Source organism: Nuphar pumila, chromosome 6, assembly GCF_984573655.1.
Source record: "Nuphar pumila chromosome 6, dmNupPumi1.hap1.1, whole genome shotgun sequence".
Lineage (NCBI taxonomy): Eukaryota > Viridiplantae > Streptophyta > Magnoliopsida > Nymphaeales > Nymphaeaceae > Nuphar > Nuphar pumila.
This window is the reverse complement of record NC_143254.1, coordinates 126204332-126254839: the sequence shown is the minus strand read 5'-3', so window position 1 is coordinate 126254839 and position 50508 is coordinate 126204332. Positions and strand designations below refer to the sequence as shown.

Below are 50508 nucleotides of genomic sequence, written 5' to 3'. Positions count from 1 at the left end.
TTTCATGATTTTTTTGTTCTTTTCTTTTGAATCTAACCATACAGATGTGATCTACTTGCTTGGTTTTATAAGAACCCGATCTTGAATAATTCGATTTTGATTCATAAACGAGATATTTTTTAAGGTTTTAAAATCAATGACTCATAATCCTCATAAATATTCAAGCATTCAAAAATCACATTTTTATCGAAAATACAAGATCCAATGGTTGATTCTTAGCAAATTCACCCTGCTAAGCACATCCACATGGTTGGATTTGCAAAAAAATTGTCAAAATTTCTTATACATATATATATATATATATAGTAGAGTTGAGGTGCTTGAACATTAGGTGCTTTCAATATGTGCTTGATGGGTTTTTCTGCTCTTCCAGTATTTTTTTAACAGTTTCGACCTCATAAATGTGTTGGGCATGGTCGATTTATGAGGAATCCACACCTGGATCATGTATTTTTGATGAAAAAATGATATTTGCAACCTCAAAAATTTATAAAGATTTTAGATTGTTGATTTTTTGAACCTTATAAAAACCACCCATGTGTCAGAATGGAACACTCAGGTACAGTCAAAATTTAAAAATAAAATGAAAAAACCTGAAAACCCAATAAGCATGTATAGAACCTAATGTTCATCCACCTACTCAGAGAGAGTAGAGCTTAGTTGCTTGAGCACCTACTTGATCATGTTGGCCATCCATCGTGTGCTTGATAGATGGCCAGCGCAAAAACAAAAAAAATCTCATTAAAAAATGGGTCAAAACAAGTTCAAAAGGTTAGCAGTGCTACTTGAGGGTGCTAAAGGTCCCACCGGAACTGAGACCTTTAGTGGCACTCAAAAGGTGCTGCTAAATGTCCAAAAGAATGCGCACGTTATTATAATTTTGCAATGGTGAGCGCATCCCTAAGTATTTAGCATGATCAAAAGTGCCACTAAAGGGTATTTTTTTTGCAGAAGAACTCATTTTTTATAATTTTAATTTGTTTTTGTGCATGACCGTCTATCAAGCGTGTGATGGACGGTCCACTTGATTAAGTAGCACTACAAGAAAACCGTGGATTAGCGACGGCCTCTATCCATCGCTAATCCGTCACTAAGCCGTCGCTAAACTGTTTAGCGACGGCTTAGCGACAGATTAGCGATGGATAGAGGCCATCGCGATTTTTTGCTCGCTAATTAGCGAAAAAAATTATCTGTCGTTAATTCCGTCGCTAATTTGCGACAGATTAGCGACGGACATTATCCGTCGCTAATCTGTCGCTAAATTTTAAAAAAAAAATAAAAAAAAATTGATCCTTGTCGGGCGGTATTCCGGCAGCACTAAGCCGGACTTATACCGCACCCGACAGGCATTGCATGCACATAACGATCGCTCTGCCTCATCGCGAACCGGCGTCGCCGTCCTCCATGAACCGGTGCTCTCCGGCGTCGCCGTCCTTCATGAACTGGCACCGTCATCTTCCGTGAACCGGCGTCGCCGTCATCCTCTGTGGACCGGCGTCATCGTCCTCCATGAACCGGCGCCAACGTCCTCCAGCGATCGCCGACCGTCCTCCGTGAATCGACGTTGTTGTCCTCCGTGAACCTGCGCCGACATCATCCAGCGATTGCCGACCGTCCTCCGGCGTCGCCGTCCTCCGTGAATCGGCATTGTCGTCCTCCGTCAACCGGCGCCGACGTCCTCCAGCGATCGCCGACTGTCCTCCGGCGTCACCGTCCTCCACTCTCATGTACATGCTCTCCAATAAGCTCTCTGACGTCGCTCGGTTTAAATCGAGCGCGGTCGATTTAAATCGAGCGCGGTCGATTTAAATTTCAAACAGGGAGAGAGGGAAAATTTTGCGCTTGGTTTAAATCGAAAATTAGCGACGGATTAGCGACGGAAATTTTCCCTCGCTAATCCGTCGCTAATTAGCGACGGATTAGCGACGGAAAATTTCCCTCGCTAAATCCCTCGCTAAAATGTTTTTCTTGTATTGAGAATTAGCGACGAAATACTTGTTGTCGTTAATTCGTCGCTAATTAGCGACGGATTAGCGATGAAACAACTTTCATCGCTAATCCGTCGCTACTTAGCGACGGATTCATTAAGAAAGTTTTCTCTAGCTAATCTGTCGCTAATTTGCGACGGAAAAAATCCGTCGCAAATTTCCGTCGCTAATTAACATTTTTCTTGTAGTGTAGGTACTCAGGAACCTACTCATCAAGCAGATACGCTCTACCATATATATATATATATATATATATATATATATATATATATATATATATATATATATATATATATATATATATATATATATATATATATATATATATAAAGTAACATGCATTTTCAAACACTTAGTGTTTGAAGATTGTTTGGACGAAGCATCACCGTTGAAGGTGCACTATCAAATGGCAACACTGCGTTTATTTTTTTTAGGTGCTACAGACTTTTAGCGGCGGCATGGTAAAAAAATGCACATTTAGTGGCAGTTCAAAAACAAAATCTTTTTTTTTTGAACAAAATGCGTGGCGTTTCACCGTGCATCAGAACAGGTTTGAAGGAAAGTGGTTTTATATATATATATATATATATATATATATATATATATATATATATATATATATATATATATATATATATATATATATATATATATATATGTGCTACAATCAACTTAGCAAAGTAGTTTTTTTATTCTGGTGGACTATTTGGTGCTGTAGAAATGGGGGGAAAAATGGGTGCATTGCACGTACATGTGATGTGAACACCTGTGTGATGTAAAAGGTGGGGGAGAAGGGGGAGTTGGATTTTTTGAAATAATATGGGAAAAGACAAAGATGTGGTTGATGTTTTTAGGAATTTAAATTTGTTGATGATATAGTTACGTGGGCAGGGAAGCAAGATTCTCATGTGTCTGTAGGTGAGAGTGGGACCATGATTTGGACTATTTCCCTTTTTATATATTATTGGTTAATATTTCTGCATAAAATTTAACTGTCGTGCGTTCCGCACCGCCTTAAAAATTTTGGCGTGCTTTGTTTCCTTGAAAACGTGTTTCTCTTTTGTTTGCATGAGAGGAAGAGGAAATGGGTTCCCTTAATTCCCTATGTCATCCTTATCTTCACCCCTTAATAGGATTTCAATGATGCAAGTTGTTTCCATCAAATCAGACAGAATAGGTGTGATCTGCATAATTCATCTATGCAAGTTGTTTTGATTAAATCAAACTCCATGAGTGTGATCTGCATAATTCATTTAGTGAAGTCAACAACAGTCTGACTTGTGTGAAGGATTTTTTTTTTGGCTATTAAAAAATCAGTGGTTGACGATAAGACAAAATTTTGTGATTTAAAATAATCACATTTTTTTGTCAAAAGAGTCATGTTTGAATTATAGTTTCAGATTATATCTATTTTAGATCTATAATAAGGTCAAGGTTTCTAAGTTTTTTCTATACTTTATTATAAATATTTATTGTAGAAAGAAGAAAGATAGAGATGAATGAATTATAAGATTTTTTTAGTAAGTTTTTTTTTTCTGTCAATTTCTTGCGGAGAATTAGCATGAGAGTTTAACTCAAAGAGCAACATTAATGGATTATAGCTTACATGGAACAATGACAGACTTAGTTGTTGGGCGATGTTGCATGACCATCCTAGATCTTCAACGCAAATATCTACCCGATGTCGCTAACCATTCGTTCATTGGACTATCACGGTTTATCGTAGACCCTTCATCCGACGAAGGCCCAACACAAGTACTCTCGGATACACGATCGGTGCACTCGTCGATCAGCTTTATGCACGGTAGCCCTGGCCGCCAACCGCCTGCCTCCGTGCTCACCATTTCCTTCTTCATCTCCACCTTCTTCGTTTCCTTTCAACCACCCACCACCACTGTCCCACTGTCCTTCTCCACCATCACCCTCTGTGTCTTCCTTTCCTCCACCTGACCGACGACACTCTTGGCCGCAGATTGAGAGGCCACCCAGTTCCCCCCTTTCTTCCCCTTATTCCTCCTATTTCCTCTCTCATCTGGCTATCGTCAGCGAGGATACCGCTGGTTGGTGAACACCAGCCACCCATGGCCGTCGGTACCTCGGTTCTCCAACCGTCGGGCCCGTCGGTCGAACGACATCTACCTAGCCAGATCACCGACTGTCAGCCCTTCGCCAGTGGGCCACCACCTGCCGACTAGTGATGGTTGACGGGAGAGTTGATCACCGGTTGCAAAACCCCTCCGACGCTTCACAGGTCCAGTGGGAGAGCACACCGGCCTCCCCTATGTCTTTGAGGGTGGCACGGTGGTCTAGCTGCCCACCGTCAGCCGTTCGCCGGGGGAACCACCACCCACCGACCCTCACTGGTCGACGGGAGGCTCGACCACTGGCTGCGTCACTCCCTTGGCCCCTCACAGGTCCAGTGGGGAAGCCCAGTGCAAACCCTAATGTGGGTGGAGGGCTCCCACCTGAGTCATCAGGTGGGAGATTCCTACCCCTCTCCCACTCGCTGAACTGGTGGGAGAACCACTTCTTACTGAGTCGTCCCCCTACAGGTCTTGTGGATGGGTTTTGGGACCCTATACTTGGTTCAAATGGGTTTGGGCTTGATTCTGCCCCATTTTGAACCCTATGAGTTGGGGGTATGGTCTAATTTTTCATTTGGATCAGGCCCAAACCCAATATTTTGGTCATGTTCATATGGAACTGACACAGATTTGGCCTAATTGAGCTCGAACGGATCTCAAGTTTAGTTTTAGACCATGCCCAAACTAGACCCACTTTTAAACCTGAATCGGGTCGAGACCTGTTAACAAAAAAAAAATTGAATGGGAAAAGATGGGACTTACCTGTATTCACTAAAATTCTTTTTTGAAATTATGGGGGATGCCATCTACGAGCCTCGATTGTCCTTAACCTGATGGGAATATAGTATTTAAGCAAGTTTTTCGATCTTTGTAGCTCAAATTGCACCATCAAAACACTCAAATATACAATAAAGATCAAAGTGTATTAGTATCTATTTTAAAATAATAAAAATTGAAATAAAATAATGAATACGAGTGAATGATTTGAAGAATCACCTTTTTGAGACTCATGGTTCAACACTCCCTACACTAGGATGGAAATGATTGTAGCTTTGGCAATACCTCGAGACAAGCAGAGAAGCTCAAGAGATGGGGGTGTGCGTAGGCTAGGCTCATTCTCTCTAGGGTTAGGGCTCGGATAGAAAAATTCCCTATGCTTGGGTCCTAAGAGCCAACCCCTATTTTAGGGTTCATAACAAGATAAAGATCATGAGATCTTCTGACTTCAGATCCAATCCCAGTAGATATGAATTTATCTCTAGATGGAGATAAGACTCGTCTAGAAGAGTCTTCTTGAAAAGAAGGTTCATCCAAGAAGAGTCCTCTAACTCAAAAAACGTGTAAGGCAGTTGGAAAGAGATAGAGATAAGCCAAATGGTTTATCTGCACATTTGATGCAACGAACGACAAAAAGGTTTTGTCATCCGAAGATCGAACGATAAAGCCTTTTGCCATCCCCAAAGTTGGTCATGTCAAACGGGCATGGGACGATACTAAGTTGTGTCGTCCCTAGGGACAGAAGGGGATATGACGATTGGATAAGACTGGACGACAAAGACATTTTGCTATCCCTAATACCGAACAATAAAACCTACCAAATGACAAACCTACCAAATAGAAAAACTTATTGGACGATAAACCCTAAAAATTAAGGATATTGCTATATTTTGGGTGTTTTTGACATTTTTGTGGGATTTTCTTAAAATTCTAAGGGTTATACCTCACTTTTTAGGGCTTTTCATAAACTATGATAGAAAATGACTCAATTTTTTTATTTTTGACTTAGGTTCTGAAAAAGCACTTTCCAACAACATTATCATTTGAGCATCTTGAAAAAATTTGAGTGTCTATAGAAGCCACTCTTTGTCATTAATCAATGTGATTTGATTTATGACAAAGAAATAGATACGCCCAAATTTTGAAACTCAACATGCTTGGTTTCAACATGCTCGGTCCAATATTTTGGAAAGAAACTGGGTTATAGAGACCATGCTTGGTTTTGCAAACGAATTCGGTGTTGACATTCGAAGGAAGGAGTTGGGTTGTCTAGATTGTTATGGGTCTCACCGAGCGAGGTCGGATTAGTCAGAGGATACTGGATTGCCAACACTATTTGGTGGTCTTGCCGAGTGAGGTCGATGCTAGTGCAGAGACAACTAGATTGTTGAGATCATTTGGTGATCTCGTTGAATAAGGTCGGTGCCAATGTCAAAAAAAAGAGGGAAAACTGAGATGTAGAGACCGTTATGAGTCTCGCCGCATGAAGTTAGGCCAGTTCAAAAAAAAACTTTATTTATAGTAGAAAGAAAATGTTGAGCTTAAGGGAGGGGTAGCACAAGAGAAATATAGCTCCCTTTTAGGCCTATTTTGATTTTTAAGCTTGTTGATTATTTTTTTTTAAAGAATTTATGGGGCAAACATTAGAAGTCTTATACTTATTATGAGTTCATAGATAGAGTAGAGTTGCCCCAGTAAGGCCTTTAGGATAGAGGTGTCGTTTCTAGGATGATCAATTTCCACATAAGACTTCTTGCGTCAATAAAGGGTGTTAGACATACTTTGATATGATGGTACCAAAGAAAAATGACAGTGCTTTTTCTGTACTCAGAATTAAGATTCATATGACTAGACTCTTTGATGCATATAATAAACTTTTATAGTATGTAGTGGGACTCATACATTTGTAGTAGAGTGGGTAGGTAATGACAATTATGAATGATTGATCATACAAGGTCAAGATCTTTTTTTTTCTCTTTTCTCCCTTCTCAAATATTTGAATATTCCTAACAAGTTGATTTATACACTTTAGACTTTTCTCCTCTCTGGTTGGTCTAAGATATCGATACTTGGCTTCACTCATTTTTTTTCTCCTATGATTCTGCCTTGATTTTTAAGTGATTAGTGATAGGAATGTGAGATTAAGTCTCAAGGCATTTTTGTTTGGTCTAATGGTCTCCACTAATGCTTGAACTTTGAAGGATTAGGGCTTAATGAAAATGCATTCAAGTACACATCTTGCCCCTAAGTAAGTTTCTTAGAATCTTTGATTTTAGCTCACTTATTTCTCACTTTTGCCATCCTTTGACCTAAGGCCTAGCAACTATAGGTCTCATGACTTTTCAGTACATGAGGGATGCTCATAGCTATCCAAACTTTGCCTTCAAAAACCATATGATTGAAACTTGCTACCTTGCCATAAGTCTAGAGGTAAATACTGACTTTCTCCTACCACATGTTTTTCTATTCTAACCTCTACCCCTAGGGTAGTCTCATGACCAGAGCCTGACATTTCACCATTGACTCAGAGTAGGTGTTAGCCTAAATGCATAAATGATTCTTGTGCCTTTTTTCTTTTTCTTTTTTGCACTTTTCTTTTTTTTTTAATATTTTTCTCTTATCGAGATAAAAGAAAAAAACTCCTCAATGAGACTAAGAAGATTAACATCGAAAGTATTCAACACCCAATATTTTTCTTAAAGAGTTGGTCATCTAGGCAGGTTTTCATTGGATCTACATTCATGCATTGATAATAATCTCATGCCTCTATAATTCATCCTCATAGGCTCATCGGCTAGAATCATTAGATTAAAGTACCTTAGCATCACTGTGTCACTTTCTTATATTTCTTAGGACTTGGATGTTCTATGTGGCAGACTCTTGGGTGTAAGGACATACTTGAGAAAATGATTATTTTGATGACAGTTGGATCCGTTTTGAGAGAAGATCCCTAACCTTTAATAATCTTTCAATGACATACCTAGCATCATGATGAAACTTTATTTTATTCCTATGATTATTAGAGTCAAGGTGAACTGGATTGTCAAGACTGTTATGGGTTTTGCCGAACAAGGTTGGACCACTTCAAAGACAACTAAAATGTAAAAATTGTTTTGTGGTCTTGTTGAACGAGGTCGGGTCAGTGCTCAGGACAACTAGGATATAAATACCATAGTATGTCCCTCCGAACGAGGTCAGACCAATGTCCAGAAGTAAACAGGGCTTTGAAGACCACTTGGGTCTCGTTGAACAAGGTCAAGCCAATTTGAGAGCGATTGTTTGTATGCTTCATTGTTCGAGGTTCTTTCTTGCTTAAGAAATTTAGACTTTGGATGGCTTTACAATGCCCTATCTCTGGGTTTTAGATAGGTTCAGACTTATTTGACATGTCATGCATGATTTTGATAGAAAGGCATTATTGAGAATAATCAAAGAAAACAAAGAAAGAGTTTGACAAAGGCTTTCTTAGTCTTGTCAACAGGAATATCATGCTCCTGCAACGAAGTTGATAGCTTAGACCCCGAGCAAATAAAATAATTTTGGTCTTTTTTTTATTTTTCTCATTCAAAGTCTTGGTTTTGAAGACTTGCCTGAGGTTGTGGTATGATGACTTGCACAAGATATCTTGTCTTCTCTATACCATTGCAATTCTGCCATACTCATGGTAGCCTTATTCTGAGCACACTGATCTTTTCCAGAAGAAGGGATAGAAGAGCCCAAATTATTGCTTCTCTTTTATGAACCCAGACTGAGTTGATGTAGAGGAAGTATCAACCATGTGTTTTCTGAAGCAACCGAACTCTCCACTGAGCTTATGATGGATGACCCCTTTCTAAAGTGATCTTTTAGGGCCTATGTGAGTTAGTTTTTCTCTTTTTCCCTTTTTTGTTCAGGTTCTTTGCAACCTAAACCCTAGGTTCCTGCCTTTGACACTGTTAGGAGAGGCTCTCATGTGTCATGTTGACCTTTTTTCAGTCCCTTAAAAGACTCATACCCTATGTGCAAAATGATTCTCTATCCCTTTTCACATTTTCACACATGCTGATATACCACCATCTATTTATGAACTTAGACCACCATTTACACAAAACGATTTTCCATCCCTTTATTCGATTGACCATAAACCATCATCTATTTATGAACTCATGGATGCCTTTCTATTCCTTTTACTTCAAGTCATACAAGTGGTTGATGGTGGGGGAGAACCTTTAGATTGAAGCAGACACGGTATATGAATATGTTTATGATCTATTTGAATTCTCTGACCTGTTGAAGGTTCAGGCTGGCGAACCTTTCTAGAGATTCTCCCTCTAAACTCCTAGAGAACCAATTGATTAGTCTCTTATTATTGTATAGATATTTGACTACACTCCTCGTGAACAAGGTCATTTGAGTTTTTGGAACCCCCTTCCCACTCAACTTTAGAAACTTGAGGGCAGTGTCATCATCGTCACCACTACACCCCCTAGGGGAAAAATACTCCATAGAGTACTCTTCCACTCCAGATTTTATTGTCACTGAGGTTTCTGACCATGACTTCTAGAGACTTGATTTTTTTGTCTGATTCAGAAGATGTGGTCTAGACTGGGTGAACCCACTTGGGTCTGTGAACTTTCATCTCTCAGTCAGATACCTAAGACTCACTATACTGGCTATAACTCCTTTCTAAATCTAACTCCTAGGCTCTCCTATCCCTTCTGTAGGCACGCGCTTTTTTGCGTTCTAACTCTTGGGCTCTTCTGACCTTTTTATTGGCTTGTGCCTACTCTTGTTCTAGATGCTTTTGAATTTATCTTATTTTTCCTCTATCATCTTTATATTCTATTTGGCTTGTGCTAGCACATCCCTTTCTTTAGACCAGACTTTGAAATGTGAGGTCTTAGTAGTTCGTCTCTTGGTGGACTCACCTATGGTAGAGTTATCTGTCTCACAATCTGCATGGAGACTTTTACGAGATTGGTGATACATTTATTTGGACCACGATTTGAAATGTGTAGTCCTTAGGATTTTTATTTTGGTAGACGCATCCATGCTAGAATCATCCATCTTGTAACCCGCATAAGAGACTTTACGAGATAGATAAGGGTAGCGATGTGAGCTGGACTCAAGAAACATTGAGGCCTTTCCCTTTTTTCCATCATCCATAGACTCATCAAGATTGTCAGTAAGGATCCTCTTTTCTTGATCCTCATCAAATATGATGTTTTGCATCATATGGAGTGACATTTTTATGTGGGATTATCCATAAGTGGTTCCTTTGATATGAATTGTGAGTTTTTGGGTTTTAGACCAGGTATTTAGTATACCCCAAACAATTGGTTCATACAGGCTCAAACAAGTAACGAGAGATTTTCAAAATTGATAGGTACCTTAATTCTTCTCAAAAGATGTATTCACAGATCTGCAAGATCTCTTTGGGTTCCAAGTTTAAGGGTTCTTTCCTGGACCCACATCAATATACCCAAGCTAATAACTTAAGGGTACTGATGCAGATTATCGGATTTCAATGGTACTATTAGCTTGTGAGAGGCGTACGCCTCAGTACCTGAAGCGTACGCCTCAGAGGCGAAGCATAAGCAAAAAGTATTGAGGCGCTGCAGAGAGGCGTTTGAGTCTCGAAGCGTACGCTTCACATGAGTGAAGCGTACGCCTCACATCGAAACACGCTTCGCTTCTAAGGCGTACGCATCAGGTTTACAGACATTGTACATTTTCGTGCCGTCTTTTCTTATATTTTGGAGCTGTGATTTATGTTTTTGAACCTTGTCTCGCCGGAGTTACGGATTCCGGTGAGTCCTCCACTGTCATCTCTCATATGAACTCCAATTTCGCCGCCCTAACCTTGCCGGATGTCCTTCGGAGCATCCTTGAGCGCCTTCCCCTTGCCGACCTCGCGCGAGTTGCCTGCATCTGCCGACTCTGGCGCTGTATTTCCTCCGATCGCGAGATCATGACCTGATCGTTCCGATCCCTTTGGAAGCTGAAGGGGATCGTCGAGAGCCCATCCTTCGACGCCTTCTGGCAAGACAATCGGCTACGCCGCTTCGCCGTCTCGCACTGCCTCCAACGCAGCGACACCATCACCAAACTCGTCGTGAAATATCGGGTTCAGGTCAGATCGGGACTCCCATTCTTATCTTTTGCTTTGATTTGTTTGCTTTCTGCGAATTGTGACTTTGTTTCCAACATTTTGCATGTTTTAGTTTTTTAGTTTAGGAATACTGGGTTTTAGGTTGGGATTTTCGTTTTTCGGATTTTCAGTTGTATGCTAGGCTTTACTGTGGGGCTTTCTTTTGAATTGGAACTAGTGGGATCTTAGTAATTTGTCTTGCAGCTATCCAGATTTATTGTATGTTGGTCGGAGGATGGTTCTTATAATAGAATTTAAGCTTAATTTTATTGCTTGAAAGCAAATATTCATTTTAAAAATTCCCCTTTGTGGTTTGTAACAAACAATCCGTGATTGATCTCAGTTCATAATCTGTAGCTACTGTTTCTTTTGATGCATATTTTGTTAATTTGAAATACGGCGGGTTCAATCCATGTTTCAATGTTCGGTAGTTTTTACTTCTTTTCGTTCTTGCATCTCGTTAAAATAGTTAGTGAGGCTCTGATGAAGATCCTGTTCTGGTTTCAACTAGTTGCTTCTTTCTTCAGTTGCGTAGTTTCATTCCCCAATTCCTCTTTTTAGAGTTAAGAGGCGACTCTCAAGAACTATGTTACCTGATCACCCTCCATCTTATGGACAAGCCTGTCAGTTGTGAGGCTTAAGGCTTGATGGAGGGCAATCAGGTGTTTAATGTACAAATTTTGTTGTTTTTCTTTTCTTTTTTTAATTTTTGTAATCCTGACAGAAATTGTTGTTGCAGTAGAAACGACATTCATGCAATTTTGATAATTGCACCAATTTGCGACAACTTAGGAATATAATGTGCAACAATCTCATAAAAAAATACTCTTCATCAACCATTTAAAATCAATGAATGATACGAGTTAATTATAGGAAAGTAGTATTTATTTTATATTGTCGTTTATTAGTAGTTCTTATTTAAAATTTTCATTATTTTATTAATATTATATATTTTATTATTTTGATCATGAAGCCTACGCTTCAACGCATCGAGGCTTACGCCTCGCTTCGCCTCATCGCATTTAACAACCCTGGATTCAACTATATAATTTGGAATTGTCACTTAAACACGACAAAACAACTCACATATCTATGTCGACACCGGTATGGGTACCAGATGCGGGCACAAGTACGAGATGGGTTGTGGGTTGGGTAGGGTTGAGCTAAGACCCAACCTGAAACCCACACTTTTTTTTTCCGAAACCCTCCCTCTTTTCCCCCTCTGGTAGCAACACAACAGGAGGAATCATGGAAGAAAAATGAGAGAGAGAGAGAGGCACCTACCTCTTCCTCTTCCTCCTCCTCCATCTTCTTCTTCTCTTCCTTGTTCTCATTATTCGTATCCACAGAGAGAAAGAGAGAGACGGTGGGGTTGGGTCATCACTTGGCTCCTCCTCCTTCTTCGTCGTCTTGTCCTCCTCGTTGTCTTGTCCTACTTGTTTTTCTTCTTTGTGTGTTTGTATATATATAGTCACTAGAATATGAGAACTAGAAATATGGTCATTTCCAACACTTTTTTTTTTCAAATCCAACCATGTGGATGTACTTGGCATGGAAAATTTGCTAGGAATCAATCATGGGATCATGTATTTTCAATGAAAAATATGATTTTTTAATGCTTGATTATTTATGAAGATTATAACTCATTGATTTTAAAGCCTTAAAAAAATCTTGTGTATGCATCAAAATCGGCAACAACAAATTCGTATAAAATAAAGCATGTAGATCACATCTGCATAATTAGATTCAAGAAAAAAAGAACAAACACATTAGTTCTCATGTTCTAGTCTCTCTATATATACAGAGAGAGAGAGAGAGAGAGAGAGAGTGGGGCAAGGGTCCTCACTTGCTCCTCCTTCATTGTCTTCTTCGTGTAAAGAGAGATAGTGGGGAAGGAGGCTTCTTTTCCAAAAGTACATTTACTGATTTTTCTTATTTGATATGGACTCTAATATAGATTCATACATGATCCAAACCCAAGCTCTCTCTCTCTCTATATATATATATGTTTCCCGTACCTTCAATGTTTTTGAAATTGTAGTTTCGTACCACCCGTATCCGTACCCATGTAGCATAGATTTGGAAGGGTTATTGCCTTTTTATCCGTTGGCTAGCCAATGTCCAGACCCTGACCTGCTGCACTTGTTGGGGATTTTCAAGTCACGGTGGGCACCTGCCCACCTTGGCTGCAACCTGGCTCCGCCCATGGTCACATGGTAAACGTCAGGGACAAACAAGTACTTGGTTTCAGTCCACGTTATGTGGACAATACGCCCGAGTTTCTAACGCTAAACTTCATTCTTGTATACAAACTCCCTCAAATTGCAGAGGGAGCTCATATGGTAGTTGTTAACTGGTTTCTGAAAGGTTTTTCCTAAATCTAACCGTACTGCTGTTGTTGACATGTACTATTTATTAGAGAATGACACTTGAATCAAGTTTTTTATCATGTGAATATTTATTAAAATCTTATACGATCAATTTTTAAACCTTATAAAAACTTACCTGGGAATCAGGTGATCCAATAACTGGATACTTACTATAAAATCAAGCACGTAGAACACATTTATATGGTCAAACTTAAGAAAAACATAACTCTTCAAAAGCCTCATTAGCAACTACCACCTTGTTATATATATAGCTTAAGTGTTTTTGGGCTCTTTTGGTATTTTTTGGCAGTTTCGACCACATAAATGTGTTGGGCATGAAGAAATCCACACCTGGATCATGTGTTTTCAATGAAAAAATGATATTTAGAGCCTCAAAATTTTACAAAGATTTTGGATCATTGATTTTTAGAACATTATAAAAACTCACCCATGTGTTGGAATAGAACACTTCAAGAGTTAATCCCTATAAAATTACATATATCACATCTGTACAATCAGAATTTAAAAATAAAATAAAAAACCCCTGCTCATTAAGCACATACACTCTACTCTCTCTCTCTCTCTCTCTCTATATATATATATATATATATATATATATATATATATATATATATATATATATATATATTTTATATATTGAAGGTTTTGTTTTAGGTTTTCCTTAAATCTGACCATATGCTAATGTGTTCTACATGTTTGATTTTATAAGAATCAACTTGGATCATCGGTTCCAATCATAACTCGACAGAACTTTTCAGCACGACCTGGCTTAGAACATGTTCAACAACGTGGTGGCATGAGTAGCAGGGTTTGTCTCTTGAGTGTGCAATGACGGTAACACTATCATTCTTATGTGCTTCTTCCCTAAATGAATGAGACGGCAGCGTTTAGCTCCGAAGGGTCTTGTTGGGAATTGAGAATAGGATTCTAAAACATAGGGATGTGAACGGGTGAAACTCAGTTCGGACCTAGTCATTATGGAGTCTGACTTTAATCCAATTTAGCATGTTCCGATTTGGTGTCGGATGAAGATCAGCTAAAATCATGACATTTAAGTATATTGGGATTTGGATTTTAATTAGATCCGAATTTTGCTCAGTCACTATTCCCCATAATCTTAAGGTTGGTTTATCATTACACAAACAACATCAACTATCAAAGTTATGAAAGCAGGTAGAATTAATTGAATTCCTACAAAATTTTAAATCCAACATGCATGCATACGCGCGTATCGGGTTGGGGTTTGGATGAAATTTTAAATCAAGTTGAGCCTGACCTAACTTGATTAGATAATCAAATCCTAATCAGGCGGGGTCCATGGGGCCAGACAGGCCGCCTCGCCCTGTTTAAACCGGGGATGGAGGACAGGAAACTGGGATGGAGGTTAAAATCAAAACCCGTGCAAAGATGGAGGTGGCTATAGACTTGTGCTTTCACCCTCCCTGCCCTATCCCGGTCCTCGATCCCTGCCTTGAGCCACCCTGCCTCGCCCCGTCCCCGGCAGTGGACCGAGGGGAAACAGGCCCCCGCCCCGCCTCGTTTGGATCCGGCATGGAGGAATGAAACGAGGATGGAGGCAAGGATAGAGGGCCGGATTTTGAGATGGGTTGGAGACTTTGTCTTTCACCTCCGCCCCGGTCCACTGTCATCCCTGGTTGGTTCAGGCCTGAACATGGATCGGGCCCTTATAGGGCACACGGATATAAGTACACACATGACATGGGCACTGCCTCACGTACTTCACATACACATGCTACGAAAACCGTTGGATTTCATTGATCCGACGGCCTAAGCGTTGCGTATGGTGGGCACGCTTCAATCAACCAATTACCAACTGATGCGCTCAAGGACCCAAGGTTCACAGCTGAACGCACCAGATCCGAGTTAAGGACGTGCTTATGGCATCGTTTCGCTCCGTATCTTTGAATTCAGCAAATTATATCATTTTACTGCAGAGAAATGGAGGGAACGTACGGTCACAGTGTCCCCGCGCCATGGCCGCCGCTTCAAACCTCCCCTCTCTTCTCTCACTCCCCTGCAGCCCTAGGGTTCTGCCACCGTGGCGTCTCCGGCAGCAACCGGTGGTTTTCCGGCGTGCTCCTCCGGCGATCGGGCGGGGAATCGCCCGGTCGGCCTACATCTCCCCTCCCGTCTCCGACCCGAACGCCGGGAAGATCGACGGCGATCGGCCGTCGGAGAGCCCTAGCTCTCTGAAGGTTGCGCCGGAGAGAGCGATTAGCTTGAGCCTCTTGGGGAGCTTGCTGAGCAGGCAGAAGCTGGGGCTCGCGATATCTTTTGTCTCTCTCCTGGGCTGCACCACCTGCACCCTCTCGATGCCGATATTGTCCGGTATCGTCTTCGCGAGCTTCTTGCTATTTCGTTCTGAATATGTTGTTCTTTTTTATGGAATTGAAGGGAATTTTGGTTGCAGGGAGGTTCTTTGAGGTGCTCGTGGGGAGGAGAACGGAGCCGTTGTGGGAGTTACTCGCGAAGGTTGGGATTCTGTATGTGCTGGAGCCCGTCTTTACTGTTGTTTTCGTTGTGAATATGAGTAACATCTGGGAGAAGGTGATGGTGGCGTTGCGAGCTAGGGTTTTTCGGAGAATACTGGTTCAGAAGGTGCGTTGCGCTGAATTGGGGGCTTAATTTTTGTCAATTACGTTTCTCCTTAGCTCTTTGATTGATGCATGTTCTGCTGGAAGTTGAGTTCACTAGGGAATTTCTGGCCGGACCATTCAAATTTCTTGATTCTGCTGTAACTGGCTGTTCCGTTGAGAGGATATTTCGTTTGTGAATTGCTCATCAATAAGAGCCAGAGAGAGGAATCTATTTATTGATTTTTGTTTTTTGATGAATCTGATCGAAAGTGAAGATGGTAATTGTGCGTTTGGATGCAAGCTTTTATCTGGAATGTGGGATTAGCTGGGATATCATAATGTGATACCCCAATTTGTGCCATTTTCTGGGGTAAGCGAGCACTTCTGAAAGCCCCCTGATGGAAATAAGCGCTAAGTGAAAATGGTAACAGAGAATTCGTGTTCCAGTAGAGCATCTCCGACACGTTTCCATGTGGAACTCGATAGGAGTTTCCATCTGTATTGCTCTTAGTTGTTACCAGGCAATGAAATTTTCACTTGTCTCTATGCCTTTAAATTATGCCACGAACACGTTATTTTGATTTGTCTGTGATATAAAGTGAATGACATGGTTTTATTTGCTTTCTTGTAGGTGGAGTTTTTTGATCGATACAAGGTATGGTTATGCATATTCCTTTACTTCTCTTATTGTAGTGATAGAAACTAGGGGTATAATTGATCCCACTACTCTTGAAGGTTGAACGGGTATACCTTGTGATGGTGGCAGGCATTTTAACTTGTAACACAAATAATTTAGGTAGGGTCACAAATTATACCGTGGGACTGCACTTGCTTCCAAATCTTAAATCAGTTTACTTTGGGTCTCAGTTCCATGTATTGAATTTGCCATGGGACCCACACCAAGAACAGAAGGTAAACGAACACTGAATATTAGAACCCCCCCCCCCCCCCAAAAAAAAAAAAAAACAGCAATCTGAGATTCATATTTCAATAGAAATTCACATATCTCTGGGCTGATTTTGGGGTATGGGTTCGGCTCATGCCATAGATACATGTATGAATATCTCTAATCTTTAGATCTCAAATCCAAGTTTGAGATCTGAGCAGTCAGACACACCCTTAGAGTGAGTGACCCTTTGTCATTGTCCATCCCATGTTCCACCAAATCTGGAATTTCAATTGTGGCACCTAGTTATCAAGACCAATGGGCTAAATCTATCTTTGGGAATATTTATGTTTGCCAAGCTTAGTATCGTTCCATAATCAGCAACTTATAAAGGCTTGATCTTGAAATGTAATACTTTGATTTTTACAATTTCATAACAAAAGATAAACTGCACACATATGAGTTGTATAAAAAAAGATAAAAAACATGAAAGGTCATTTGCAACATGTGAACCAACCATGATGCTGCTTGTGCAATGTGACACCTGTTTCCAAGTCATATTATTGATTCAAAGTTTGGATGAAGAGGATTTCAAGTTGGAATTAGAAGCAGGGTAAGGAGAAAGGAGAAAATAACTTACTTTATTTGGTATTTTTGTATTAGCCTTATTTAGTATGGTTTACTGTAAATGTTCCCTTTTCAACATTTTAACCCATTTAAAAAGGATAGTCCCATTTTCAGTTTAGCTGGCAAATGATGGATTACTGATATTTATTCACTCAATGCCTTCCTTAGAGGACAGATTCTCCCATTTCTAGATATAGAGTGATATACCATAATAAAGTCCATCTGGAAATCTTGCTTCAAACTCTTTGCACCGAGGTTGCCGAAATACAAGAAAGAGTCTGAGGCTTGAAAAATAAGCATAACAAGGGCATTTTAGGGATTATTGTTCTGGGAGTCGCTCCCTTGCAATGTGTTTGATAAACTAGTAGCAGATTGCAAGATTTATTTTTGAGTAACCTTGATAATGGGGATAATTTGTCAGGCTTTGTTGATTGGCTTGTGAAATTATAACAGATAATATCAAATTTAATAAAAACCAATGCAAAGATATGGTGGGCATGCTTTCATTTTAGTCCTGTATTCAGCAAGCTGGTTGTTCATGGAGTTCCTATTTTCTAATACTAACCATAATGTTTGGTCTAGTTCAACCATAAGGCTTTGGGGTGAGTAGCCATAGTAGCATTGCTAATCTGCTTGTCGATCTTCTGCAGGTCGGGGAGCTGACAGGTTTGTTGACTTCTGATTTGGGCTCTCTAAAAGATGTTGTGAGTGAAAACATTTCAAGGGATCGTGGATTTAGGGCTTTTTCTGAGGCAAGCTACTATTAACTGTACAAAAGTGAGCTTGATGTTGCCTACCATTTAATGAGTATGAATCATCAGTTCATCATTTATAATTCTTACAAGCCTGACTGATTTTACTGTTAATTAATAGCAAGTTTGGACGTTTATCCTTGCTTATATGAGATACCTACATTCAGATCATTGATCATGCTATAAAGATTCATTGTTGACTTTATTCTATAATTTCCATTCTCTACTATGAGTTGTTTGAGTGCTTTCTCTCTGACCGTGCATGCGCTCGCCTCATTCTTATATGAATTTGCCTGTGAAAGCTTGTTTCATTTTTACCTGTTTTGTGGTGTCATTCTTTTGTTTCATGCAGATTGTTGGAACAATATGTATACTTTTCTCGTTATCAACCCAGCTTGCTCCAGTTCTGGGCTTGTTGATGCTTTCAGTGTCCATCCTTGTGGGTAAGAACTTGTATTAGATATTTGTTTTCCTAGCTTATAGAAGTCGTAATTTATTGTAGCCTCTATGAGATGAGTCAACAGTTATGGCTATACAATGGTAAGTTTGTAAGAAGATGGTACTGCATGTTCTTGAAGCATTGAACCTTCATTCTGAAACTCTTTATATCCTAGTACTGCTCAATCATGTGCTTATCAGACTATTTTGTCAAATTTCATAGTTTCTAGTGGAAATGGGTGCTACATGGTTCTTTCCATTCATTTTTTTACTTGGCACTGCAGTGCAATTGTTATGTCATCATTGCTTAATGAAGTGTTCTTTTAGTATGACTACTTGTTTTTCTTGATTACATTTCCTGCCAAAACATGTATCCATTACCTGCACCAATAGGTACATGTGCAGATGAAATGTTTCTTAAAATATTTTGTATGTGTTGTCTCCACAAATATAGGATGCTTCTTCATCTATATTTATAGGATGTTGTTTCAGCCTTGAAGTTGTTCTGATTTGTGTTGCTTCTTGTTCTCGCAGCTGTTTATAAACGGTCAACTGTACCTGTATTCAAATCTCATGGGATGGCCCAAGCCTGTATATCTGACTGTGCAACTGAAACATTTTCAGCTATTCGAACTGTAAGTTAAACAAAAACTTCTTACTTCAAATCTTAGCTTCATCCTTGGAATGAGAAAAGTTCATTAGATGGACAGTTATTCTTGAATTGTCATCTGAATCCTAGTTACTGGAATCACACTACATGGGAATTGTGAATATCAGGAAGTGGGAAACGGAATCCATCAGGAATCCCAATTTCCATGACATGGGAATCCCTGGAATCCTGATTTTATTGAGGCATGGCATTTTGGATCTGGACCCAGACTGATGTTATAAATGATGCCCCTATGTAACGCCCTATAATATATTTTATTTGTTTCCTGTTCTGCCCCTTAGTTGTAAGTTATTATGTACATTAACACAAGGGGCAGTCTTGTACATGTAATATTGTTGAGGATTACTTTTATTATAAGGAAACCCACACGTCCCACATTGGGATCTGTGTGGAGTATGTTAAAATATATATATATATACTTATATATATATACATCCGTATATATATAAGTATATATATATACATATATGTATATATATACTATTTCTCATTTAGATAAATACCCGATAGGGGTATTCTTGTAAAACCACATATGTATCTTTTTCTTTTTTATTTTTTCTCTTTTTCCCTTTTTCCTTTTTCTTTTTTCTTTATTTTTTCCTTTTTGTAATGACCACAAGGGGGCCCCACACTTGTAGTCGTTGGGGCTCCAACGGTCAGATTTCTGACCATTGGGGCTCCCAACAACTACAAGGGAGCCCCCCTTGTGGTTCCTTTTAGTGCTTCCCTCCTCTATAAATAGAGTAGGTCTTCCCCTCTTAGATGTATGGGTTTTTACACCCTTCTCTTCCTTTCTTCAATAAATCCAACTTATGACTTTAAGTCATTTCCTATATTTGTGAGTTTTTGTGTGTGCACACTTGGTGTTTGTGTTCTTGGCTCTTGTAGTCACTCTTAAGGAGTGACTTTTGCTCTATTGGTGCTTCCGCCTCTTTTTCATTACATGGTATCAGAGCTCGGTTGGTGATTGGGCTTTTCTTTTGACATCTTGGAAAGCGTGCCTCTCAAAGTTTTGAAGAAAGGAAGTATATTTGGTGCCGATGGAACGTGACTCTAAAGTGGAGCTCTCTTTCAAGCTAAATGGGTCCAACTATCTCATGTGGGCCTCTGCTATGGAAAATCATCTAAGAGGTAAGAAACTTTGGGGTTTTGTTATGGGGACTACTCCCGAACCCTCTCTTGTTCTTACCAAAATTGAAAATGAAGTTGAAAAGGCTTTAGATGGCGATGAGCGCATCAAAGCCATTAATGAACATCAATCCAAAATCGAGGATTGGGAAAGCAATCATGCCAAAATCTTGGCATGGTTTATGAACAACATAGATCTTAAAAATTGTGCCAATATTGCCAAGTTTAGAAGAGCCAATGAGGCTTGGTTTTTTCTTAAGGGTATGTATACCCAAAAGGATCTTGCTCGACAATTCTTTTGCCAAGAAAAAATTCGTTCCACCAAACAAATGGATATGAGTGTCCGGGACTATTTTAGCTCTCTAACTCCTCTTTGGGATGAGCTTGCCCTTCTTGAGCCCAAATGGGTTGCTCCACAAGACATTGAACTAAGAAGGGAACAAATTGAAAATGAGCACTTTTTTCAATTCCTTCATGGACTTCGCCCGGAATTTGAACAAGTGAGGGCATCTCTTCTCCATAGAAGCAAAGCCCTACCTATTGAAGATGCTCTTGCCGAGGTATGTCAAGAAGAAACTCGACTTGGCTTGAGCATTAGGAATGATGAAGTTTTGGCCGTTAATAGGCCCGGATCAAATGTTAAAGCATATAGACCTCCCCACTTTAACAAAAATATCAATGGGCCTAGAAGGGGAATAATATGCCATTATTGTAATGAACCGGGTCACATTAGACCGGCTTGTCCAAAACTCAAAGGAAAAGTTGCCGTGGTTGGGGAAACTTCTCCAAAGAAGGAAGAAAGTACCAAAGAAGGAGATATCAAAGAAACTCTAAATCACATCTCCGAAGTTCTTCAACATCTTCTCAAGACTTCTCCTTCAACATCCGGGGCCGCCATTGCCTACTCTTCATCTCCTCCAGGTATGTGGATACTAGACCCCGGTGCTTCTTTTCATATGACATCTCATAAAAATTCTCTTTTAAATATTTTTTCCGAACCTATATCTTCTTGTGTTTCAACGGTCGATGGTACATCACTAAAAATTGAAAGTATTGGATCTCTTGATTTCAAAAACTTCTTTGTTCCTAAAGTAAGAATCGTTCCTAAAATAAATTTAAATATTTTTTCCGTATCTCAAATCACCGATCATGGATGCCAAGTCTCTTTCTCACCTAAGGATTGCACCGTGCAGGATCTCCAGTCAGGGAAGCTGATTGGGCAAGGCCATAGAAGGGGCGACCTCTACTTTATGGATTTTTTGACTCTCCCATCTAAGGCATCATGCAATCTTGTAAAAGACAAAAGTATTGGAATATGGCATGAGAGACTTGGCCATCCAAATTTTGTAAAAATGTCTCTTTTTCCGTTTTTGAACAATACTTGTAAAGACAATCACATGACTTGTAAAGATTGCATTTTTGGGAAATCTAAAGCTATTCCATTTCCACAAAGAAGTTACTTTACCACTCGGCCATTTGAACTTATTCATTGCGATGTGTGGGGACCTTCCCCTATTTTGTCTAAAGGAGGTTTTTCTTATTATGTGGTATTTATTGATGATTTTACTCGATTCACGTGGATTTACTTCCTAAGTCGCAAATCCGAAGTTTTCTCCTTCTTTAAAGAATTTCATGCAATGGTCAAAAACCAATTTTTGGGGAATTTATCTATTCTTAGATCCGATTCGCGAGGCGAATATATGTCCAATGATTTTCAAAACTATTTAAAAGAAAATGGAATTTTCCACCAACGTTCTTGTCCCAACACTCCACAACAAAATGGACTTGCGGAAAGAAAGCATAGGCACATAATAGAGACTACAAGAACGTTATTAATCTCAAGAAACATTCCAAAATCCTTTTGGGCCGAAGCGGTTCTAACCTCTACATATCTTATCAATAGAACCCCTTCGTCCTCTTTAAAAAATCTTTCTCCATTTGAAAAACTTTACAATATGTCTCCCGATTACAAAAGACTAAGAATTTTTGGATGTAAATGTTTTGTTTTAACTCACAAGAATGGTAAACTTTCCCCTAGGGCTATTGAATGTATTTTTTTGGGATATGGCGAAAAACAAAAAGGGTATAGATGTTTTGACATACTTAAAAATAAGCTTTATATCTCTAAAGATGTCACATTCCTTGAAGAGGAAAGTGGTTTTTCGTACCAACCGAATGAAAATATTGATTATTCATTCTTATTTGACTTATTGCCTAAAGAAAACATCATAGATGATCATATTGATTCTAATGAATCTCTTAGTGAAGATCTTGTTGAACATCCAAACGATGATCAAAACTTTGAAGAAAATGTTTCAAGACAAATTCAAGTCTACTCTAGAAGGAATGAAAGGAATCCTCCTTGTGCCCTTGAAAAATTTTCCCAAAATGAGTTCACCGAAGAGACTTCTCAAAGAAGATCAAATCGGATTTCCAAAATACCAAATAGATTTGTTTCTTATGATTCTTTTTCGCCTAACTTTCGAGCATGCCTTCTTGCTCTTCACTCTTTTCATGAACCATCTCATTACAATGATGCTAAGCAATATGCTCATTGGAATGAAGCTATGCAACTTGAACTTAATGCTCTTAAAAAGGCACAAACTTGGGAAATCATTGATCCTCCCAATGGCAAGAAACCCATCGGATGTAGATGGGTTTTTAAAGTAAAAACTAAGAGTGATGGTTCATTGGAAAGGTATAAGGCTAGGTTGGTAGCCAAAGGATATGCCCAAGAGTATGGGGTAGATTATGATGAAACCTTTGCCCCCGTTGCTCGAATGACTAGTGTTCGAGCTCTTATTGCTATAGCCGCAGTTAAAAAATGGCCAATTTTTCAACTTGATGTTAAAAATGCCTTTTTGAATGGTAATTTAAATGAAGAAGTGTATATGGAACCACCTCCAGGTATGGATTTAAATGGAAAAATTTTGAAATTAAAAAAGGCTTTATATGGTCTTAAGCAAGCACCTAAAGCTTGGTATGATAGGTTTAGTAACGTATTAATAAATTTAGGATTTTCTTCTTGTTATACTGACACTGCTCTTTTTGTGAAAAGAACAGGTGACTCCATTATTATGCTTCTGCTGTATGTTGATGATATGATCATCACTGGAAATGACAAAAAGGGAGTAAATGATGTTAAGTCTATGCTAAAAGATACCTTTGATATGTCTGACCTTGGTTATTTGCGATATTTTTTAGGTATTGAAGTGGCTTATTCCGAACGTGGATACATCTTATCTCAGATGAAGTTAGCTGCTGAAATTTGTACCAAATCATGAATATCTGATGAAAAGAAAGTTGAGACTCCCGAAGTTATCAATGCAAAACTTAGACTTGAAGATGGTGTTCTTCTTGAAGATCCAACTCCCTACCGTCAATTAATTGGATCCCTCACTTATCTATCCATCACCCGTCCTGACATAGCTCATGCGGTTCATGCAGCAAGCCAGTTCCAGCACGCACCTACCACGGTTCATATGGCGGCCGTAATGAGAATTGTGCGATATATCAAAAACACCATCTCAAAGGGACTCTTCTTATCCTCTTCCTCATCTCTTGAATTGACTGCTTTTACTGATGCTGGCTGGGGAGGCAATCCCAATGATCGTATCTCAATTACGGGTCTTTGTATCTTTTTAGGTGAATCTCTCATCTCGTGGAGATGCAAGAAGCAGCAGAAAGTCTCCTTATCATCTACTGAAGCTGAGTATCGGGCTATGGCGATGACAACTATGGAAATCGTATGGCTCAGAAGTCTCCTTGCTGACATGGGCGTCCTCATTTTTACTCCTACCAAGCTCTGCTGTGATAACAAAAGTGCGATATACATTGCCAGCAATCACACCTTTCATGAACGGACAAAGCATATCGAGATGGATTGCCATTATGTTCGAGACGAATATCTCAGAGGGACTATCTCATTACCATATGTTACTTCAGAATATCAGCTGGCTGACTTCTTCACCAAAGTGCTTCCAACTCCACGATTTATGTTCCTCCTTAGCAAACTTTCGGTCTTCTCCCCGTAAAGTTTGAGGGGGCGTGTTAAAAAATATATATATATATATGTATATATATACATATATGTATATATATACTATTTCTCATTTAGATAAATACCCGATAGGGGTATTCTTGTAAAACCACATATGTATCTTTTTCTTTTTTCTCTTTTCTTTATTTTTTCCTTTTTGTAATGACCACAAGGGGGCCCCACACTTGTAGTCGTTGGGGCTCCAACGGTCATATTTCTGACCGTTGGGGCTCCCAACGACTACAAGGGAGCCCCCCTTGTGGTTCCTTTTAGTGCTTCCCTCCTCTATAAATAGAGGAGGTCTTCCCCTCTTAGATGTATGGGTTTTTATACCCTTCTCTTCCTTTCTTCAATAAATCCAACTTATGACTTTAAGTCATTTCCTATATTTGTGAGTTTTTGTGTGTGCACATTTGGTGTTTGTGTTCTTGGCTCTTGTAGTCACTCTTAAGGAGTGACTTTTGCTCTATTGGTGCTTCCGCCTCTTTTTCATTACAGAGTATTGCTGCAGCCTCTTTTCTTTCTTATCTCTCTTCTTCCTACTCTCTCAATCTCTGGTGACATGAGTCTGATTTACAAGGTTTCAGAGGCCAGAATCATGTCTTGAATCTTAAAAAGGGCTTCATGACAATCATATAGTACCACAATAAGATGAAGAAAATAACAAATGAGCTTGCGATAATCGGATGCAAGATATCTGATAAAGACAAAGTGCAACAGGCCCTCGATGGGCTTGGGCCTGAGTATATTGTCCTCTACACTACCCTGTCATGTTTTGATGTGTTGCCTAAATTTGAAGCCTTGCGTCCCAAACTACTACAGTTTGAGTTGAACTTGATAGGTACAACAAAGAGTTCCTCAGTTTCAACAGATACAACAAAGAGTTCCTCAGTTTCAACAGACAATCACAATGTACTCATGTCAGACATACTACATGGGAGAGGAAGTATGCGAGGAGAACGAGGACGAGGAGAAAATCAGGGAGTCCATGGGCTACTTCCCTTTCCGAACACTCCTCCTATTCCCTATCAAGTTAAAAGGATCCCTACATGCTTCAACAGCAAGAAGCCAGGTCATGTTAAGGCTAATTGTTGGTTTAAAGATGACCCAATGTATAATGGAGAAGCCAATTCACAGGTGAAAATACAGCAGGCAAATCAGGGGGATCAGGGACATAATCACAGTTGCCGATAGATAAGCAACTTCTATTGGTTGCCATTGCAGGGCTAAATCTAAAACAGAATGACCAGGGAGTCTGGTATGTAGACTGAGGAGCGGCAAAACATATTACCGGGGATGAACGTATTATTTTGAAAAATATAGAGTTATTACTGGAGAGGGCTCATGTCACCCCATCACGCACACTGAAAAAGTATTCATTTCTATGTCCAATTTCAGTCTTCAATTGTCCAATGTTTTTCCTGTTCCTAATATAAGAAAGAATCTTGTTTTTGTCTCTAAACTTGTTGATGATACCAACTCTTGTGTCGTTTTTACTCCTATTTATGTAAAGAATCTTCACATGAAGAGGACGTTCATTGAAGGAGAAAGGCGAGGAAATATATACCTCTTCACAAAGAATCTGTTAGTTCGTGTTCAGAACAAGTCTGCTGAAAAATCTAGAAAATTAAGAGTCTAACATAGTCTTCTGGCATATTGTAATAAAGTTTTTGTTGAAAAGCTCGTTTCCAGTGGTCTGGTTTTGTAGTCAAGTCTGAGTCAAAAATCGAATAATAAAATTTGTCCAAGCTGTCAAGTGTCTAAGAGTCATGTATTATCTTTTGCTTCCATTAATAAGAGAGCTTCTAAATTATTTGAAGTTGTTCATTCTGATGTGTGGGTTCTGACTCCCAATGCTTCTTCTTTTGGGAGTCAATATTATGTTATTTTCATTAATAATTATTCTCGGAATACTTGGATATACTTTATGAAGTACAAACATGAAGTTTTTAAGATCTTTAAAAACTTTCATGCTTTGGTTCACAATCAGTTTTCTTTACCCATTCTTAATTTCTAGTGTGATGGTGGGGGTGAGTAATCTTCAAATCAAGGTTGTAAGTATCCTATCATTACCCGTATCGGTCGGGCTTAAAGTAACACCGCATCGTATCATAAATATATCATAAATTTGTAATAAAAAATTTCCAAAAAATCCAGAAAAAAAAATTAGCAAAAATTCTAAAAAAATCATATCACATGAAACAATAATGAATTGCACAAAATACAACCATAAAATCACATATGAAGTATTTATGTCTCTATGAGCTGCATAAGACATCATCAAACATCAACTAATATAGAATCATAGATAATATTGCATACATATCTCATAAGAGCAATGCAAAACATTAAATATCTTGCAGTTAAGAACATGCCACAAGACTCATACTTTCATATTACATAAACAAATATAAAATGACCAAGTTTATGAACAATTAATCTTTAATTTTCGGAGCCATCTTGTTGGATTGTTGGCAAGGGGTTGTAGGGGGGCAACACCCCCCGAGGCAAATTTTTTTTGGAGAGTAGCTTTGTAATTTTACTCATAATAAAGATCTTTTACCTTAACCAATTTTCTTTAGTGAAAAAATGGTGGAAATACACTTTTTTTACCTTAACCCACTTCTTTGGGTGAAGAAACAATGAAAATACACTTCTAATGGCCTCTAGACAAATGGAGAAGTCGGCCCTCAAAAGGTATTTAAAACCTAAAATGAAAAAAGTAACTTTTGGCCTTTCTAAAGTACTTTGAAAATGTATCATACGATACACCCTGTATTGTACGATACAACACAATATAGGGGTGTATCATACGATACACCCGATACAGGTACGATACATACTTGTATCACAATACGAGTATGTATCGTATCGCAAAATCCAAAAGTAATGACACATATGATACTGTATCGTACAATACTTACAACATTGGTCCATATAATTAATATGCTGCCAATGAAAATTCTTCAAAATAAATCACCATATTATGAGTTGTTTAAACAACATCCTGACTATGATTACTTGAAGGCATATGGCTTCACTTGTTATGTCCATATTGATGCATCTTTGAGGACTAAGTTTGATACGAAAGCATATATTTATAAATTTGTTGGATATGTTGACAATTATAAAGGGTTATGATGTTAAGAACATGTATATTCATATTTCGAGAAACATTGTCTTCGATAAACTGAATTTTGATTCCAAAGACAATAAGCTTCAAAAGGTGCACCCAAAGTCAATTCAGGTATATCAGCCCTGGATGAGTGACAATTTATTTCCCAAGGAAGCTATCACAGAATGCGAGCAAGTTAATGGAGAGCTTGTCAATTCAGGGGACAAAGTAGAGAAACAATTCGCTACAGGACATCAAAGCAGTGACTTAGATTAAGGAGATTACAGGTTTAAAGGTATTGTATACAGCCGTAGGGACAGAAGTAGTTCAAAAAATGATGATTTGGAGCAAAGAACCATTGCATTGCAGGATAACCAAAATAACCAAACAACAAGAAGATTTGGAAGAATTCGACACCCATAAAGTTGAATTCGTTATCAAAGAACCGTTGGCATTGTTTTAGATACTTGAAAGGTACTCTTGGGGATGGACTTCGTTATAAAAAAGAAGATAATAATGAAGATATCATTACATTACTTCTGATCAAAAACATGTTTATTAGCCATAAATGAGTAATTGAGCATTTAAACACTAATAAATGAGATTTAAACGATAGATACACATTTCTAACTCGAAGATAAAGATGAATTATTTATTTATTAATAATATCCAAAATTTACAGGTTTTACAATTACATGTACAAGATTGCCCCTTGTGTTAATGTACATAATAACTTATAAGTAAGGGGCAGAACAGAAAACAAATAAAATACATTAGAGGACGTTACATAGAGGTGTCATTTATAACGTCATTCTTGGTCCAGATCTAGATTTAAATCTAGACCCAAAATGTCACGTCTCAATAGCCTCCCTCAAGTTGTGCATGGTGAGAATCATGGACAACTTGCTCTCCAAGTACCAAAACCTTTGTTTGCTTGACCTTTTGTGAACAAGTCACCCACTTGATCTTGAGTTCCAATAAAATGAACTCTAATCTCCCCACTTTCTATTTTGCTTATGATGAAATGTTGGCCTATTTCAATATGCTTGGTTCTTCCATGCTGAATTGGATTAAGTGAGATCTTAATCACACTTTGATTATCACAAAACAATATTGAACTCGGTGTCTGCTCATTTAGGTCAGATAATAAATATCTAATCGAGGTTACCTTTGATGAAACTGCAACCATGGATCGATATTCAACCATAGTGCTAGAACGACCCACTACCTTTGTTTCTTGCTACTCCATGAAACAATATTTCTCTCAATAAAAATACAACATCCAAAGATTGATCTTTCATTTGAATCTCCTGCCCAGTCTGCGTCTGAAAAGGCCATCACTATAATCATATCTTTAAGAGTTAATAATCAATTATATTACTTCTGATCAAAAACATGTTTTTAAGAGTTTTGTAAAATATTGGTGTGATATCATTGACTTTTGGAATTTACTAGATAAATTTAGCAAGTTAAAAATCTTAATTTTTAACCAAGAGGCATTTTGGTCATTTTAATCAAAAGTGCTATTTAAAATATTTAATCTATGTTTTGCAGTAACCAAATTTGGTGAGATGGAGATGTTGGCGTATGTAACGTTTTCTGCTCAATAGTTAATATTTATTGGTGGTTTACCTTATCTTTCTGGATTTTTGGGGATTTTATATTTTTAGAGCTTTTCGCATTTTCGACCGTGCACCAAGTGTTCGGTGCATTGTTGCTTGAGCGGTCTTTGCGGATTTCGAAACCCCTCGGTCTTTTGGGTTTTGATTTGTTGTTCTTCACATTATTAAAGTAAGTTTCCTTAACTAAACTTGTAGAGCATGTTTAGGCATTAATTGCGTAAGCATGATGTTGTTATGATAAATACTCCACTGAATTACAAATACAAGTTATGCGCATACATCGTACTTAGTTGCGGATATCTCGGGGTGCTATGGTTGCCTATATATTTAACTGATTTGAGTGCAGGATATACTAAAAATGTGATACTTACGCTAAGTATCAAAACAACTATAAGCTAATGTGCATTGAATACAATGCAATGCGAAATGCAAATCGGGTAAATGCCCGTGGTAAGTATGTGGTGCAAATGCATCACCCAATAAATTTATTTTTATTGTATGCAACACTTTCTTTCTCACACACACCACTTAGTTGTGGATATGTAGGACTGTTGTGATTGTAGTTCGGAGATCATGCTGAGCATGATTTGAATGTATGAGAATAGAAGTAATTTTCTTGTCATAGTTCAGAGATCATGCTTGTCATGATTTTAGATAGCGGAATATGGAGTGTGTTTGTTGCAAGTACATGTTTGAGCATGCATTTGTGCGATTGAATGTTGCATAAATTGATGTGTTTGACATGACCATATTGAATGCTAGCGTGAAATAATAATTATGTAATCATGGACGAAAGCATGAGTGATAGAATCATGTTCATGATAGGATTATGCAAATATCATTATGCATGGACTGATATGTCCCGTGCTCTCATGAACGAACCATGATTTATGTGAATGCTATATATATATATATATATATATATATATATATATATATATATATATATACACTATGTGTGAGACACATTATGCATGAAATGCTTGCTTTGCATATTAATTTATGTGGTGAAACAATGCATATATGACTTGAATCTTGTGTGCATAACTCGAACTACGTATGTTGAGGTTTAGTTGTTTCGTATTATGAAATGTGCATATTCACGTATGCATACATAGAACTCATATTTTGTTTACGCATACTTCGATGTTCAATTTACGAAATGCAATGTTCATTGTGGCGATGGTATGATGCGTAGGATAATATGCTTCTGTATGATATGATTTAAATGCCACATGATATGAAATTATGAATGCATGCGATAAATGTTTAAGTTCAATAGTGAACTATAGTTCATGGAACCTTATTGGTTAAATGTGTGATTTTATCATTTAGATGTCATATGAAATGATGTATGATGTAATGCATATTGATTATATACATGTTTGTGCTCGTGTTGGTGGCTATTGACTCTGAGAGTGGTCAATTGTATTGATGCATGTATTACAATAGTTTTTACTAGATATGGTACCCGTTGAGGAACTGTTCCCAAAGGATTATCTGTAAGAGTGCGCATCACCAGATTAGGTAATCCGGCTAGAGCGGTAAGTCTTTGTGAGGAAGTCCATTGTCCAAGAGCGGGTAACCCGCAAAAACGGTATATTCCTTTGAGGAAGTGCATTGTCCAAGACCAAGCAGACTATCCGTCTAGGACACTAACTCCTTTTGTGGTTGTACATTTCTCAGACCAGGCGATCTGGCGTGGATCTTGTGAATATTTATATGATTAAATGAAATGTGATGATGAATTGTGATGATCTTCTGAGTTAATTAAGATAGCCAGTTATGAATCTATAGATTTGGCTTTTCTGTTGTAGCATGATTATATACTGAATTCAGATGTGAGAATCAGATCCTTATTGATTTTAGATTTTGATATGAGGTTATGATTGTGATGTTTATGTTAGCGTATAGGTGAATGACACATCACGCCTATAAATGATCAGTTTTGACTTATTAGGTGAATGATACATCACTATACATAGTTTCATTGCAAATGATTACATTATGATTGTCTGAGTGAATATATCACATCTATTTATCATGATTAATGTGTATTATGAATATCTAACTAAATTACTTAGAAGGTATGTGTGTGTGTTTCACGTTGAAATGGTTAAATGTGATTTGACTTATTGTTTATAAGAATTATGAATGCATATGAAAATGATGCAATGATTTGAATATCTTATATATATATATATATATATGCGATGACTTGTATGACTTGAATGCATATAAATTATGCTTTATTGTGTGAGTTAAGATAGAATAAAATATTAAGTGATGAAATGTTTTTAAATGCTTTATGTTCGAATGCTTGAAATGGATAACTCATAGGACGTTGTTCTCTTGTCTATCACCTGATGATTGATGAATAATATATCATGTATTTATCTTTAAATGCTTGATATGTTTTCTTTATGTTTGAGTTTGGGTTGTTTTATCAGACTTTAGCGAGTTCGACCGCGTTTTATGGGAGACAGGTAATGCAGGTAAAGTATGATGAGTAGTTGGAGCGAAGAACTCTTCAAACTGCATCCTCGAGGGTCCACTCTTACCTTGCGATCTTGGTAAACATGATCTTTTCGTTTTAAGTACTTGATCATGTAGAGAGATTTGAAATGAAATTAAAACTATTCATATTTTAGTCGTATATTGTACGCGGTTTGAAATATATATCCCGTACATTTTGATTTGATTGTTATCTTTAGTGTAACCCCACCCAAAGTTTTAACCGTTTTTTAAAATTGTTTCCGCATTATAAGAGCTGATTTACTTATACTTATAAAATAAATTTTGTTTCTAAATTTCAATATTTGAACAATAATTAAGGTTAAAATTTTGGGGGCGTTATAGTAATATTGTTGAGGATTACTTTTATTATAAGGAAACCTGCACGTCCCATATTGGGATCTGCGTGGAGTATTGCGGCAAGCTCTTTTCTCTCCTGTCTGTCTTCTTCCTTCTCTCAATCTGTGGTGATGTGAGTCTGATTTACAGATTCCATGACTGAGAATCCCAATTCTGATGACATGGGAATCCCAATTCCTTTACATGAAAATCCCAATTCCCATGACTCAGTGTCCCGAATCCCTGAGGAATCACAAGTCCTATAGTCAGAAATCTCTATTCTCTAAGGAATCTTGATTTTTTCAAGAAATCTGATTCTTATGTTCATATAGTTTCACATATTGCTTCCTAAATGATTCCCCATGCCATTTCCTACTCCCTGTTTTCTGAATCCTCTAAAATTTGAAATGATCACTTCTTTATTCCAATTTTCATACTGCTTTGTGATTCATACGACTGAAGTTTTCAGTAAAATTCATATATTAACAACTGAATTTCATTAAAGAAGAATAGAATAACCATTGAGTCCAAGTGGTAGCCAGTTTTTCTTTATTAGGTTTTAGGTTAAAGGACTGAGGGCACTCATAATATTTTGTTGTTTGAGGCAAGTCCACTTTGGTTTATATCATCTATTTGTAGTTGAATGTTCATTGGTTTAATTCTGATAGCCAGCTTTTCTTTATCAATTTTGATGGTTGAAAGACAAATCTTGGCATCCTATTTCCAGAGCAGGGTCATTATGAACCAGGCCAAGCTAAGACTAAGTTCATTATTAGACTAGCTTCATAATCAACTGAGCAAAGCTTGAGCCGAGCCCAAGCATTTTGCAAGATTGGTATAGGAAGAACACTGGATAAAAAGGAATTCGATTTCTGAACCTTCTCGTGCAATCTTACATACAAACCACCAGAAGGAACCCTAGATTTAAATTAAACCATTAAAAAGGAAACTTAAAACATAATACTTATTCTATTAAGCTACAGTATATATATATATTATTTATTTATTTATTAAATGAGTTAACTTGAGCCAAGCCTTTACTGGGCTGATAATGGCCACCCTTCTTCAAAAGTTTATTATTTGCCTAAAATAAGTTTTTAACTGCAAGAAATTACCGCCTGCAGAAGATGGAAGCATAAAATGCTTGGTGTTAAGTTTTTGATAGAATAATCACAAACGGTGCCTTTCATTGCAAAGAAATTGATTTATGCTTAGCTAATAGTGAATGTACTTTGTAAGCTTAGTCTTTTAGCTAATGGTACTCATGCGTGTCTTTTTATGTGCATGTGTGTTAGTGAACTTGCAAACTTATGACTGTACAATGTGTGTGTGTGTGTGTGCATGCACATGTGCATGTGTGTATCACCCAAAAAGAAATTGAGTGCCCATCTCTAATGAATCTCTTTTTGGGATCACTACTGTATAATGCACTTTTTGTGTGGTGAGAATCAACTATTGTACTGGATTAGTTCTTCAAAATGTTTGTCTAATATATGTGCCATTTTTTATTGTGCACAGGTGAGATCTTTTGGTGGTGAAAAACGACAAATGTCAGTCTTCGCTAGTCAGGTGGCTTTTAGACATTTGTGAATCTGAATTTCTTGCATTGGGAATGTCTCAGTCCGGTTCATATTACTTTGTGAGTACTTTATGAAAGATTAATCTTGCTGCTCAATGTGTTCTGCAAAAATGGTGCAGGTTCTTGCATACCAAGCCAGTGGGATGAAACTTGGAACTTTGAAATCTGCAAATGAATCACTAACTAGAATAATGGTCTACATCTCATTGATGGCTTTGTATTTTCTTGGTGGAAGCAAAGTGAAGGCAGTAAGTTCCTGTGTAACACAGCACTAGCCTTGATATTTGTTTTGTTCTATACCCTGTTTGGCTTTTCAGTAGCACTTATGATAGCTCAATCTATGAACTGGATGGCATATTTTTCTGCCCATGGGTCAGTCACCAAGTCATGAACCGACTTTTTTTTTGTCCATTCTCATCTTCCAAGAGTTGTTTTTGTTTGAACTTCTTTCAGAGTGCTATTATTAGAAATATTCTTCAGATTGTGCTCATGTAAATGTTTTCACTTCTGATTGTTTGCAAGAATTGCCTTTGTGCTTGAATTTTATGTTATGGGCTAAATGAACTAGTACTTATTTAGTAAGAACTATGTTTCCCCTTTTCTTTTCATGGTTCTGTTAGGTTTGCTGCTAAGTTTATCAACGGATTTTCTTAAAAAATATGAAAAACCCCTTTTCCAGTCGGCTTTGATTAGCTTTTAAAATTGGGTTGTAGTATTTTTGGTTCATTATGTCTACACCCTCAAGACGTGGTATTTATTCTGATACTTCATTTTTTCCCTTAAGAATTATGGTAACTAATATGCTGGCTATTGTAACATGTGCGCTTCAAAATGGAAGGCATGCTTGTGCCTGCACTGGTACTTCTGCATGCTGCCATTTACACACTTAGTATATTGTACATGGTAAATTTTCAAATAGTTTACTATGGGACTTGTGTTCTCACCTTCACTACATTAATGAAGTTATGTTTTTGCAGTATCATGTGCGCATGTGTTTGTGTATGTGTGTGCATGTGCACATGTTGTGGGTGTTGTTCATACTGATGCAAACCTGCACGTGTTTGTCTGTGTGTGCATGTTGTGGGTGTTGTTGGTAGTGATGCAAACAGATCAGAGTTCAGGCCCTTATCATGCAGTATGTTGCATAATTCATCTAATTTGTTCTGCAGTTTTACTTTCACTGTGTTGCATTATTTTGAAGCATCATAATGCATTTCATGCTTCAGATCAGAACATGCCAATTGCCAAGTGTTTGACAGTATTGAGAGTGGTACGCGGACTCACGGCAGTGATGAAAAATTCCACTTGTGCTTGAAGCATACCAAATTAACCAGCGCTATGCCTTGTGATGTTTGGACATTGTTTTGAAGCTTCACAATGTTCCACAGTCTGAGCTTGCAAATCCCTGTTGTTTGTCTTTGCATTGGATTGCAGAACTTCTCAAACTAGTCATGATGCCGATAATTTATCAATATTTCTCATTGCAGGGAGAACTCTCTGTTGGAACAATGGCATCTTTTATTGGTTACACATTCACCTTGACTTTTGCTGTAAGGCCTTTTGGCATCTTGCCTTATAGTTCACTTGGATCATCTTTACTTATGTTCCAGTTAAGAACCTGATTTGTGTACCTGCCATCTGATTTTAATGGAATGTATCAGGTTCAAGGTGGTGTAAACACACTCGGTGATCTTCGTGGAACTTTTGCAGCTGTTGAGAGGATTAATTCTGTTTTGTGTGGAAAGGAAATAGATGAATCACTGGCATATGGCTTAGAAAGAGATATCCAGGGAAAGAGTTCAGATACTGAAAATATTGGTCTCTACAAGGACGGTTCTGATGAGCAAATTCAGTCACCAGATGTGCATTTTATGTCAGTCCTGAAATCAAGCAGTGATGGTTGTAATATGGCATGGTCTGGTGACATATGTCTTGAAGGTATGCAAGAGTTTACCTTCATAGGGTCTGGAATAGTACTTTCGCTTTGTGTATGCTTTTTAATATTGATGTTCATGGGCAGAGCCAAATGGAGTGGGAGAGGGCAATTTCTCCCCTTGCCAAAATTTTCCTATGATATTTGGGATTTTTCAGTTTAATGTATATACACTTGCCATACTTTGCTCCCCTTGCTGCCACGCAAGTACCCCCACCCCACCCTTTGACAGTTTATACAGGTATGAAGGTGAAGGGTAATGACACAAAAATATCTAAAATTATGGGTATGGGGGTACAACTGTGTGTGTGTGTGTGTGTGAGCTCCATCTAAAAGAAAAAGATACAAAGGCAATGAGAAAATCACCCCAAAACAAGAGTTAAATAAGGCAAAAATTAAAGGGTGAAATTTACACAGTAAAATGATTCTATCCTCAAAGAACTGATCTGCTTTAAGCATGTTTTTTCCATGTCTCTCAAACAAAGAGTTGTATGGAGCTTTGGATGCTTTGATGAATTGTAACAGGAGCATTGGCTGTCTTACAGAACATCGATTGATTTCTATCTGACCAATTATACCACCAAGCTCGAAAACACCATTTCTTCCCTAAGCCTCATCCATGGGGCCAAGATGTTCTGCCTCACAGATTTATCCCCTTAGTGTATTTTTGAAATTTGAAACTATACTGTCTGGGACTTTTGTTGGGATGAACTACTTCAAAGATAATTTGGTTCAACATTCTTTTCCTATTTTCCATCACATCTAAAAAATCTTTCCAGCTTGTGCATGACCTCCTTCAACTAAAATAGCATTTTTCTTTAACCAAATTGTTGAACCTTTATTTGATGCAAAATAGTTTTTCTCTGACCTATAGTATTAATTATTATACTAGGTTTACTTTGACTAAGCCAATGCCATCTAATTCATTTTCCTTTTTGCACTGACAGATGTATATTTCTCTTACCCATTGAGATCTGACGTGGGAGTCTTGAAAGGGTTGAACCTAACATTGAAGTTTGGAACAGTGACGGCTCTGGTTGGTCCTAGTGGTGCTGGAAAAAGCACAATTGTACAACTATTGGCGCGCTTTTATGAGGTGTAGTTTTTATCTCTTAATCCACCAAACGGTGTGCTTAGAAGACACTTGTTTCTTTAGTAACTTAAAATAATTGTTTGTCTTTTCAGCCAGTCAAAGGTCGAATTACAGTAGCAGATGAAGACGTCCGGACATTCGATAAGAGTGAATGGGCTCGGGTTGTCTCCATTGTGAATCAGGTCCATACTTGACTATGCATGTTCGTGTTATTATGCATAACAATGAGACATATTTGTTAGTGGAAGTTGAAAAGAGAAATCTTTCCTGTTGAATGGATGAGACACTTGAAAGAGAACATGGGTGGTGGAAAAACACAATGCCATAATTGACCTGATCAACTTACCTCTGATAAGTGATGAACAATAGTTACATATTAGATATGAATTCTATACATAGTATGGCATACAACACTATAGTTAGCAAAACAGTATAATATATTGTGGAACAGTAAAAATGAATTTTTGCCGTCCACTTTTCTTATGTCTTAATTTTGTCATTAAATTGCCAACATGACATTGTCTGATCACTCTCTCTATAATGTGTAAGAAGATGCAACCCACAATCCGAATTCTCAAATGATTCTCACAAAAGAACTCCCACAAGAACCATAAAGGTTCATAAGCAAAGCTCACTCACAAGAACCAATAAGGTTCATACACAAACAACACCTAAGAGAGAATACAAATAAAAAATGAAGAAAATATAATTTCATTCAAGTGAGATATAACCCACAACAAAAAAAATACATTACAATGGGGGTGAGGCTCCATATTTATAGAACTAATAAAGAAGAGGGAGAGGGAGTCGTTGTGCTCCCAACGGCTCTATTTAGAGCCGTTGGACTCTAGAGTAGTTGGGAGTCCAACGACTCTCTTAGTGCTTTGTGCTTTTTGACTTAGTCAAAAGGCATAATGCCTATTACATGTCCAAAAATATAAAAACTAATTAAACTATGAAACTAAACTAAAAAGATAAGATTACATATGATATTGGTATATTACATATGAGATTAGCTATGAGATTACAATTTTAACACTCCTCCTCAAACTTACGGTTGAACAACCAAAAGTTTGTCTAAGAGAAAATGAAACTGGGGAGCAACGAGAGGCTTAGTAAAGAAATCTGTCAGTTGATATTTTAATGAAACATATGGAAGATCAATGATACCGTGTAGGAATTCCTCTCGTATGTAGTGACAATCCATCTCGATATGATTAGTCCTTTCATAAAATGTTCGGTTGCTAGCAATGTAAATAGAACTTTTATTGTCGCAACATAGTTGTGATGCTCCCGTACTCATAACACCCATATCTTGAAGTAATCGCCTTAACCCGACTACTTCCATTGTAGTTGTAGCCATGGCTTTGTACTCGGCTTCAGTTGATGAAAGAGAGACATTTTGTTGCTTCTTGCACCTTCAAGAAATCAATGATTCTCCTAAAAACACACAAAGTCCAGTAGTTGAGTGTCGATCATTGGGATCACCTCCTCAATCTGCATCAGTATAAGCAGTTAATTCAAATGAGGAAGAAGCAGACAAGAAAAGTCCTCGAAAGATGAAAGTTTTAAGATATCTAATAATGTGTAACACATCTCCCATATGAACAGTAGTAGGAGCATGTTGAAATTGACTTGCTATGTGGACAACATGTGCAATGTCAGGTCTTGTGATGGAGAGGTAAGATAACGCCCCAACAAGTTGTATGTAAGGTGTTGGGTTCTCAAGTGGTTCTCCATCGTCAATCTTCATTTTAATATTCACAACTTCAGGAGTGTCAACATGTTTTTCATCTGTGATTCATGACCTGTCAACAATATCAAGAGCAAATTTGGATTGAGATAGTAAATAACTTTTGGGAGAATAAGCCACTTCGATACCAAGAAAAAAATTTAAGAATCCTAAATTGCTCATTTCAAAGTTGTCTTTGAGTTGAACTCCCTGTTTATCACTTCCAGTGATGATCATGTCGTCCACATAGAGAAGAAGAAGAATAATACCTGCATTAGATTTCTTAATAAACAAAGTTGTGTCAATAAGACAAAATTGAAAACCAAAATCAAACATAAATTGACTAAATTTATCATACCAAGCCTTTAGGGCTTGTTTGAGACCATACAAAGCTTTATGTAAACGAAGGGTTTTTTTCTTGAGGAATCTTAATACCAGGTGATGGTTACATACACTTTTTTAGCTAGGCTCCCATTGAAAAATACATTATTGACATTCATCTGAAAAATATGTCATTTCTTTACCGAGACAAGAGCTATTAAGGTTCTTACGGTGGTCATTCTAGCGACTGGTGCAAAAGTCTCTTCATAGTCTATTTCATATTCTTGAGAATAGTCTTTGGCAACTAGTCGGGTTTTAAACCTTTCAAGAGTGCCATTACTCTTGGTTTTAACTTTGTATACTCATCGACATCCTATGAGCTTTCTTTCTGGTGGAACATCTTGAACAGTCCGCGTATTTGCCTTTTCAAAGGCATTTTACTCTGTTGTCATGGCTTCGACCCATTCTGATTGTTATTTTGTCGTATCATAATTAGAATGTTATATGTAGGAATGTAATAAGGCAATATATGCTTGATGTTTTGGTGAAAAGGACTCATACGATACAAATTTTTCGGGCACTTTTGACACCCTAGAAGATTTTCTTGTTTCTATTTGATCCTGTGCTTTAGAATATTTTTCTAGAGCACAAGGTTGCTCTAGATTACTTCATTTGAAGTATTGAATACAGTCTGGATTATTATGAGATGGTTTGGTGCTTATAATATCATTTTGATCTTCTTGATCAATTTCACCTTCAATAATATTTGGAACTAAGTCCAATAAGAAAGAGTATTCATCTACTTCTCTAAAAATTTTAATTTCAAAAGAACACTCGTTTTCTAAGAATGATACATTTCTTGATACATATAACTTTCTAGTTTTGAGATCAAGGCATCTATAACCTTTTTGATGGTTTGTGTAACCAAGAAACGCATATGGAATAGCACGAGGAGAAAGTTTGTCTTTTTTGTTAGAAAAAATAAAACATTTGCAACCAAATACCCTTAATCTTGAATAATCTGGAATTTGTTTGAAAAGTTTTTTTCACAGGTGATATATTGTTTAACAAAGATGATGGCATTCTATTAATGAGATATACTGCAGTTAGAGTAGCTTCGGCCCCAAAAAAAAATTGTACTTGTTGAGTAATGAGTAGAGTTCTTGTTGTTTCTATAATATGCCTATGTTTTCTTTCTGCTAAACCATTTTGTTGTAGAGTATATGGGCATGATCTTTAATATATAATGCCATGTAAATTTAAATAATCGTTAAATTCTTTTGATATATATTTTCCCCCTGAATCTGTGCGAAAAATTTAAATATCATTTTTAAATTGGTTCTTGACCAGGTTATAAAATATTTGAAAATGAAAAGATACTTCGGATTTATGTTTGAGAAAATAAATCCAAGTATGCCTTGTAAAGTCATCTACAAAAATGATATAGTACAAAAAACCTCCTTCTAATATGATAGGTGCAAGACCCCACATATCCGAATATACTAACTTAAGAGGTCGAGAAGAGACAAAATTTCTTTCTTGAAAGGGTAATCTCTTCATTTTTCCAAGAATACATTTTTCACATTTGAATGTATCAGAATTACAAAAAAAAATCATATTTGGAAAAAAATGAATCTTGGATATACTAGGATGACCAAGTCTCCTCTGCCATAGATCCAAGTCCATTTTTTGAACATTACAACATAAAGTATTCTTGAGAATTTCCAAAAAATCCATGTAGTATAGGCTTCCTTCTCTATGGCCTTCCCCAATTAGCTTCCCTAACTGGTGATCCTGCACTTAACAACCACGAGAAGAGAATGAAACGTTATATCTATGGTCAGATAATTGAAAAACAAACATGAGATTGAGGTTTAAGTTGGGAATATACCTAATTTGTGGGATATAAAATCTTTTTGAGTTTTGAGCTATGTCACATGGGTGCGGGTGCGGGTATGGGTGCGACACGGGTGCGGCGCAATTTCAAAAATTTTGGACATGGGGACTCGGCTATATATATAATTATATATATAACAATAAAATTATATATGTCCAAGCCCTTTGGCAAGATGCACAAGGAACCTTGCAGTTGAGTTGTTAACACAGAGTAGGAACACGATTCTGTAGCGGCAAAGGGAAAGCAAACACAGAGACCCCAAAAGGCACCAGCCTGGCAAGAACGAGGCAGGGGGTGATGAGTTGTGGAGCTTGATTCAGATTTTTTTGACCAGGTTGTGAAAATTTTTCTTGGGCTTATGTTTGAGAAACTGAGGTAGAGGGCGGAGCCCCCTACCTGAACACATATCTGAGGCAGGGGCAGCCCCCTCCCAGAAAATACATCTGATGCAGGGGAGCCCCCTGCCGGAAAATAAAGTATGGCAGGGGCCTCCGCCCCCTGCCGAAAAAAAGAACGAGGCAGGGGGCGGAGCCCTTTGCCTGAAAATAAAGTATGGCAGGGGCTCTGTCCCCTGCCGGAAAATAAGAATGAGGCAGGGGGCAGCCCCCTGCTGGAAAACAAGGAGGAATGGGACGCCCCCTGCCGGACGAAGAACGAAAGAGGGAGGAGGCATACCTGAGACCGGTGGCTTGGGAAGAGGGTGGCTGGCGTCGCCTGTGGCTCATATTCCATCGCTTTTGCCCTGTTGAGAGTTGTAAACTCATATTCCATCGCTTTTAACCATTCATCATTCTTTTTTGCTTCTTCGAAGTTTTTGGGTTCTAGAAGGAGGGAATGACGCTAAGACAAGATCTATGTTTAGGTGAAAAAGAATCATATGAGATGAACCTAGAAGGCACCTTTCTATTTCTCTCAATTCTTCGTAGGTTTTCTTCATTTGTTGAAGTGGAGCTACTAGGTTCACTGTATTTTTCAATCGCACTTCTAAAATTGTTTTTGTCTATATGGGTATATGTTATAGGAAGAGTTACCAGAAGCGCCTAGGTAAAAGGGGAAGCACGCTTCGGAAGCGCGAAACGTCGTGCTTCCGAAGCGTGAGGGGAAGCGCCACTTTTAAATGGGAAGCACGCTTCCCTTTAATGGGAAGCTGTCTTCCCATCACGCTCCCCCACGCTTCCCCCTCGCTTTCCCCATTTTTTCATTTTTTTGTATTTTTTATTTTTATTTTTTTCGCTTCCCCCTCGCTTCCGAGACGCTTCCCGATTCACTCCTAAGTAGTCCCACGCTTTCCGCTTCCTAAAATTTTGAAAGTACCTCGCTTCCCGCTCCCGCTTCCTCAACTGGCAACCATGGTTATAGGATCTCTCGATGCTCCTTCATCATTGTTTTGGTAGGTAGATGGATGAAAAGAAATATTTTCCTCATCTTCATTATTATTATCATCATCATCATGAGTGAGTTCATCATCACTATCATTATCTTTCGATAACAGGTCAAACAAAAAGGAATAATCCATATTTTCTTTATAAGATTCATTTTTTTCAAAACCATTAACATTTTTCAGAAAACTCACATTTCTGGAAACATATAACATATCATTCTTAACATCATAACATCGAAACCCCTTTTAGGTTTCGGAATGTCCAAGAAAAGCACATGCAATGGCTTTCGGTGAGAGCTTGTTGTTCTTGTCAGTAAAAACAAAGCATTTGCAATAAAAAATTCTCAACCGATTATAGTCAGATTCTTTGGTATACAACATTTCGAAAGGCGAGATTTTGTTTAAATTTTTAGATGGTAAACGATTTATAAGATAGACAGATGTTAAGGCAGCTTCGGCTCAAAAACCTTTTGTGATGTTTTGAGAAATAAAAAGGGTTCGAGTTGTCTCTATTATATGTCTATGCTTTCTTTCGGCTAATTCATTTTGTTGAGGAGTTTTTGGCCAAGATCTTTGATGAAGAATATCATAACTTTCAAGATAAATTTTGAATTCACTTGAAAGATATTCTCCTTTATAGTCGGTTCTGAAAATTTTTAGGTTTCCATTAAATTGATTTTTAATTATCATATGATAGTTTTTGAAAGTCGAAAAGACTTCATATTTGTGCTTAAGAAAAAATATCCAACAATATCTTGTGTAGTCGTCAACAAAAATTGCATAATAAGCAAAAACCCCTTTTGATAAAACTGGTGCCGGTCCCCGTACATCCAAATGAACAATTTCAAAAGGTCTTGTTGTAAACATAGATCTTTGACAAAAAAGTATCTTTTTCATTTTCCCAAGAATACAATCGTTACAAGTGAAATCACTTTTACATGGGTGTTTAACAAAAGGTAAGTAGAATTTTTTTACAACATTTGGATGTCCAAGTCTCTTGTGCCATACATTAATATCCTTTTCTTGGACAACATTACAAAAATGGCTCTTTGGAATTTGAAGGAAATCGACATAGTATAGATTTCCCTTCCTAGAGCCTTTCCCAATCAACCTCCCAGACCGGCGATCCTGTATCCAACATTTGTTAGATGAAAATTTTATATCACACCCATGATCCGAAAATTGAGAAATCGAAAACAAGTTTAAGTTCAATTTTGGTATAAATCTAATTTTTAGGATAAAGAACCCTTGTTTTTCAAAATTTTCAATTCCTTTTACTTCAAGAGACGTTCCATCCGTAGTTGAGACGAAAGATGGTGAGAGATTGTTTGAGTATTTGGAAAAAGTACTAATACTTGGGGACATGTGAAAAGAGGCACCTGAATATAAAAGCCAAGAGGTCTTACCGGGAGGTGAAGATGTTGACATGGCGGTTCCGAAAATTGCCCCTTTTAGAAGAGGTTGAAGTGCATCCACAATTTGTTGTAATGAGAGAGCTCCATTTGAATATGACAAGCACTCTTTCTTTTGAGGTTGGGATGTGGTAGCCATAGCTAGCAACTTTTTTCACTTTGGACAAATAGGCTTGATGTGCCCCGGTTTCTTACAAAAGTGGCACACAAACTTGCTATAATCTTTCTTTCTGCCTTGACCACTTATACCTTGGCTTTGATTCTTGAAGTGGGGATGTTTGTAAGTTCTTAAGTTATTCCCCGGTCTTGAGACGGCATTAACACTTTCACTTTCTTCATGGTTGGAAGATGTTGCTAGAACAGTTGGGTTATTTTTGCTTATGCTCATACGAGTCTCTTCCCCCACTTAGTTTCGTAATTACATCTTCAAGAGAGGAGGAGGTGAAAGAAGAAAGAAGGGAGGATCGAATTTGCTCGAATTCGAGTTTAAGCCCATTCAAAAAGTTAAAAAAGTGATCATCTTATAATTGGTTATGCCTAAGTTCAATAGCCTCTCCACTCCATTTGGGCTCAAGCATAGCAAGCTCATCCCAAATAGACGATAATTTCGCAAAATACTCTCTAATAGTCATTTTATTTTGTTGAAGGGTCAAGGCCCTTTTTTAAAGATAATACTTGTGGGACAAGTCCCTTGAAGTGTACATCTTTTCAAGGTATTCCCACACTTGAGAGGCTTTCTTGAACTTGATGATGTTGACATTAATTCTTGTTTCAACGAATGAGAAAATCCATGATAGGATTTTGAAATTCCTCATCTCCCATTCTTCATGTTTCTTACTATAGTCTTCAAGAGCCTTGGCTCTTTCTTCTCCTTCATGGATCTTTATTTCTCCTTGTTTCATCAAAGTGATTTTGAACTCCGGTTCTGGAATCGAGCCTTGGACATAGCCCAAAAGCCTTTTTTCTTTAATATGGGCCTCCATGTTTCCGGCCCATACATGATAATTGGACCCATTAAGTTTAAAACCAAGAGAGAAATGAGAATCTTTTTCACCCATTAGAGAGGAGAAAAGAGAGAAAGAGATACGTACCACAAAAGAATTTTAGATCTTTCTTGGTAAAAGAGACTTCTAAAATATTGGATGAAGAGAAGAGTCGACGCTAATCATCAAAATTTTGAAGGCATGTTTTTCGAGGCACTCGAAAAAGGTGAGGAACCACGCGATCTTTTTTCTTCAATGTTGCTTTGATACCATGTGAAAGTATCTTCAAAAGGATGCTATGATCAAGACACGATGTTCTTTATGGAAAACAAGTGCACAAATGCACGATAAGAACACTTAGAACACTTGTGTACAAAGGCACAACCCATATCTCACAAATGCATAAAAAGAATGGAAAGCTTTATTAGATCACACGTAGGCTTTGACCCAAAGCCATAAGAATTACAAGGGGAGAACCCCTATTTATAAACCACAAAAAAGGAGCCTTGGAGGGGCTTCACTCATAGACGTTGGAGCCTCTCCAACAGTCACAAATGTGACCGTTGGAGGGGACCAACGTCTATTTGAGTGCCTCCCCCCCCCCCAAAGTACCTTTTGGTAAAAAACAAAAAAGAAACAAAAAAAATAAAAATAAAAAAGAAAGAAAATAAAATACAAAATTGTGCATAAAACTGAAGAAATGACTAAACTACCTCTATGACTAAAATAAGAATATATATATATATAAGTGGATAGATACATATACATATATATCATATATGTATATGTATCATCCTTTATATATATAAAATATATAAGATTACAAGATTTCGGTAATATAATTTAAAATAAGGTTCATACACAAACAACACCCAAGAGAGAATACAAATAAAAAATGAAGAAAATATAATTTCATTCAAGTGGGATATAACCCACAACAAAAAGAATACATTACAATGGGGTGAGGCCCCATATTTATAGAACTAGAGTCATTGGGAGCCCAACTACTCTCTTAGTGCTTTATGCTTTTTGATTAAAAGGCATAAAGCCTGTTACATGCCCAAGAATAAAAAAACTAACTAAACTATGGAACTAAACTAAAAAGATAAGATTACATATGATAGTGGTATATTACATATGAGATTACAATTTTAACATAATGCACAGTAATTTAAAAATTTTAATACATTTATCTTGGCCAAAGTACTGATTGATGAATAGTTCTGCAGTTACCATAGCAGCAATATAAAAGATTGTCGTTATCTTTCCGAAAAGGTTTTGCTATTATGAACTCACTATAATTGATAGAGGACTTCATGGGTCCAAGATACATTGATGCTCATATATATATGTACTTGAAATATTCTTTTCTAAATTGGTTTACTGCAGGAGCCGGTCTTGTTCTCAGTTTCAGTTGGAGAAAACATTGCATATGGTCGACCTGATGAGAATGTTTCCAAGGAGGATGTTGTGAAAGCCGCAAAGGCTGCAAATGCTCATGAATTCATAATCTCTCTTCCACAGGTTGGTCATGTTATTGATTGTGGCAGTTCAAGTTCTTGATTCCTTTGGGGATTGTAACCTTGAATTCCTTATTGTTTTTCACTTTTAGTTTTTCATTCTTGTGCTTTGTTTTGGTTCAGGGTTATGACACGCTTGTTGGTGAGCGTGGAAGCTTGTTAAGTGGAGGTCAAAGGCAGGTAGTTAAAATTTTGTGTTTAAAGAAGGTTGAATCGAGTATCTGAAAATTCTGAACACTAGGAGTACTAACTGTTACATATTGCAGAGAATTGCAATTGCCCGAGCGCTTCTGAAAAATGCTCCCATTCTAATACTTGATGAGGTACAGGTCTTGGCTATTATTTATTTTCCAATCTACAACTTTTTCCAATTCTTCCCTGCCCCACCTATTGTTCTCTGACTTGCTTGTTGCTTACTATTTAAGGCAACTAGTGCTCTAGATGCTGTAAGCGAGCGACTTGTCCAGGAAGCTCTTAACCATCTAATGAAGGGAAGGACGACACTGGTGATTGCTCATAGGCTAAGCACAGTGCAGAATGCTGATCAGATTGCTGTATGTGTCGGTGGGAAGATTGCTGAACGAGGAACTCACTCGGAGCTGCTTGCTCTGAATGGTCAGTATGCAACGTTGGTAGGGACTCAGAGGCTTGCCTTCAAATAATCCTGGAATAGAAATTTTTCTGTGGTTTGGATCAATCCAGGCAAATTTCAGTTCTTGATCGTGTAAAATTTGCAAAAGCCTACCTTACTGTCACTGATGTTTCATGTTCATTCTACGTGACGAGCATCCAGTGTTCACTCCATTCCCAGCCTATGAACTGAGCAAGCCTTGATCTTTTTTTATTTTTTTTGCGGATTCTCATGGGTGATCAGGTTATTTGAGTAATTTCTGTTGTATATGACATTCATTTATAAGCATGAGAAAAAGGAAAATTTTAATTGTATTGTCATAGTAATGGTTATAATGGAAAACCTTACCCCCCATCACGGCTGCACATTGGCTGGCCTTCCGTTGGTAAAACCCTTGAGGTCCCTCTTGCCAACCGAAGAGTACACCTAGATTTGATCTTGTCGCAAGGGACACCACCTGTGGGTTTCGAACTTGTGATGCCTAGAGTCTTAGAATATTGTGCAACATAAGTAGGAGTGAGATTGCTTAGTAGTTGGCTCGGGGGTTCATAAGACTGAGCAAAGCATGCTCTAATGGTGGTGAGCTATGTTACAAAGACACCGTAGGATTAATACACATGATTGGGATAAGGGAAACAGGTTCGCAAAAAATTTTAAATTTAGGATATGAGGACACAGATATATATATATATAGAGAGAGAGAGAGAGAGTAGAGTGCAGGTGCATCAACCCGTTTACGACACAAACCGGTTTAAGCCAAACCCGAACCCGGCTAAGAAGCGGGTTGACTGATCGTGTTGGTGGGTCATGTCAGATTTTGCCATCCCTACCCCACCCCGTCTCAAAATCCTGCCTTTCATTCTCGCACGGGTTTTAATTTTAATTTTCATTCTCGTTTCATGTCCTCCATCCCTGGTTCAAACGGGGCAAGGCGAGGCGAGCTCCGTTTTTCCTGGGTTCATTATCATCCCTGAAGAAGGATTGGGGACAGGACAAGGTCCATCCTGGCCTTTATCCCCGCACGGGTTTTGATTTTAACCTCCATCCCAATTTCATGTCCTCCATCACAAGTTCAAACGGGGCGGGGCCCGTTTCCCCGCGATCCACTGCCATCACTACTTTCGTCAGTATTTTTTCAAAAGGGCTTCTCAATATGTAAATTTTGTTTTTTTCCCATACGGATGTTTTTCTCTCTTCCAAACGTGGCCTAAAGGATAACGTTCTCTCTCACACTTTTCATCACTCTCATGGGGTCGATCTTCCTGGTACTCTATTACGATTCCAGCACGGTTTGAAGCAACACATATGCTGCTACTGAAGTCTTTCCCATCTACCATCATCAACCCGTCATTCATTTCCACCCATAGGGAGCAAAAATGGGCCGAGAGACCTTCACCATTCACGACTTCCGCCGCCTCTACCGCTGGAAGAAGGAAGAGGGACATTTGGGTACCCAAGTTTCGTCACCATCATGTGAGTTCTTCCTCTTCTTCTTCACTCTCTTTGAATTCCCTCCGCACGGATCATTTGGTTAACATGAACGAAGTGCTATGCTCCATCGAGCAAATCTCCACAGAAGAAGAGCTCTTCGAATTCCTATCTTCCTTGAAAAGGGGTGGCACAAACAGTGGCCCCTCACTAAGGTTGATGGTCTCCATACTAAGCAAACAAACCGATTGGCAGAAGACGTTGGCGATTCATGACTGGATGATCGAAAAGGGGGACTACCCACCTTCGATTTTCGCCTATAATGTCGTTCTTCGGAACGTACTCAGAGCGAAACAATGGGATCTCGCCCACGGCCTCGTCGCCGAAATGAGGGAGAATTCGGTTTTCCCGGATAAGTTTACATACTCAACATTGATCACATCCTTTGGCAAAGTTGGATTCTTCGACGAATCGCTCGCTTTCCTCCAGCAGATGGAGCAGGATAGAATTGTTGGGGATCTCATAATTTACAGTAATCTTATTGAATTGGCTCGAAAGCTCAAAGATTACTCGAAAGCTATTTCCCTGTTTACCAAATTGAGGAATGCTAACATTTCCCCGGACCTTATCGCGTATAATTCGATGATCAATGTGTTTGGTAAGGCCAAACTCTTCAATCAAGCGCGCGAGCTCATTTGCCAGATGAGGGAAGAAGGGGGTGCGGTTGCGCCGGATACGGTGAGCTATTCCACCTTGTTAAATGCCTTTGTTGAAGATGAGAATTTCTTGCAGGCTTTATCGGTTTTCTCGGAGATGAAGGATGTTGGTGTTCCTCTGGACTTGACGACTTGTAACATAATGATCGATGTTTATGGGCGGTTGGATATGGTGAAAGAAGCAGATAGACTGTTTTGGAGTATGAGGAAGATGAATGTTGCCCCTAATGTAGTTAGCTACAACACCATGTTGAGAGTCTACGGCGAAGCGGAGTTATTTGGGGAAGCCATTCACCTTTTTAGATTGATGCAGCGGAAGGAGATTGAACAGAATGTAGTTACGTATAACACCATGATCAAGATTTATGGAAAATCTCTCGAGCACGAGAAGGCGACAAATTTGATCCAGGAGATGAGGGGGAGAGGGATCGAACCTGATGCCATTACCTACTCAACGATCATATCTATATGGGAGAAGGCTGGCAAATTGGACAGGGCAGCCATATTGTTTCAGAAACTGAGGAGTTCTGGGGTGAAAATCGATCAAGTTTTGTACCAAACAATGATTGTGGCATATGAGCGTGCAGGTTTGGTTGGGCACGCCAAGCGTTTGCTTCATGAACTCAAACACCCAAATGAGGTCTCAAGAGAAACAGCAGTTGTTATTTTGGCGAAGGCAGGTAGGATTGAAGAAGCAACTTGGTTGTTTCGGCAAGCGTTTGATGCTGGAGAAGTAAAGGACATATCTGTTTTTGAGTGCATGATTGAGCTGTTCTCTAGAAACAAGAAACACGCAAATGGAATTGAAATCTTTGAGAAGATGAGAGGGGCAGGGTATTTTCCTTGTTCAAACACTATTGCACTTGTGTTGAATGCTTATAGAAAACTTCAGGAGTTTGAGAAAGCAGAAGCTGTTTACAGAGAGATGAAAGAAGAGGGATGCATCTTTTCAAACCAGGTGCACTTTCAAATGATGACATTGTATGGAGCAAGAAGAGACTTTAAAGCAATGGAATCACTACTTGAGGAACTAGAATCCAATCCAAATATGCATAAGAAAGACTTATATCTTGTTGCAGCAGGAGTATATGAGAGAGCAAATAGGTTGAATGATGCTTCTCGCCTTATTAATCAAATTATCCGAAGAAATAGATAGCGAAAGCAAATTCAGATTGTTACCACAGACTTATTTATTTTCTGTCAATTAATTAAGCATCCATTTATCAGGTTGTCATTCCGTGTTCTGAAACTGATATGGTCTCCAAAACAAGCAAAAGATAGGAGGACATACTGTTGAATTCAGACATTTGTAAATTGCGTGACAAAGCATGTTTAGATGTAAATTCTTAGTTCTAGGTTAAACCACCTGAGCTTTCTTTATGAACTTTCTGAGGTTGACTTCATTCTCTGTCAGCAGAAAAGTTGCCGAGTCTTTTGCCAAGTTGTGTCACAGATGGACGAAGTGCTCAAGTGCAGAGCATTGCGGTGAGGATTGTTGAAATTTTGTTGAACATAGAAATGGGCTAGTTTAGGTTGGTGACCTTGATGTTAGTGGCTCGTCAAGTGACGCTTGCTGCCCATTGTATTGTGGAAATGGAATTATATGGTTCCATAATATCTATTACTCATTTTTATGTACTCTTTTTTTTCGATGCTTATGATATTTTGATGTATAACATGCACTGACAGCCTGGTTTGGCAAAGCTGATATCTCCTATATGTATTCTTTGGTAGTGGAAACATTTTGATTCAGTTTTACAGAACATCACTTTTTGGTTAAGGGCTG

The 50508-nt window shown here is 38.1% G+C and overlaps 2 protein-coding genes across 2 annotated transcripts; both read left to right on the top strand.

Moving 5' to 3' along the window:
• Positions 1-15335: 15335 nt before the first annotated feature.
• On the top strand, positions 15336-46892 carry LOC149836099 (ABC transporter B family member 28-like). The gene is made up of 16 exons (XM_090008982.1): positions 15336-15718; positions 15801-15988; positions 16598-16621; positions 18130-18231; positions 18584-18674; positions 19204-19304; positions 33615-33665; positions 33795-33923; positions 35163-35225; positions 35337-35613; positions 36556-36704; positions 36794-36883; positions 45817-45951; positions 46071-46127; positions 46214-46270; positions 46373-46892. The coding sequence occupies exons 1-16, from the start codon at positions 15364-15366 to the stop codon at positions 46607-46609; spliced, it is 2106 nt and encodes a 701-aa protein (XP_089865108.1). The 5' UTR covers positions 15336-15363; the 3' UTR covers positions 46610-46892.
• A 916-nt stretch (positions 46893-47808) lies between these two features.
• LOC149836098 (Tetratricopeptide repeat (TPR)-like superfamily protein) lies at positions 47809-49956 on the top strand. Its single transcript, XM_090008981.1, has one exon. The coding sequence runs from the start codon at positions 47884-47886 to the stop codon at positions 49876-49878; it is 1995 nt and encodes a 664-aa protein (XP_089865107.1). The 5' UTR covers positions 47809-47883; the 3' UTR covers positions 49879-49956.
• Positions 49957-50508: the final 552 nt, after the last annotated feature.

What these genes read in the sequence shown, in the direction of transcription:
- LOC149836099 (XM_090008982.1), top strand. Translation starts at nt 15,364, where the DNA reads ATGGCCGCCGCTTCAAACCTCCCCTCTCTTCTCTCACTCCCCTGCAGC. An exon ending in TTCAGTGTCCATCCTTGTGG is followed by an intron (nt 18,675 to 19,203) that starts GTAAGAACTTGT and finishes TTGTTCTCGCAG; the next exon opens with CTGTTTATAAACGGTCAACT. An exon ending in GTGGAAGCAAAGTGAAGGCA is followed by an intron (nt 33,924 to 35,162) that starts GTAAGTTCCTGT and finishes TTCTCATTGCAG; the next exon opens with GGAGAACTCTCTGTTGGAAC.
- LOC149836098 (XM_090008981.1), top strand. Translation starts at nt 47,884, where the DNA reads ATGCTGCTACTGAAGTCTTTCCCATCTACCATCATCAACCCGTCATTC.